At 38.9% G+C, this 72,089-nt stretch overlaps 1 protein-coding gene across 1 annotated transcript; it reads right to left on the bottom strand.

The window, feature by feature from the left end:
* Nucleotides 1-44,849: 44,849 nt before the first annotated feature.
* Nucleotides 44,850-46,772, bottom strand: LOC107800217 (berberine bridge enzyme-like 8). The gene has a single exon (XM_016623365.2). It carries the CDS (start codon nucleotides 46,640-46,642, stop codon nucleotides 44,993-44,995), a length of 1,650 nt encoding a protein of 549 aa, XP_016478851.1. The 5' UTR covers nucleotides 46,643-46,772; the 3' UTR covers nucleotides 44,850-44,992.
* Between the last annotated feature and the right edge of the window lie 25,317 nt (nucleotides 46,773-72,089).

Raw genomic sequence — 72,089 nt, 5'->3', positions numbered from 1 at the left:
AGGCGAGCTTTCAGAAGCTCAAGACAGCTTTAACTATGGTGTCGGTATTGGTTTTGCCTATAGGTTTAGGGCCATATACGGTTTATTGTGACGCATCTCATATTGGTCTTGGTGTGATGTTGATGCAGGATGGCAAGGTCATTGCTTATGCTTCACGGCAGTTGAAGATTCACGAGAAGAATTATTCGGTTCATGATTTGGAGTTAGCAGCCATTGTTCACGCGTTGAAGATTTGGAGGCACTATCTGTATGGGGTGTCATGTGAGGTGTTCACGGATCACAAGAGTTTGCAATACTTGTTCAAGCAGAAGGAGCTAAATTTGAGTCAGAGAAGGTGGTTGGAGCTATTAAAGGACTATGATATCACCATCTTATATCATCCAGGGAAGGCCAATGTAGTGGCCGACGCTTTGAGTAGGAAGTCAGCCAGTATGGGCAGTCTTGTGTATATTCTGGTCGGTGAGAGACCGCTTTCCTTGGATGTTCAGGCTTTGGCCAATCAGTTCGTGAGGTTGGATGTTTCTAAGCCCAACCGTGTGTTAGCTTGCACTGTAGCTCGTTCTTCTTTATTGTAGCGTATCCGAGATCGACAGTATGATGATCCTCATTTGTGTGTCCTTAGTGGCACAGTGGAGCACAGTGGTGCCAAGCAGGTTACATTAGGTAATGATGGAGTTTGAGGTTGCAGGGTTGAGTATGTGTGCCTAATGTGGATGGACTTCGAGAGTTGATTCTAGAGGAGGCCTACAGTTCCTGGTACTCTATTCATCTGGGCACCGCTAAGATGTATCAGGATTTGCGGCAGCATTATTGGTGGAGGATGATGAAGAAGGATATTGTTGCGTATGTGGCTCGGTATTTGAATTGTCAATAGGTCAAGTACGAGCATCATAGACCTGGTGGGTTGTTCCAGAAGATTGAGATTCCTAAGTGGAAGTGGGAGCGTATCACTATGGACTTCATTGTTGGACTCCCAAAGACTCAGAGGAAGTTCAATGCAGTGTGGGTTATTATTGATAGGCTGACCAAGTCAACACATTTCATTTCGGTGGTAGTCTCCTATTCTTCAGAGAGGTTAGCTGAGATCTATATCCGGGAGATTATTCATCTTCATGGTGTGCCCGTGTCTATCATTTCGGACCAAGGTATGCAGTTTACCTCACATTTCTGGAGAACAGTTCAACGGGAGTTGGGCACACGGGTTGAGTTGAGCACAACATTTCACCCTCAGAGAAATGGGCAGTCCGAGCGGACTATTCAGATTTTGGAAGATATGCTCTGAGCTTGTGTCATTGACTTGGGAGGCTCGTGGGATCAGTTCTTGCCTTTAGCAGAGTTTGCCTACAACAACAACTACCAGTCGAGCATCTAGATGGCTCCTTATGAGGCTTTATATGGTAGGTGGTGTCGGTTGTCGGTTGGATGGTTTGAGCCGGGAGAGGCTCGGTTGTTGGGTACGAATCTAGTACAGGATGCCTTGGACAAGGTCAGGATTATTCAGGATATGCTTCGTACAGCCCAGTCCAAGCAAAAGAGTTATGCCGACCGTAAGGTTCGTGATTTGGCGTTCATGGTCGGTAAGCGAGTGTTGTTTTGGGTGTCGGCTATGAAGGACGTGATGAGATTTGGGAAGAGGGGCAAGCTTAACCCTAGGTTCATCGGCCCGTTTGATATTCTTGATTGAGTGGGAGAGGTGGCTTACAGACTTGCATTGCCGCCGAGCTTATCAGTCGTGCATCCAGTGTTTCATGTGTCCATGCTTCGGAAGTATCGCGGCGATCCATCCCACGTGTTAGACTTCAACACCGTCCAGCTGGACAAGGACTTGTCCTGTGAGGAGGAGCTAGTAGCTATTCTAGACCGGCAGGTTCGTCAGTTGAGATCGAAGAGTTTTCCTTCTGTTTGTGTTTAGTGGAGAGGTCAGCATGTTAAGGCAATGACTTGGGAGTCCGAGTCCGATATGTGGAGCCGTTATGCCTATCTTTACTCCGACTCAGGTACTTCCTTCTTTTGTCCGTTCGAGGACGAACAGTTGTTTTAGAGGTGGAGAATGTGATGACCTTTGGGTCATCACTTGTGTTGCAAGTATATTCAGTTTCCTGAGGCCTTAAAACCTTCTTTTTGTCTCACCTCGATATGTATGTAAAATTCGGCATGTATACAGAAAGCTATTTTGGGAAGATCTGTGAAAAATGATGAATTTGGCTTTTAAAAAGAATTTGAGTTGACTTCGGTCAACATTTTAGGTAAATGGACCTGGACCCGTGCTTTGATAGTCCCGAAGGGTCCGTAGAAAAATATGGGACTTGGGCGTATGCCCGGAATCGAATTCCGAGGTCCCAAGCCCGAGAAATGAATTTTTAAAGAAAATTATTTTTTGTAATATATGAGTTTTTAGAAATGAAATGTGTTTGGAATTTGATGGTATCGACCCGTATTTTGGTTCCGGAGCCCGGTACAGGTCTTATATGTGATTTAAGTTGAGCTTGTAATATTTGGTAAGAAACGGAGGTCATATGACGTGATTCGGAACCTTAGTTGTAAAATTTGAAACGTTGAAAGTTCTTGAGATTTTCTTTGATTTCGATGCTAAATTCATAGTTGTTGATGTTGTTTTGGTGATTTGATTGCACGAGCAAGTCCATATGATGTTTTTTAGTTAGTATGCATATTTGGTTTGGAACCCCGAGGGCTCGAGTGAGTTTCGAATAGTTTCCGGGGTATTTTTACACTTAGAAAAGTTGCAGGTTCTGAGAAAGTTGCAGGTCTCTGAAGTCAGGTCTCGCGGTTCGCGGAGAGACCTTCGTAGCCGCGGTGGGAATTATGCGGTCCGTGGTGGGGTAAGGCCATACCTTTGCGACCTCACTCGATTTCTTGCAGTCTGCGGTGGAGCTCTGCGGCCGCAGTCCTTTTTATGCGGTCCGCAGAGAGGTTCTCTATTTAAGCGGACTTTTAAGTTATTTTTCACTTTTCAAAACCTTAAAAGCATAAGAGGCGATCTTCCAAACACATTTTCTTCTCCCAAAACATTAGTAAGTGATTTCTAACTTATTTCTTTCAATCTTTAACTTCTTTTAACAAGATTTCATCCTAGAATATAGGGTTTTCATGGTGGAATTGGGAATTTTGGGTAAAACCTAAGAATATTGAAATTTGGGGATTTAGACCTCAAATTGAGGTCGTATTCCAAAACTAATTATATATCCGGGCTCGAGGTGAATGGGTAATCGGGTTTTGGTCCGAATTTTGGGTTTGGACCAAGTGGGCCCGGGGTCGATTTTTGACTTTTTGGGGAAAACTTTATAAAACCTATTTTCATGCATTAGAGCTGATTCATTTAGCATTTACTGACATCGTTAAGTAAATTGTGGTTAGATACAAGCGAGTTGGTGGTGGAAATAAGAGGTAAAGCGGTAGTTGAGGCTTGAATTGTGTCTGTGGCATCGAGGTAAGTGTTTGGTCTAACCTTAGCTTGAGGGATTTGGAGTTGTGTCTTATTTGCTACATGTTATTTGTTAAGTACGCCGTATAGGCATGGTGACGAGTATCTATACGTTGGTGTCAAGCATGCCCGTGAGTCTTATACTATGATTAATGTGACTCTATTTGTATTTTTCATACCTTATGTAATGATTTATATTGTTGCGCAAAGCTTGTGGAAGTAATATTAGTATTTGAATATTGAAGAGCGTTGGCTCAAGTTGTAAAATGAATTGTGGAAGTATAATTGGCAATTGAACCTTATTGAGCATTGGCTCAAGTTATGAAGTGAGTTGTGAAGTAAATATGGAAAAAAAGAGGATTATTATATTGTCTCCCTTACTGGGATGTTGTTGCTTTTAATGCTATCTCCCTTGTCGGGATGTTGATACTTTTGATATTGTTCCCTTGCCGGAATTTGATTGTTGTACTATTTTTCCTTCGCCGGAATTTTATTGTGATTTTATTTATTTCCTTGCCCTTATTGCTTTTGATTGTTGTTTGGGTAAGGAAGAGTGTTAAAGAACGAAGGGTGATGTCGTGCATTGTATTGGTGATAGAGTGTTAAAGAACGTAGGGTGATGCCGTGTATGATTTTTGTGAGAAAGAGTGTAATGCAGGAAGGGTGATGCTGTGACGCACGATGTAAAATTCTTTACCGGTTACATTGATTTTTATTGTGAGGACGAGAGTAAAAGCCCGAAGGGTGATGCCGTGCAGACTATACTGATTCTTATGGTGAGGACGAGAGTAAAAGCACGAAGGGTGATGTCGTGCACTTGTTTGACTTCTGATTCTTGTTGATAATTGAGTTATGTTGTTCCTTACATTTACCTGTTGTCCATCTGTTATCATTTGATGTTTCCCCGCAGCATGTTCCCTCTCCCATCCTTAACTGTACATTCCTACCCTTATTTTCCGCTATATATGATTTAACTGCACAGGTTTATTTGGTAGTCTAGTCCTAGCCTTGTCACTATTTCGCCGAGGTTAGGCTAGGCACTTACCAGCACATGGGGTGGAGGTGGGCTGATACTACACTCTGCACTGTGTGTAGATCCCGGTGCAGCAGTTTTTGGACCTTAGCTTTGGGGTTGCTGCCTTCAGTCCATTCGGAGATCCGAGGTAGTCCTGCAGGCGTCCGCAGGCCCTAGCGTCTCCTTCTATCCTTTTATTTTGTTTCTTTTATGTATTTCAGAGACTGTATTGTAATGCATCTTTCGGACTTTTATTTGTAGTATTCCTAGACTGTCTGTGAAATTGTGACACCAGTCTTGGGTAGTTTATATATGGATTGGTATTGGCATCTTTGTTATATATTACGCTTCAGTCTTCCGCTTTTAAATTTCCGCTGTTTATATAAATGATGGATCTTAATTGTTAAATGATTAAAAATGGGAAAAAGGTAAATAATTCAAAAGGTTGGCTTGCCTAGCTTTCACTAGTAGGCGCCATCACGACTCTCGAGGGTGAAAATCCGGGTCGTGACAACGTGACAGGCCAAGGTTCGACCGCATGCTATATCGGACCATGGTGTAAAGATAGATCATCGAGCTCGAGACCCTGAGACCGATTAAGATGGAGGCCAACCAAAACCGAGATCAACCAAGATCGAGATCGACCAAGATCGTGACCGAATAAGTTGGAGAATAATTAGCCAAACATGGGATTTTTTTATTGTATTTTGAATTGTATCAAGAGTGGGACTGCCCTACTATATAAAGGGGGTTTGATCATTTGTAAACATCATCATATTCACGCTACATAAAGTAATATACTATCTTTCTCTAAGCTTTCATTATCTTGTTACTTTGTTCTTGTATCAGCTGAATCTCCACTTGGTTCAAGGGTGATCGAATTCGAGGGAGAAGGCTACTTGTTTCGCTTGGTTTGCATTAACTCTTTTACAGTCATTTTCAATGTCAATTTGCATTTTTCCTCAGTTTGTAACGAGTAAAATCACGTGTCCTTAAAATCACAATATAAATTTAATTGTTATCCATTTATAGGGTAAACCTCTTTCAACTTTTATTAGAATGAATTGTAATAGGTATTTGAGTTGTTACAATTTTAAGTTAGAGTTAACTTGAAGTAGTCGCAGCAACCTCTGGGTTGTTGCCACAAAGATTAGAGTTTAATCATTAAGTTTGCAAGAGCTGATAAACTTTATTTTGGCTCAGTAGTTAGTGAAGTACTTAGAAAAATCCTATGGGAAATAGGTCGTAGTTTTGCATTTTTTTAGCTAGGTATTTTTTATAATATTTTTGTGTTTTTTATTTTTTGCATTATTTTATTCCAAAATTATAGTGTAAGGAATATATCAAAGAACCAGGTCCTCCAATAATCTAATGCACGTGAAAATTGGATATTACACAAATCGATTCCTTCTTGTATGGTATTGAAGTATAAAACATCTACCAAGGCTGACTTACTAGAAGGATGATTCAGAAATGCATAGGCTATAAGCACTCTACCTTCCCCTTCACATACTTGGGTTGTCCTATATACTTAACAAGAAGAAAAATTAGTCACTTCTCTGATCTCTCCAGGAAGATCATTAGCAAGACCAATGGATGACAAGGTAGATTGCTCTCTGCAGGAGGTAAAGCTATTATTATCAATCACATCCTGCAATCTCACACTCTATATATTTTTGTTGCACTCATACCCCCAAAAACTACTCTTAAAGAGATTGAAAATCATTTCTCAAACTTTTTCTGTGTTTTCCTAAAGAGGAAGGAGATTTGGGATTCCAAAGGTTACAAGACATCTGCCACTCTTTCAACACTAAAAGACGGTGAAGGTTTATAAAAGAATGCTCTTTATGGGCTGAATTCCTAAAAGCTAAATACTGCCCCAGAAGCAAGCCAATCTCCAAAGTTTCTAATTCCAAAGATTCCAACTCTTGGTTATAAGCGAAAAAATAGAAGCACATATCAATTGAAGGATTAATAATGGAAATACTTTATTTTGGTGGGATGAATGGACTAATTAAGGGTTCTTGTACAAGCAAATAAAACTACCCTCTAAATCAAGAAATGAGAAGATCAACAAGTTTATACGAGGTAACTCTTGGGATCTGGAAAGCATTGAGAATAAAGTTTCGAACATCATAGAACAGATTAAAGAGGTGGACATTGGTAATGCACTCATTAATGACCAATCAATATGGAATCTCACTACTGGTGGGAATTTTTCATGTGCCTCGACTGGAGGAGGTGGAATTGTTAGAAATAAAAATGAGGATATGATTACGGCCTATGCCTATCCAACACAATTCCTTACTAACAATATTAGTGAAGCTCAAGCTGTACTTATCGGGATTAAATGGTGTTGTGAGCAAGAATTCAGTTGTCTAGACTTGGAACTACACTTCATGATCATAGATCAAACGTTTCAGTGAACTTATAAGCCTCCATGGAAATTACAAAGAATCATTGAAAATATCCAGAGAAAGATTCATCAAACAAATATTCAAGTATATTACTATTGCAGAGAAGGAAACGAAGTAGCTAATGCTCTTGCTAAGTGTGCCACAACTATTCCAGATCAAAAGATTTTCTTCCAGGAGAATGACTTACCAAGAGAGGTAAGATGTCCCTTAAGGATAAAGTTGTTTAACGGGCGGGTTGGGATGGACTGAACAAAAAAAAACCAGCCCGTCCATTAACGGACCAGGTTAGCTAGAGGGATGGGATAACGGGTTGGTGGCGGCTTGGATATTTTCGGGTTATTTTGGGTCCGTCCGGGTTTAGGCTTAACGGGTTTGGGCGGGCGGGGCTAATATATATATATATATATATATATATATATATATATATATATATATATATATATATATATATATATTAAATTTTATTTTTCTTATTCAATGTTATTGATACTTAAGTGTTTGCAAACTTTTAAGGCTTAGAATTAAACTTTGAAGGTTAAACTTTAAAGTTTTAAATTTTGAAATTTGTGTTTTAAAATTTTAAAATTGAAATTAGAAAGTAAGTGGCTACAAAAAGTTATTTAAGAAGACCAATAGGCAATATGTAAGGATCAAACTCCGAAGGCTTTCATATTATATTTTTAATACTTCAAATTAATTTGCAAGTTCTTTGTTGATTTTTTTATTTTTGAACTTGCAAATTAAAAGTTTACAACAATTATAAAAAATAAGAAATAGTACATCACATGTTTTGCATCATTTTTGTAAGTTCTTCCATGTCAACATGAGGTTTTTGATTTCCGACATTGATTGAATCGGAACCATAAACCATTACATCTCCAATTTCTTGGTCCTCCTCTTTGTCTACCTCGGTACGCCTTTGATTTCGCCATTCTGATCTTATCCAATCTCTGAAGCACACTAGAATTTTCAAAGCGTTGCTGCCCAATGAATGGCGTGTATCTCCTAGCTGCTGCCTTGCTTGGCAAAATGCGCTCTCTGATGTGACTGTTGAAATCGGCATATTTAGCACGTCTCGAGCCATGGAAGAAAGAACAGGAAATTGATTTGAGTTGCTTTTCCACCAACCCAGCAGTAGAAAATCCTTTGTGAGGGGCTCTGGTGACTTTGCAAGTAGAATTGGAGTTCATCAATATTCCTGCTACTGGTTTGTTGATACTCTCCTAGTGTAGACCAAATCAAATAATCTTGAACACCATCATCATCATCCACAGTTGTTCCAGATGTTAAAGTACTACTTGAAGGAATATTTTCATCTACAATCGAAGAAGCATCAACAATTTTAGCATAATAATTATATAAAGTTTGTAAATGTTTGCGTAGATAAAAAATACAAGTGTCAATATCAGGAGTTTCAGTTGGTCCAATATCCATATAAGTATATAAGGCACTAATTAATTAGCGACACTTTTGTTTAACCAAAAAGTTGAACTTCGGTCAAAGCTTCAATTTAGAAGAACTCGGGTTACTGATAATTAGAAAGAATAAGGGAAATTAATTTTGCTAACAACAAGATAGACAGAAGAAAATAAAGTAATCCAGTATATTAAGATGATTTCTCTTGTGTCCTTACAAATGATCCATTCTCTACTTTTTATAGTTATCTCAAAGATATACGTTTTGCCTTTGTCATAATAAGTCCATTATAGAAAATTAAAGGCATTAAATGTTATGTTACATAATCATTGTAATTTAATACAGATTCTCTAACGTTTTTAGTATTTAATGCTTATTAAATACAGTATATGTACTCTCTTGTGCTGTCAGATTCATTCTCCTTGATTTTTGGGTATAAATAGGTACGAACCAGCCTTCGTGTCATGACACGTCATCTTCCAATCACTTCAATATGTAAACTCAATTTTTCCAATATAGATAGTCCCACCACTTGCCATTTATTCATCAATTGAATATTTGGGAAGTGGATTTTATTAAAGCGGGAATATTTGCTTCCATTAATGCTACGATAGAATCGACGCTTCAATTGTTACTTCTATTTAATGCTTATCACACGTGACACCCTTTTATTGGCTCTGCAACTTTGCAGCGCTTTTTAAGGCTTTTTTACGGCTTCACTAATCATGAAGCGACATTTCTCATTATGACCTTTCCATCATTGCACTTTTTTCTTTGATGATTGCTTCTTAGTATAAATATAATTTTCGTCTTTATCCTTATCACATAAAGTTCTCTGAATATTCAATTCTTGAATTTTTGTTTGCTTCTTCTTCGTACTATCATGTCTTCATCAAACCCTAACCCTAGAAGAGTCCCCATAGTTGATAACTTTCCTCTTGCCCCTAGTAGGAGTAGAATAGGAGGTAGACTTCGTAATTTAGGGTCTTATTCTATACGTGGTTCTTCTCTTCCTTCATATAGTTCCAGTCCTTCTTTTAGAACCAGATGCTCTTCCTCACAAAGATCTTCTTCCAGGGGTAAAGAACTCGCTGAACCTGTTCGTGAACCTACAGTAGAAGAAATAGTTCCTGCGGAACTATCTTTCTACAATGATAGGAAATCCCTTAGAAATCAAGTATCCTCTTTAGATCGAGCTGATATCTATCCAACTGAGATCACAGAGCGTCTGTTCGTAAAGACTGTCATTGGAGTCATGACTTCCCTATCATAATTACCAATGCGAATCAAAGAATCATCTCTTATTTAATTGGATTTTCTTTTGTTTATACATAACCTTTCACATTAGGATTCAAACCTGCTATTGATCCTATTATTCTCGAATTCTGTCGTTTTTTCGATGTTTACTTAAGTCAAATTGGCCCTTTAGTGTGGAGGGTTGTTGCCTGGTTGAGGCACTTGACTAACATGGTCGGTGTGCCTTTCACTTTTGCTCATTTAATTCACCTTTAATCTCCCAAAGTTTTCCGCCAAGGTATTTTTACTTTAGTAGCAAGAAGCAAAAGAGTTTTGGTTAGTCCAGAAGATGACAGATACCGTGGCTGGTACGCCAGGTTTGTTGCTGCCCCCACTATTAGATTAGTGGGTGATGAAAATGTTCCCTTCCCCGAGAAGTGGAATTTTGCATGTGAGTTTTCTTTTTTAATAACTTTCTCGTACCTTTTTCTTCAATTTTGATGATCATTACTCTCATTTTCCTTTTCTTTTTCAGCAACCATGGGAATTGTTGAGGAAATTCCAAATTTTCGTGGTTGGGTAGGAAAGTTATTGAATACAGCCTCAATGGAGGATAGATCTTGGAAGAATATTTTCCAATGATTTGGTTGGAAAGTGAAAACTCATGGTAAGAGTTTTTTTTATTTTTTATTTAACTCTTTATTGTTTTTCCCGGAACTTATTTTAATCCTTCTTTTTATCAGGATTTCCTATTCGAGGGATTAGTGCCGAGGCGGTCGTGGCTTCCCGTATTTCTTTGGAAAGAGCCCAAGAGATAATCTTGGGTTCTTCATCAAAAAGGAAAGCTGCTAGTGACCAAGACTCTGAAGAAGAGGAAGATGGAGGTTCCTTGGTAAAAAGGCCACGCGCTCGTAGGCGAATCATTTCTGATGATGAAGCCTCCCCCCCTCGTTTTGCTCCTCTTACCGAGTCTATTGAAGCCTCGATGACAATCCCTGATGATGATGTTCTCGTTGCTGCTCATGATTCAGTCGAGCAACTTTTTAACCACGGGTTTGGTGGTGAAAATTTAGGTCCGATTTCTGATGAAGCACCTCTTGCTTCTTTTTCTACTCCCGTTCATGTGATTCTTCCTTTGTCGATCGTGGCTATTACCGTTCCTCCCCAGGCTATTATGACTGCTTCCACAGTTCCTCCCTTGACTACTCCTCCTTTAACTGTTCCTTACACAGAAGTTGGTTCTTTAAGTAGGAGTGGTGTTATGAGGCGAGTTACCATTGAAGTCCTCGCTGAAGGTAACCTTTTAAGGAAATCAGGTCAAGCTGACGTGTGGCTAAAGACTTTGATTGGTCCAGTTGAGAGAGCTAAGTTTGATAGTCATAGTTCTGTGACCTTGATGAATGATATAGTGCACGCTTCTTTAAATGTATTCCTTTTTCAAGCTTTACTTTGTCATTTTCCTATCTTCAGGATTCTCATTTTTTCCTCCTTTTATTAGGTCAATATAATTGGTACGGAGATGATAAAAAGGGTTACCCTCTCAGAGCAATTAGTGTGTGACTACCAAGTGGAGGCGGATAATTGGAAGGAACAGTGTGAAAGTCTTCAGATCGACGTGGAAACTTTAGAAGAAAGTAAAAGTACCTTAGAGCAGCAGGTACGGGCTTTGACTTCAGAGTTAGCAGTTGAAAAAGCTTTTTCAAATCAGGCAGGTAAGGAAAAGGCTCGTTTGGAAACCTCTTTTTCCGAGCAATTGTCCAAGGCAAGTGAATAAATTAGAGAGTTGAGGGCTCTCTTGGGTGAAAAAGAAGCATATGCTGGTGAACTCGTGCAAAATTTGACTCAAACTCAAGAAGACCTCCGGGTATCTTCTGATAAGGTTTGTTCTTTAGAAAATTCTCACGCTTCTCTTCAATCTTCTTATGAATCTTCTTTGGCTGAAAATGTAAAGTTAAGAATGACTGGGAAAGAGATTACGAGATCCTTGAAGATAAAACTGCCATTGAAGTGAGTTGGGCGTTTTTAAATTTTAACCATGATACCCTCGTTGAAGTTAGCCAGGAGAATTTTAACTTGGAATCTGAGTTAGCCAAGACCAAAGAGACTATTGATAAGACTCAGCAGAACCAAGATTTTTCTTCTCCCGTGGCTGAAGTTTCTGAAAATGTTGAAGATGATACGGGTATCTCCACTCCTTCAAGACAAGTTGAGTCTGCTGCTGTTGATGTCCGTCCTTCAGTTCCTTCATCTTTTCAGTGAAAAGTTTATGTTGTTTGAATTCCTTTGTGTTTTTTTTCTTTTAGTGGTATGTGATTGTGACCCTTGGTCTTTTTAAGGGTTTGTCGAAAATGTCAAGTACCCATAACTTCTATGGGGCACTTTGTATAAACAACTTTTGGTTTATGACTAAGTTCATACTTAGTCTAAATTTTTTAATATTAAGAAGTTTCCCTTGCTGTTTGAACTTCTATTTTGTTTATTCTTGCCTTTATTTTTAAGGACTTACTAAATAACTTGCAATTTTATTCTTCAAAAATGCTTCTGTTAACTTTATGAATACTTGAATTAATCATGAATTTTATAAAAGAGGGCCCTTTTATATTCGAAACTTAATGAAGAAGATGTCTCAACTTCATAATGCTGTTAATGTACGATAAAAGAAATAGGAATACAAATGTTTTTTGGAATAACTTCGACAAGTTTTTATTTTAACTTTGTAAAGTTTTAAATAACACTTTACATGTAGTTAAATTACTTCTATAACTTTCTCGTAACTATTTTCCTTACAACAGATTTCAAACAAGAGTAATGAATACAAGGTTTTTACTTATAACCCGTTTCAGTACATTGCCTTTACCCTAACTATGATAAGGTTTTTCTTTGGCCTTAGCTCGTGACATTGCTCTGCACATGTCTATGTATATTATATAGTCCCCTAAGTTTTTGAACTTTGAAGTATGAAATCTCGAGCACTTGATTGTTCCTCTTATTTGGTCCTTTCCCTGAAAAGGAAAACAAATGGGACTCGGAGGTGTAATTATAGATGAAGACTGCTTAACCCGTTTGAATATCTATCAGAATAGTTGTAACCCTAGATTGAGAATTTTAATTTATTCCACGTGCCTTGCAGGTCGTGATTCATCATTTAGTACGGGTTAGATTTTTGTCTATCATCTAAAATCGTTAGTAAAATTTTAACAATTCAAAAATAAAATTTTAAAATAGTCCCCAGCAGAGTCGCCAGAGCTGTCACACCTCCTTTTTCCGCGCCCGGGGGGCGCAAGGGGAGTTTTTTCCAATTAAAGGACAATCGAAACGGGATTTATTTATTTATTTCAGAGTCGCCACTTAGGAGATTTAGGGTGTCCCAAGTCACCAATTTTAATCCCGAATCGAGGAAAATAATGACTCTATATTACAGTCTGCGTACCAGAAATCCGGATAAGGAATTCTGTTAACCCGGGAGAAGGTGTTAGGCATTCCCGAGTTCCGTGGTTCTAGCACGGTCGCTCAACTGTTATATTTGGCTTATTTATCTGATTTTTAATACAATATGAACTTATGTGCAAATTTTAACTTTTAACCGCTTTATTATTATTGTTTTTACAAGAATGTGAACATCGCTTAAAACACGTCTTTGGACTGCGTCACATGAAATGCACCCACAATCCGGAACGCCTTTTATTTGATGTTTTGAGATTTGGATTTGGGTCGCATGAAATGCGCACCCGAGTTTAAGAAAGTAAATTATTAAACGCGCGCCTAAAGAGACTATCGCGTTATTATTTTGCGGAGGCCGTGAAATTCGCTAAACGACCCTCCCGAATTCTAAGTAATTTTAAACAAGTATTTACTGAGGGCCCCGCAATTTGTATTTTTATTCGGCGAGGCTCATCTCATTCTTATTATTTATTATTACTATTATATTTATTTATTAATTTTTTTTTTTTTTTTTTTAAGGATGCCATTTTATGTCTTTAACAATACTAAACTTACGACCTCTTTACAATTAAATTCCCATGATTTGTTATAAGTTTAATAAGAGGAGTTTAGTGAATGAGTGTTTCGATAGTAGTAACAACATGCACTAATACTATTTTTTCGAATGAACTAACCGAAGGAAAGGACGAACAGATTAATGTCAAACTTGTGTCATAGTACGACTAGTCCAACTTAATTAAACGACATCAAATAAACAAGAATAACATAACATGAAAATGAACAAAAATGCAGACAGTGAAACATAGGCAGAAAATTTCCATACCAATTTTTATATTGCATCTCAAACATTCAACATAAAGTTTATTTATCTAATACATCGAGGTTTACTAACCTTTGCACCTCGACAAACTCAGAACGACAAACACGATTCTGACGGAACTCAAGCCGGACCTCTCTGAACGAAGAACAACGACGGAACCTCGGACAGCACCTCGACGTACCGGACCTCGACGAACCAAAGACGACCTCGATGGAAAGCTTGGACCCCGCAACTGTCGACGCCCCAAGATTGTTAGTGGCTGCTGTATCTCCTACGCAGCAACGACCGCCTCCCTGACGACGAAGCAGCAGTAGGGGGCGACGGGCTGAATGACGGAGAAGATGGTGACGATGGTCGCCGGAGTTTGCTGGTTCGGCAGGTGGTCGTGGGGGTGACGGGGAGGGGTGGTGCCTGGGTGGTTTTTCTGCTGGTTTTCGTGAGGACGGTGGAAAGGCGATGAGGAGTTGGGCTGCGGCGATGGGTTGTCGCTGTGGGTCGCGGTGCTGGGTTTGGACACGGGGAGGTTGACGATGGTTTAACGTCGGAAAGGCGACGGGATGGGGGTGGTGCCTGGGTGGTTTTTCTGCTGGTTTTCGCGAGGACGGTGGTTATGGGGTCGTTTGGGCAGCTGGGAGGTTGGCGGGACTGGGGTTGCGACGGGGTGGGTTGTTGACGATGGGTGGTTGCGATAGTAATGGTCGAGGGCTATGGAGGTCGTTGGTTATGGAGGTCGTTAGTTATGGTGACGGAGGGGACGTCCGGGAGTGAGTTTTTTAGTAGGGTTTTTCTCTTTCTTCGTTTTGAAGAAGAAAGAGGAACAGTAGCTTCCAAAACCAAATTTTCAAAGTCCGTTTTTTCAATTCCAAAAAAAATCCTCCTCCTTTCATGTTTTGTCCGTGTATTTGTAATGTCTTTGCCCAGAAAAATGAGCCCCACGCGTGGTGGGGTTCAAGGAATATGTCCCCCACGCGTGGTGGGGTTCCCCACGTGTCCTGGACACGGTTTATTATGGGCTAGGTCCGAAAATTAGGCCTAAAACCGGGTAGTTTAAACCCGAATATTATTCTTTTGCCCGGACCCGAGAAATAGGAACACGTTGCTTAACTAGTCCTATGTAAGCAAAATAACTACCAAAAATAAGACTAGTATTTAAACAAAACTATATATATTTTTTTTTAAAAATATTTTTTTAAAGATTTAAAATAGCTACAAAATATTAATGAAACTATTTTTTTGTAATTTTCGTTTTTCTTAAATATTAAGATAAAATATGAAGTAATATTTTTTTTGTATTTTTCAAAGTTAAAATGACTATAGAATATTAATAAAAAAAACTATTTTTTTGTAATTTTCGTTTTTAATAAAGACAAAATATAAAGTAATATTTTTTTGTATTTTTCCAAAATTAAAATGACTACAAATCATTAATAGAATTATATTTTTTTGTAATTTTCGAATTTTATATAAAGTACCAAAATAAAGTACAATTTTTGTATTTTTCAAGTGTATGAGAAATACATAAACTAACATTTATATATATATTTTGTGATTTTTTCTTTTTGCAACAAAATAAGGTAAAATAGTTAAAATAGCTATACTAGACCCAATTTCACATATTCACGCTAAAAATGTGAAAATTCTCGGGGAGGGTTAAAAATCACGTGCTTACAGCTGCCCCTCTTTGACTGGAAACACGAAGAGTTTTCCGACAAAGAACGACTAGACGTGTTTTTGACCCGACCATTGCTTGGACGGACTACACTTAAGGAAAGGGAGGGATTGTGACCGAGCCCGGGTATCTGAGCTGCCTACATATCCTTGGTTATACAGGAATCAGGCCACGTGTAGTTCGGAAATGAGAGAGATAGTGAAGTGTACCGAGGTGAAGAGCCGATCGAGGTGCCGTTCCGTCGAGGTTCCGGTCCGCGATCCTGTCATTACAACAAAAATGAAAACTGAAAAAGACTAACTAAGCCTATCAGCTACTAGTTACAAGGATTCCTATCTCTTAAGTCTTCTGAAGCTTGGTCTTGAGTCTTGAACGGTGCTTCACGCAGACTTTGGATCTGAACCTTGATACTTGCTAGTTGTAGGTGCTAGTTCTTGAGCAGACCACATTTGCTCTCCACTTTCGTGTTTTTCTCCCTTTTTGTTTTTCTCTTTTCTGACCAGCCTTTTGTGAATGCTGGGGATTTTTATTGCCTCTTGCTGGGGATTCCTGTTGTATTCCTCTGCTTTATTGATTATGAGTGTGCTCCTTTCTCATATGAGCGGGCTTTTGACTTCAATACTTCAATTGTATTCCCTTATTCTCCAGGTGGGTGCCTGATTTCTATTTTCTTTTGTCCTTGTTCTCCAGGTGGACGCCTGACTTCTATTTTTCTTTGTCCTTGTTCTCCAGGTGGACGCCTGATTTCTTCTTTTCTTTGACACGCAACAACCTCCGTTCTACAGGCGGGTCCCTGACAATCAAAACAAACAAAACAAACAAAATTTCCTAACCCAGTTTGTACTAGGAAGATTCGTGAGTCGTTAGCAAAATTGTAACTCATTTATACTACTGATGCAATGATTAGTAAACTAAAGACTAGGCTAGGATGTGCATCTCCTACGGGTAAAACAAAACTTTTGTTAGCAAAGGCGTCTGCTAAAATAAAACCTCAATGACTCAAACAAAAGTATTCCCGCATTATACTGGTGGGCGGCCTAGAACTTAAATGTATTCCCGCATTATACTGGTGGGCGACCTAGAACTTAAAATGTATTCCCGCATTATACTGGTGGGCGACCTAGAACTTAAAATGTATTCCCGCATTATACTGGTGGGCGACCTAGAACTTAAATGTATTCCCGCATTATACTGGTGGGCGACCTAGAACTTAAATGTATTCCCGCATTATACTGGTGGGCGACCTAGAACTTAAAAGTATTCCCGCATTATACTGGTGGGCGACCTAGAACTTAAAAGTATTCCCGCATTATACTGGTGGGCGACCTAGAACTTAAAATGTATTCCCGCATTATACTGGTGGGCGACCTAGAACTTAAAAGTATTCCCGCATTATACTGGTGGGCGACCTAGAACTTAAATGTATTCCCGCATTATACTGGTGGGCGACCTAGAACTTAAAAGTATTCCCGCATTATACTGGTGGGCGACCTAGAACTTAAATGTATTCCCGCATTATACTGGTGGGCGACCTAGAACTTAAAAGTATTCCCGCATTATACTGGTGGGCGACCTAGAACTTAAATGTATTCCCGCATTATACTGGTGGGCGACCTAGAACTTAAAAGTATTCCCGCATTATACTGGTGGGCGACCTAGAACTTAAAATGTATTCCCGCATTATACTGGTGGGCGACCTAGAACTTAAAAGTATTGAAATTGTTTCCCCGTTCTTCCGAGAAAATTTTCGACAATCGGCAGAAAATTTTCTGCCCCGGTTTTTGGTAACTTCCATGGCATTGCATCTTGTTGCCGTCATCAATTCTTTGCTCTCCTGCAAAAGACAAAAGGATTTAGTCAGTTTTAATCGTGGTGGTAGAGGGTGCCTTTCTGGCGAGCAATTTTTCTCTCTTCCCCTTTTCTTGCTCTTTGTCCCCATAATTGGTTGGCAGGCAAAGTTGCCTGTTGGGGGTCTCTAGCCTGCTGGGGATTGGTTTTCAATTTATCCCCTTTTCTGCTTTCTCTTTAAACACATGATGTGGGAGTCTGCTTCTAACTCCCGAAACCACTCCCTTTGGAGCTTACTTCTTCCAAAATTTCCGAGCACGAATCCCTGCATTGCCTGGGACCGGTCTTTAAGACTGTTTGTATCATCCTGCATTGGATGAATTTTCCTTTGGTTTCTGGTAGTAAGCTTTGAAAAATCCTTTCGAGACACATTTTAGGAAAAGAAATAAAGACATGGAAAAAAAAAAAGAAAAACTTTCTGAACCAATATTTTGTGGGAGGAGACAATCCAAAGAACTTATCTGGAGGACACAACTGGTCCCCGTGATCATGACGTGCACCATAGATTCCCGACCCAGTCTATTTGTATCAATCGATTTGTCCGACGGTCTGACTTGCTGGGGATGATAAATGGATGTTCATCTTGTTGCGAATGTGGTAGCTTTGCTGACCTGTTTCGTCGCCTCATAGTGCCCTTCGAGGGGTTTTCACTAATGAGACTCTCTCTTTTCTCTCATCTCCCGGCGCCTTATGGTGCCTGTGAAGGTTTTCACCAATAAGACTCTCTCATTTTATATCCCTCATCTTACATCGCCTCTCGGTGCCTGCGAAGGTTTTCACCGATGAGACTCTCTCATTTTATTTCTTTCGAGGAATCGGGGTGTTGTAGATACGACCCTCTTTTCTGGAGATTCCTTTGACTATCAATTCGTTCCCAATCTTACGATCCTCTTCTTTGCTGGGGCTTGGTGTATTATTCTCGGTCTTATTCGCCTGACTCGACATCTCTTGAACATTGATCGGGAGGTCTTTTGGACGTTGATGTTGGTTTTGGTGTGGGGTTAAAGAAAGGCTATGAGAGAAATGAAAATAATTTGATGGGTGATGTGCTACAACTTTTGGAATCGAACCTTTGTTGGAATTTTAAAACATAACTTCTGCCCCAGTTTTCTTGCTTGGGGAATTTATTATTTATACTTATGTTGCGCTATGTGCGTTACGCACGTTGTGCCTATTACGCACACTATGTACATTATGCATCGGATATCCCCTATGATGCATACTATGACCGAGCCGTGAGGCGCCTACGTATCCTCTTTGAGGAATCAGGTCAAACGTAGTTCCCACGGTTTTGTATTTCTTTATGATTTCATCTTCTTCTTTTTTTTTTCTTTTTTTTTTTTTTTCGTATCTTTCCCATTAGTGATTCCAAAAGAGGGGTATTGAAAGAATTTGCTTAAAGCTCAAAGGGGGAAGCAAGGGTTAAACAGTGTTTGGGTAGAAGAAAGAATTGCCTCCGTCATCTCATTATCCAATAAATGCCCAATACAAACAAACAAACCGAATAATTGCCGTAATTAAAGAAATTACGCATAATATCTCTTGACTGCATCTGAATTGATAGCCATGTCGACACATCTACCCTCGACATCTGTCAAACACAAAGCACCGTTGGATAATACTCTGGTCACGATATAAGGCCCTTGCCAATTTGGGGCGAATTTGCCTTTCGCCTCGACCTGATGTGGGAGGATCTTCTTCAATACCTGCTGCCCTACTTCAAACTTCCTGGGGCGCACCTTTTTATTATACGCTCTTGCCATTCTCTTCTGGTACAGCTGACCATGGCACACTGCTGCCAATCTTTTCTCATCTATCAGGCTCAACTGTTCCAATCGAGCTTTGACCCATTCATCATCATCAATCCTGGCTTCAGCGACAATTCGGAGGGACGGAATTTCGACCTCCGCTGGGATCACGGCCTCAGTTCCATACACCAACAAATAAGGAGTTGTGCCTATGGAAGTCCGGACGGTAGTGCGGTAACCCAACAAAGCAAAGGGCAATTTCTCGTGCCACTGTCTGGACCCTTCCACCATTTTTCGCAGTATCTTCTTGATATTCTTATTGGCTGCTTCGACTGCTCCATTTGCCTTAGGACGATATGGGGTGGAATTGCGGTGTGTAATCTTGAATTGTTGGCATACCTCTTTCATCAGGCTGCTATTAAGATTCGCACCGTTATCTGTGATGATCACTTTTGGGATCCCAAATCTGCAGATGATATGGGAGTGAACAAAGTCCACCACTGCTTTCTTAGTTACTGATTTGAAGGTTTTAGCCTCAACCCATTTGGTGAAGTAATCAATGGTCACTAGAATGAACCTATGACCGTTGGACGCTGCTGGCTCGATGGGCCCAATGACATCCATGCCCCATGCTACAAACGGCCAGGGTGCTGACATCGTATGTAACTCTGTTGGCGGAGAACGAATCAAATCTCCATGTATCTGGCACTGATGGCATTTCCTTACGAAAGTGATACAGTCGTGTTCCATGGTTAGCCAATAACACCCTGTTCGAAGGATCTTTCTTGCCAATATATATCCGCTCATGTGTGGCCCACAAACTCCGGCATGTACTTCCGCCATAACCGTCGTTGCCTGCCCGGCATCTATGCATCTCAACAATCCCAAATCCGGGGTTCTTTTGTACAATACTCCTCCACTGAGGAAGAAACCATTCGACAAACGCCGAAGGGCTCTTTTTGGTCCCCAAAAGCATGTTCTGGATATATCCCCATCCTAAGGTATTCCTTGATATCATGAAACCAGGGTTCGCCATCTGCTTCTTCTTCTACGGCATTGCAGTAGGCGTGCTGATCACGGACCTGGATGTGTAGAGGATCAACATACAGTTTGTCAGGGTGGTGCAACATTGATGCTAAGGTGGCTAAGGCATCTGCAACCTCATTGTGAACTCTCGGGATGTGTTTGAACTTCACCGATCGAAATTGCTTGCTCAGATCATGCAAGCATTGTCGGTATGGTATGAGCTTTAGATCTCGTGTTTCCCATTCACCCTGAATTTGATGTACCAAGAGGTCCGAGTCTCCCAAGACCAAGACGTCTTGGACACCCATGTCAGCAGCCAAGCGCAGACCCAGAATGCAAGCTTCATATTCGGCCATATTGTTGGTGCAATAGAAGCGTAGTTGAGCCGTAACAGGATAATGCCGTCCTGTTTCAGAAATGAGTACTGCTCCTATTCCAACTCCTTTTGCGTTTGCAGCTCCATCGAAGAAAAGCTTCCAACCCGGTTCCTCAGGTAATTCCAAATCAGTCGTGTGCATCACCTCTTCGTCAGGAAAATACGTTCTTAAGGGCTCGTATTTTTCGTCAACGGGATTCTCTGCCAAATGGTCTGCCAGTGCCTGGGCTTTCATGGCCGTCCTCGTTACGTAGATGATATCAAACTCTGTGAGCAGAATTTGCCACTTTGCCAACCTTCCCGTGGGCATAGGTTTCTGAAAGATATACTTCAATGGGTCCAAGCGGGATATGAGATAAGTAGTATATGAAGACAGGTAGTGCTTCAACTTCTGAGCTACCCAAGTTAGGGCGCAGCATGTTTTCTCGAGTTGAGTGTACTTGACCTCATGCACTGTGAATTTCTTGCTAAGATAGTAGATGGCCTGCTCCTTCCTTCCTGTGTCATCATGTTGCCCCAGTACACAACCAAATGAGTCTTCCAAGACTGTCAGGTAAAGGATTAGGGGTTTCCCGGGCTTAGGCGGGACCAACACGGGTGGATTAGACAGATACCCTTTGATTTGGTCGAAAGCCTCTTGACACTCTGTCGTCCAACCTTCTGCAGCATCCTTTCTCAGTAGCCGAAATATGGGCTCACAAGTTGCTGTGAGTTGAGCGATGAACCTGCTGATGTAATTGAGTCTACCCAGCAAACTCATTACCTCTGTTTTGTTCCTTGGCGGTGGCAAGTCTCGGATGGATTCAATTTTGGATGGGTCTAACTCAATCCCCCGTCGACTGACGATGAATCCTAGCAACTTTCCTGATGGAACCCCGAATGCGCATTTGGCCGGGTTAAGCTTGATATCATACCTCCGGAGTCTTTGGAAAAATCTCCTTAGGTCTGCCACATGGTCCTCCTGACGCCAAGATTTGATGATCACATCATCGACGTACACCTCTATTTCTTTGAGTATCATGTCATGAAACACAGCAGTCATTGCTCGCATGTACGTTGCCCCAGCGTTCTTTAAACCGAACGGCATTACCCGATAGCAGTAGGTTCCCCATGGCGTAATAAACGCTGTCTTCTCAGCATCCTCTTCGTCCATTAGGATCTGATGGTATCCCGCATAGCAATCCACAAAGGATCCGATCTCGCGCCCAGCGCAGTTATCGATCAAGATATGAATGTTGGGTAACGGGAAATTGTCCTTGGGACTCGCTTTGTTGAGGTTGCGGTAGTCGATGCACACCCTGATTTTTCCATCCTTCTTTGGGACTGGTACCACATTGGCCAGCCACTCGGGATACCGAGTGACCCGAATGACCTTCGATTGCAACTGCTTAATCACTTCTTCTTTGATCTTTACACTCATTTCTGTTTTAAATTTCCTTAGTTTTTGCTTGACCGGAGGGTATGCCGGGTCAGTGGGCAATTTGTGAACCACTAAATCGGTGCTCAATCCAGGCATATCATCGTATGACCATGCAAAAACATCTTTGAATTCCCTGAGAGTTTCGATCAATTCTGCTTTGACATTCGGCTCAATGTGGATGCTAATTTTGGTCTCTTGGATGTTATCAGCGTCTCCTAGGTTCACAGCCTCAGTGTCATTTAGGTTAGGCTTGGGTTTCTCTTCAAATTGGCACAGTTCTCGGTTTATTTCTTCGAAGGCTTCCCCTTCGTCACCTTCGGGTTCATTATCACAAACGACCTCTTGCATCATTGAGTCAGATTCAGATTGATTATTTAGACTAGGTCGAAGATCCGCTGTGCATGCCATGTCATTAGGACCAGTAAAAAGAGAACTGTTCAGAAAGAAAAAGAACAAAACAAGAAATTAAAAACGGGACAAAAGAAAAGAACTTTATTAAATTTGCAGGATAAAAAGGGTTCACACTTTTAAAAAACGAAAGTAAAATTGGGATTACACCCTCGAATAATCCGATCAAACAAACAAACAAACAAAACATTAATCAAAGCCTACTACCAAGACTCCCCTCGGACAGGAAGAGGAGTAACCGTCCAATTGTTGATCTTGGCCTCGGGCCCCACAAATTGTATCTCTGCTCTGCTGGAACCCTCTCCAGCTTCCACCATACTGACATCCGCGAATAGTCTTTCAAAACTCTGATTCTGGTCTTCACTTACGCCGATCAAAGGTCCTCGAATCTTTGGGATCGCTGACCCCTTGGCACTAGCTTTAACAAAAGACCTCGAGAGGCGTGGCACTGGTTTAGGCAGAAACCAGACCCTCTTCTTCATTTTTCACGCCTGCTTCCTGTCTGCTGCGGTTGGTTTGAATCCCAACCCGAAAGTTTCCAGATTCTTAGGAAGGGAGACAGGTTGGACTATCCCTTGAAGTTCAACTCCCAGGCCTTTTCCCGGCACAAACCCATTACCCAGCATTTCTGATACCATCATTACTGTTGCGGCAGTCACCCTAGGGTGCGGGATGATTTCTCCTTCAGAAATTTTGTTGGCCGACCCTGTATCGAGAATCTGGTAGACCCAGGGACCCTTGTCATCAGTGGTCTCTATGAAAGGCACAATGGTTCCGCCCGTGGTGCATGTCGTATCCTCGCCGTGCAACACGACCTCTTGTCTTTCCCACTCGAACTTCACTGTCTGATGTAGGGTGGAAGGCACCGCTTTAGCTGCATGAATCCAAGGTCGTCCTAACAGCAAGTTGTAAGATACCGTGGCGTCCAACACCTGGAATTCCATGGTAAACAGGACCGGGCCAATGGTTAGTTCAAGTACAACATCCCCCACAGTGGCTGTTCCGTTTCCGTCAAACCCTCGGACACAGATGCTATTCTCCCGGATTCTTCCACGGTCAATCTTTAACTGGTCCAGGGTGGATAATGGACAAATATTGGCGCTTGAGCCATTATCCACCAATACTCGGGTTACCACCGAGTCTTCACATTTGACAGCTAGGTATAGAGCTTTGTTATGCTCCGTACCTTCCACCGGTAGGTCATCATCTGAGAATGTCACTCTGTTCACCTCGAAAATCTTGCTAGCAATGGTTTCCAGGTGGTTTACAGAAATCTCACTGGGTACATGGGCCTCGTTCAATATCTTTAACAGGGCCCGACGATGTTCCTCGGAATGGAGGAGTAATGACAATAGTGAGATCTGGGCAGGTGTTTTTCTCAGCTGCTCAACCACAGAATAGTCTTGCACTTTCATCTTCCTCAGGAAGTCTTCAGCCTCTTCTTCTGACACTGGCTTCTTGGTTGCCACTGGGTTTGTTTTTCTTAACTCCACCGGAGCAAAGCATCGACCTGATCGAGTCAGCCCTTGCGCTTCACAACTGACTTCTTCCACCTGTTTTCCTTGGTATGTCACCACTGCTTTTTCATATTTCCAGGGCACAGCCCTGCTGTCAAGCATTGGCAGTTGGACCACCGGCTTTATGGTCACCCGTTCTCTACATACCCCTTTCAACATGACTGCCGGTGTGGGCAGGATCCCTGGTATTACCAACTTGCTTGGCTCGGGTTTGCTTGCTATGACGGACGGGTTCTTCCCCCATATTACTACCGGCTTGACGCCTTCTCCCTGCGACTGTACATTTGTTCCTCCACTGGTTAAGACTTCTTTTGGGGCAGCTTGGATCATCATCACTGTTTGTGAGGGTTTTCTTAATTCACCTCCCTCACACACCAACTCAATCATGTGAGCTTCGTGGTGCGCTGGCAGCGGGTTTTGGTTGATGTTAGGAGCCTCCGGTGTCTGGACCTCGATCTTATTGGTGTCAATAAGATCCTGTATGGCATGCCTTAACTTCCAACACTTCTCGGTATCGTGCCCGAGCATCCCTGAACAGTATTCACAACTGATTGAACGATCCAAATTCTGAGGCGGAGGATTTGGTTCCCGAGTATGGACAGGACTAACCAAACCTAATTGCCGCAGCTTGTGGAACACAGCGGTGTAGGTTTCTCCCAGTTCGGTGAAGGTTCTTTGTTTCCGCAACCTGTCATTTCTGGCATCTGGATTTCCCCGGAAACCTGCCCCTGAAGGATTTCTATATGCCCTTGGTGGAGGGTAAGTGTTTTGTGGTGGTGCATATATGTTCTGGGGAGCCGGTGCGCGCCATTGTGGGCGAACCGGGGGCTGAGTGTATATCTGGGCTTGGTGTACGGAACAATGCGGTTCTCGAGGTGGATAGAAATTTTGTGGTGGGTTGTATGGGTAGTTTGACCTGTGAGGCCTGGGTTGGTTGTAGTGCGGCCTGCCAGCCCTGGACCAACTGCCTGCCTCGATCGTGGCAACCTCTTCTTTCTTTCTTCTTAGCGCACCTCCCGTGCCGCTTTGAATAGCCTGGGTTGTGGCCTTAAGTGCCGAATAGTTTAAGATCTTGTCCGACCTCAAACCTTCTTCTATCATGACCCCTATTTTGACCACCTCGTTGAAAGATTTTCCAACCGTTGTCACCAAGTGACCAAAGTAGGTTGGATCCAATGTCTGCAAAAAGTAGTCTACCATTTCTCCCTCTCTCATGGGAGGATCGACTCTAGCTGCTTGTTCTCTCCAGCGGAATCCGAACTCGCGAAAACTTTCCCCGGGTTTCTTCCCAGTTCTCAATAATGTGAGACGGTCAGGGACTATCTCTAGATTGTACTGGAAATGACCTGCAAAAGCCTGTGCCAGATCATCCCACGTGTACCACCTGCTGAAATCCTGCCTGGTATACCATTCCAGTGCAGATCCGCTCAGACTTTGGCCGAAGTAAGCTATCAAAAGCTCATCCTTGCCTCCTGCCCCTCTCATTTTGCTACAGAATCCCCGCAAATGTGCCATGGGATCACCGTGCCCTTCATATAAATCAAACTTGGGCATCTTGAACCCAGCCGGGAGTTGGACATCTGGGAAAGGGCACAGATCTTTGTATGCCACGCTGACTTGATTGCCCAGCCCGTGCAAGTTTCTGAAGGATTGCTCCAGGCTTTTGAACTTTCTTAACACTTCATCCTGTTCAGGGGCCTTAACCGGCTTCTCAACCTCTGCCGGTACTTCCAAATGGGGATTGTAAACCTGTGGTTCCGGTGCGTGGAATGTAGGCTCAGGGGGATAGTATTGTGTATCGTGAGCCTGAAACAATGGCTCACTGGTCGTTCGCTGCAAAGGGGCTGATGCAGGTCCCACAAAAATGGGAATATTGGATGTTGGGAGAGGTTGATGGGGTGGTGGAGCTTGGGAATCATGAGGGCTTCTTTCTTGATGATAGAGGGGGTTTGGGCGGCTTGTGGAAGGGCCAGAGTGAGGGTACTCCGGCACGTGTCCCAGGGTCTCAGGGCTCTTTTGCGTTTTGGCCAGGGCTAGCTGCATTGCATGCATCTCTAGTCCCATCCTTTCAATCTTTTCCATTGCCTCTTTTAGCAACTGGCTCATCGGCCTTTCTTCCTCATTACTATTCTCAGAAGTGGTCATGCTTGTTGCTACCGGTCCTTTGGATCTGGTTTGGTATGAATGTGTTGCCAGAATTCTTTAACAACTAACTGTCTTGTATCAGACAACAACAAACTTTGTTAGTGTTAGAGCTTAACAGATTTGATCATAACACATAGAGGATGCAATGCACCTAGGCAATTAATCGTTTCTACATGCCTTGCCTCAAACAACATACGTCATCCCGGTTTGCTCATTCATCCATTTTTAAAGTACTTTGGGAAACCCTGTGTTTTATTTTGTATTTTTATTTTTATTTATTAAAAGCGGTCGAATCTTATGGGGATTGCCTACGTATCACGTCCCCGCGTGAATCAGACCAGGCGTAGTTCTGCCTTAAAGTAAAGAAACACAAAATTCTTGTGAAATCGTTAAATTCATTCTCAAAATTGTGCTATTACAAATTACTTCAAGCAAGGAATAGCAACAGTACAGACTCCACAGTTCTTAAGCCGTTTTGACTAAAAGAAAAGAAAACAACATATGGAAAAACAACAAAACCAAATAAACAAGACTCAACCAAAGATTAATTTTCCAACTTAGGGGCCCGCGAGGCATCATTCGGCCTTTCCGCGGCCCTTGGTGTGAGGTCTCTCTGCAGACCTTTCAACTCATTCATGATTCGGTGGACGCAACCCATGATGGAAATAAGGAGGGTCTTCCGAGGCATTTGCTCGCATGCCAGGCATCTCATGTAGATGTAATGCCCAATCTCGTCGATCCTTCCTCGAATGTTGTCCCTTTCTGCGAACAAATGTCTTATCTGTCGGTTCTTCAACCCCAGTGTTTGCGCATTGTTGGCAAGCTGATCCTGGAATATCTCCATTTGTCTTTCCATTCTGGTCATTGCATCGTAACATCGCCTTCTGTCGGCTTGGGCATCTCGTGCTTGTTTGACGATCCGATCATGTAGAGTGGAGTTCGTCTCCCTCAATATTCCGATGCTCATCTCATAATCCCTTATGACCTGTTGCAAACGCTGCTTCCGGGCCATTGTGTGCCTTGCCCATCTGACCTTCATCCTTGCTATGCATGCTTCTGATTGTTCTAATTCTTCTTGGCTCTGGATGACCTGACTTCTCAAACTTGCTATCAATCTTTCGTCAGAGCGACGCTTCTGTCGGTCAACGTCACTCTTACTGCCTTGGTGAAGGCGGGCCTTCAAGATTTGGTTTTCTTGGGCTAGCTTGTTTCTTTCAGCCTGCTCCGAAGCGGCTTGCACATTGTTCTCGAATGTAAGTCTTTCGACTTGTTGCTTTAGCTTCCCGATTTCAACCCGGTAACCTTCCTCCCTTTTTAACCATCCCCATTGCTCTTGCGAATCATCTGTGAAGTGTTGGACGTGTGCCCTTTTAGCAGGTCTTTGCCGAATCTGAAACCTTCCTTCGAACCAAGCATCGTACTTTGGGTCTACCTCACCTTTGGCTAGTTCTCGCACCATGGTCTTGGGCTCCAAGAATCTACATTCATGCCACAGTTTTCTAATCTTCCCCTCGGGGAATATGACTCCCGGGCTTAATTCTAAGGCATGCTTGCTCATGTCTTCGTCAGTAGGGACTACTTGAAACCTGCCCAATTGTCGTAATACCCGATGAGGGGCATATGGCTGGATGCTGCGAAGGCCTATTAAGAGAACATGACATTCTTCGGCCGACATGTAGATCACCTCAGTATCAGCCAACCAACCGAATGCCCATTCAATTTGGTCAGTTGTTGTTGACCTTAACCGTGTAAACCATGCTTCGACGCCTTCAGGAAATCTGGCGCCTGTCATGCGCTTCTTGAATCCGCTGATACAATTCCTCTCGATCAACCCGTGGTTCATGTATCCTACTCGGTGATGGAGATGTTCCTGCATCCATAGCTGAAGTAACAGGTTTCAACCTTGAAAGAACTTGCCTCCTTCTCGGCATATAGTCAGAGCCCGGTAGATTTCGGACAAAATCAAAGGAACCACAGTACTATTGGTTCTTTTGATTGCCACGTCGGCCATCCCTACCAGACCTATCTCTATCTTTTTATCCTTCCTTGGACAGACCATGACTCCCAAGAATGCTGTGATAAAAGCCAAAGTACGTCTTGCTTCCCATTTGTTTCTGTTCCCTCCGTGAGTTAACCCAAGGTTTGGTTCCTCAAAACCCTGCGGGGTTCCGTACCGCTGATACAAGAAATGGAGATCACAATATCCTCTCGATAAATCGTCATGTTGTACCTTCCGACTAATGCTTAGTAGATCCAGAAACGCATGCGGAGACACTGGCCTTGGTGAAAGCAAATATTGCCCTCTTAACCTCTCATTCAATCCCGCATATCCGGCGACTTCCTCAAGTGTTGGTGAAAGTTCAAAGTCAACAAAACGGAATACATTGCGGGTTGGGTCCCAAAATGGTATTAGAGCTTCAAGAATATCTGTCCTTGGCCTAACGCCCAACAAATTTACAAAACCTCCCAATATTCTTCCTACTACCTCTTTGCCATTGGCTTCCAAATCATTCCACCACATGTGGAGTTGTAGGGGGACCTCGCTGAGGGCCGAGAATGGTTCATTTTTCTCTGTGCTCATCCTGCACATTTATTAAGGTGACCTTTTAGGCCAAAACAGAAACCTTTATTTTGACTCTAAACAAAAATCTTGGAAAACAAAACAAACAGTATATGTATTTATATACATGTGTGTACATATATGCTTTATGGTATATCATTATTGGTAAAATGGAAAGGGGAGTTGGACCCGATGAGGGTTGCCTACGTATCTCACATCCGGTGAGAATCAAACCCGCGTAGTTCGGGCGAATAAACTATTTTTGAGAGGACCCTTTTCCATTTTCTATATTTTTTGTTTTTGTTATTTTTCCCACAACAATCAAATAGACTATTATTTTTCATTCATAACAAACAAACAAATTAACGAAAAACATAAAACATTCCTTCTTTTTGAGAAGGTGGGGTTGGACCCGATGAGGGTTGCCTACGTATCTCACATCCGGTGAGAATCAAACCCGCGTAGTTCGGTCAATCAAGGATAAGTAAATGAACTAACCTTTTTTGAATTTGAAAGAACTACTTCAAAAGAAGAAAGGAAGTATATTTTTGAATTTCATTGGCCTTTTTTTTTTATTCTAAAGAAGAAGAAGAAAATATTTTTTTTTTGGAATTTTACCTTTAATAAAAGAAATGCTTCTAACATGTTTTTTTCTGAATCTTCTAAAGAAGAATCAAAATATTTTCGGTTTATTTTTTTTTCTTTTTTTTTTCGGATTTTCTTTTTTATTATTATTATTATTTTTTGTTTTAAAAAAAAACAATTAGAATGACTTTCTAAAGAAGTCCATAATGGAAAATATTTTTGGATTTTTATTGTTTTGAAAATTGGGGGTCTAAAAACCTTTCTAGACTTTTTGGCAAGACAAATATTTTTGCAACAAATAAAGACATATATATATTTTTTTTTGGAAAATTAAAAAAACTTTTTGGATTTATATATATATACATATTTATTTGTGACAAGTAGAGAGAGACCCTTTTATTATTTTTTTTTTTTTTTTTTTTTTTATTTTTGCATTTTCATAAACGAATAAAAAAACATTTTTTTTTTTTTTAAAAAAAAAAACAGACAGAACAATGATGATTTTTTTTTATTTTCCCTTTGCTTTTAATATAACAAACTAACAAGACATTTTTTCATTTTCAAAATTTCGGCAGAGTTTCGACTCCACTCGGACTTCTATGCTGTTATTTTCTCCTTTTTTCACGATTTTCTTATATGTGGAAAATGATGACAACATACAAAATCTTTTGAATTTTCATGCCTTGTTTTTATATGTATTTTTATTTTTTTTATATTTATTGTTGTTTTCAAAATGTGGCATGAGAAACATAAGGATTTCCAAGACATCTTGGATTTCACAAATGTTCCCCATGCGCTTTTTCCAACATATGAAGCGTGGGGGACATATGGGAATTCCAAGGCTTCTTGGATTCCACAAATGTTCCCCATGTGTTTTCCCAAAAAGCAAGCGTGGGGGACATAGGGAATTCCAAGGCTTCTTGGATTCCGCAAATGTTCCTCATGCTTTGATTAAAATAACATCATGCTGGAAATGACCAAATGACCCATTTGCCCTTGACTGAATACAACATGTAGCACATAGGATGTCATAAGATGGTCTATTATTTTCAGGTTGCTTGTCCTAGACGGACCCAACCCCTGTGTTGAGTCCCCTAAGTCAAATGCACATGATGCAAATAAACGTTCCTACTAGGGATCCGGCATGTGGCTTTGTTATACTAGGTTCAGAACCTGGGTGTTTGTTCTAGACCTGGCTTACCCGAGCGGACAGCTCGAGCCGAGGGGGGGCAGCGTACCGGGAATACAGAAGCTTCACCGGCTTAGCAACTTATCCGAACCTCGTTCTAAATTGGGATTTGACACTATACAGAAAAGAAGTCGTACGAAGTACACCCTTCTTCATGATTTAGAAGACTCAGAAAGGATATGGGTTTCGGTACAGTTTATATACAGTTCACATAATATCAAAGCGGTAAAAGCAACATTTAGCACATTAGGCTCAAAACATGTAAAAAAAATCAGATAAAGCCAAATATAACAATTTATCTAAGCTCGAATTTCTAACCCTGAACCAGTGGTTCTGGGCTCAGTCCCCAGCAGAGTCGCCAGAGCTGTCACACCTCCTTTTTCCGCGCCCGGGGGGCGCAAGGGGAGTTTTTTCCAATTAAAGGACAATCGAAACGGGATTTATTTATTTATTTCAGAGTCGCCACTTAGGAGATTTAGGGTGTCCCAAGTCACCAATTTTAATCCCGAATCGAGGAAAATAATGACTCTATATTACAGTCTGCGTACCAGAAATCCGGATAAGGAATTCTGTTAACCCGGGAGAAGGTGTTAGGCATTCCCGAGTTCCGTGGTTCTAGCACGGTCGCTCAACTGTTATATTTGGCTTATTTATCTGATTTTTAATACAATATGAACTTATGTGCAAATTTTAACTTTTAACCGCTTTATTATTATTGTTTTTACAAGAATGTGAACATCGCTTAAAACACGTCTTTGGACTGCGTCACATGAAATGCACCCACAATCCGGAACGCCTTTTATTTGATGTTTTGAGATTTGGATTTGGGTCGCATGAAATGCGCACCCGAGTTTAAGAAAGTAAATTATTAAACGCGCGCCTAAAGAGACTATCGCGTTATTATTTTGCGGAGGCCGTGAAATTCGCTAAACGACCCTCCCGAATTCTAAGTAATTTTAAACAAGTATTTACTGAGGGCCCCGCAATTTGTATTTTTATTCGGCGAGGCTCATCTCATTCTTATTATTTATTATTACTATTATATTTATTTATTAATTTTTTTTTTTTTTTTTTTAAGGATGCCATTTTATGTCTTTAACAATACTAAACTTACGACCTCTTTACAATTAAATTCCCATGATTTGTTATAAGTTTAATAAGAGGAGTTTAGTGAATGAGTGTTTCGATAGTAGTAACAACATGCACTAATACTATTTTTTCGAATGAACTAACCGAAGGAAAGGACGAACAGATTAATGTCAAACTTGTGTCATAGTACGACTAGTCCAACTTAATTAAACGACATCAAATAAACAAGAATAACATAACATGAAAATGAACAAAAATGCAGACAGTGAAACATAGGCAGAAAATTTCCATACCAATTTTTATATTGCATCTCAAACATTCAACATAAAGTTTATTTATCTAATACATCGAGGTTTACTAACCTTTGCACCTCGACAAACTCAGAACGACAAACACGATTCTGACGGAACTCAAGCCGGACCTCTCTGAACGAAGAACAACGACGGAACCTCGGACAGCACCTCGACGTACCGGACCTCGACGAACCAAAGACGACCTCGATGGAAAGCTTGGACCCCGCAACTGTCGACGCCCCAAGATTGTTAGTGGCTGCTGTATCTCCTACGCAGCAACGACCGCCTCCCTGACGACGAAGCAGCAGTAGGGGGCGACGGGCTGAATGACGGAGAAGATGGTGACGATGGTCGCCGGAGTTTGCTGGTTCGGCAGGTGGTCGTGGGGGTGACGGGGAGGGGTGGTGCCTGGGTGGTTTTTCTGCTGGTTTTCGTGAGGACGGTGGAAAGGCGATGAGGAGTTGGGCTGCGGCGATGGGTTGTCGCTGTGGGTCGCGGTGCTGGGTTTGGACACGGGGAGGTTGACGATGGTTTAACGTCGGAAAGGCGACGGGATGGGGGTGGTGCCTGGGTGGTTTTTCTGCTGGTTTTCGCGAGGACGGTGGTTATGGGGTCGTTTGGGCAGCTGGGAGGTTGGCGGGACTGGGGTTGCGACGGGGTGGGTTGTTGACGATGGGTGGTTGCGATAGTAATGGTCGAGGGCTATGGAGGTCGTTGGTTATGGAGGTCGTTAGTTATGGTGACGGAGGGGACGTCCGGGAGTGAGTTTTTTAGTAGGGTTTTTCTCTTTCTTCGTTTTGAAGAAGAAAGAGGAACAGTAGCTTCCAAAACCAAATTTTCAAAGTCCGTTTTTTCAATTCCAAAAAAAATCCTCCTCCTTTCATGTTTTGTCCGTGTATTTGTAATGTCTTTGCCCAGAAAAATGAGCCCCACGCGTGGTGGGGTTCAAGGAATATGTCCCCCACGCGTGGTGGGGTTCCCCACGTGTCCTGGACACGGTTTATTATGGGCTAGGTCCGAAAATTAGGCCTAAAACCGGGTAGTTTAAACCCGAATATTATTCTTTTGCCCGGACCCGAGAAATAGGAACACGTTGCTTAACTAGTCCTATGTAAGCAAAATAACTACCAAAAATAAGACTAGTATTTAAACAAAACTATATATATTTTTTTTTAAAAATATTTTTTTAAAGATTTAAAATAGCTACAAAATATTAATGAAACTATTTTTTTGTAATTTTCGTTTTTCTTAAATATTAAGATAAAATATGAAGTAATATTTTTTTTGTATTTTTCAAAGTTAAAATGACTATAGAATATTAATAAAAAAAACTATTTTTTTGTAATTTTCGTTTTTAATAAAGACAAAATATAAAGTAATATTTTTTTGTATTTTTCCAAAATTAAAATGACTACAAATCATTAATAGAATTATATTTTTTTGTAATTTTCGAATTTTATATAAAGTACCAAAATAAAGTACAATTTTTGTATTTTTCAAGTGTATGAGAAATACATAAACTAACATTTATATATATATTTTGTGATTTTTTCTTTTTGCAACAAAATAAGGTAAAATAGTTAAAATAGCTATACTAGACCCAATTTCACATATTCACGCTAAAAATGTGAAAATTCTCGGGGAGGGTTAAAAATCACGTGCTTACATTCCTTAGAAATAGTATCTCTTCAGGTGAACGGCATTCCAATGTGAAGGTATTATCTTGCCATCCATCGTTTCTAGCTCGTATGCTCATTTTCCTACGATACCATGAATCCTGTAGGTTCCTTCCCAGGTTGGACTCAATTTTCCCGCATTAGCCACCTTCGTAGATTGAAAAAAAAAATTGAGTGCGAAGTCCCCAATCTTGAAGTATCTTAGATGCGTTTTTTGATTGTAGTATCATTCCATGACCTGCTTTTGTGCTGCCATTCTTATTAATGCAGCTTCCCTTTTTCCTTCAAGTAGATCAAAGTTTATGCGCATATCTCCGTCATTGTATTCTTCTGACGCTTGTGTAAACCTCGTGCTTGGCTCTCCTATTTCAACTGCAATTAAGGCTTCAGCTCCATAAACCAATGAGAATATTGTTTCTCCCGTACTTGTTTTTGCTGATGTGCGGTATGCCCATAAAATACCAGGTAGCAATTCTGTCCAATTACCTTTGGATTCCTCCAAACGCTTCTTTAAATTGTTGATAATGACTTTGTTTGTTGACTCAGCTTGTCCATTACCCACCGGATGATAAGGTGTGGATGTAATCCTTTTAATCTGCCAACTTTGAAAAAACTCTATGATTTGTGCGCCTATAAATTGAGGGCCATTATCACACACGATTTCCTTTGGCACACCGAATCGACATATGATATTTCGCAAAATGAAATCTCTAACTTCTTTTTCTCGCACCTGTTTGAATGCTCCTGCTTCCACCTATTTAGGAAAATAGTCAGTGAGTACAAGCAAGAATTTTACCTATCTTTTTTCTTGTGGTAGTGGTCCCCTGAATGTTGAGTTTTAACTATCATATCGTCTATATAGACCTCCATAGTTGTTTCCAAATGATGTTGAAACATTTTGGTCACTAGTCTTTGATATGTTGCACCAGCATTTTTGAGACCATAAAGCATTACTTTATAACAGTAAATCCCCCTTTCTGTTATAAATGAAGTGTTTTCTTCATCTGTAAGATCCATTTTGATCTGGTTGTATCCTGAATACGCAACTAAAAAACTTAACAACTCATGCCCTGCAGTAGCATCAATTAGTTGATTTGTATGTGGTAATGGAAAATAATCTTTAGGACAAGCTTTGTTAAGGTCTGTGTAATCTACACAAACATGCCATTTACCATTCTTTTTTGGTACCACAACAGTATTGGCTAACCAGTTAGGATACTTTACCTCGTGGATAGACCCTATTTTTAGTAATATTTGGACCTCATCTTGAATCACCTGATTTTTGAAAGTTCCTTGCTTTCTCTTTTTTTGTTTGACAGGCGGATATGATGGGTCTTCATTTAATTTGTGAGTCATTACCTCTGGTGGTATTCCTGTCATATTAGAATGGGACCAAGCAAAACAATCCACGTTAGTTTTCAAAAATTCAATCAACTTACCTTTCATGTCCTGGCTTAGATTGGCCCCTACGTAAATTTTCCTTTCAGGCCATTGTGTGAATAACATTACAGCCTCCAGTTCTTCAATTGTTGTTTTGATATTTTCGTTTTCCTCTGGTTCTTGAATGGCATCAGGCCTTGAGTCCGCATCTGTTCGCCCTTGTTCAGTTGAGGTTTGTGTTGTGGTACCCTCAACTGGATTCTGTAACTGCTATTTTTCTTCGTTTCTCGTACTTGAATCTATTACAGAGTTGATGCTCCTGGATGTCTGTTGATCCTCATAGATTGGACATACTCCCTATGGTGATGGAAATTTAATTATTTGGTGTAAGGTTGACGGAACGACATCCATCTCGTGGATCCATGGTCTTCCGAGAATCATATTGTAAGTCATCTCCATATCTACCACCTGAAACTTTGTATCTTTGACAACTCCTGCGAATGTAGTAAGTATTACCTACCCTTTTGTCACGACGATGGAATTGTCAAATCTAGACAAAGTATGCGCCTTTGGTACTAAATTATCTTCAGCTTGCATCTCGCAGAGTACTCTTAGCAGAATAATGTTCACGGAACTTCCTGGATCAATCAAAACTTGTTTCAAATTAGTATCATGTACAAGTAGAGATATTACCAATGCATTGTTATGTGGTGATAATACTCCATCCGCATCTGCATCATCAAACGTAATACTTTTTTCTTCTAAGGCATGTCGCACCCGCTTCCCGTGGGTAATTGCGACTTTGGAAATTTTATTGGCTGTTGTGTATGTCACACCATTGATGTCTTCACCTCCGCTTAAAACATTAATGGTCCTTTTGGGAGAAGGTGGTTTAGGTGGCTCCTGCCTATTCTTCATGTATGCTTGCGTACCTCTCTCACTGAATAATTCGGTTAGATACCCTTGCTTTAATAGATGATAAACTTCACCTTGTAGCAACTTGTAGTCTGCCGTTTTATGCCCGTGATCATTAGGAAATTCGCACCAGTGTTCAGGATTGCGCCTGTTTGGATTCGATCTCATTTCTTTTGGCCACCGCACTTTATCACCCATGCTTTTTAAAACAGCTACAAGCTCGGAAGTGTTTACATTAAAATTATAACTGCCAAATCTTGCCTTCAAGTTTCTATCATCATCCTGTGTGCTTGGCTCTCCTATTTCAACTGGAGTTAAGGCTTCAGCTCCAAAAACCAATGAGAATGGTGTTTCTCCCGTACTTATTGTTGCTTTTTTGCATTATGGAACCGTCCCCGAAGACAAGAAAAAATCTCACGCGCTTCGAAAAAAGGTTGCTTGATATTGTTTAAAGCAAGGCAATCTTTATCGAAAAATGTTCGGTGGTCCCTTAGCAAGGTACCTCGGGCCTTCACAGACGGAATATGTAATGAGAGAAATACACGAGGGGCACTATGGGAATCATGACTAAGGAAGATCATTGGTAAGAACCATGATTAGGGCAGGTTATTATTGGCCTAAATTGGAAGAAGAAGCGGACAATTTCGTGGCTAAATGTGATAGATGCCAAAAATAGGGTAATAACATGCATAGACCTGCGGAGTTGTTACATCTGGTTATTACACCATGGCCATTTATGAAATGGGGGATGGATATTGTGGGACCACTACCACAAGCAAAAGGACAGGTAAAATTCTTGCTTGTACTCACTGACTATTTTACTAAATGGGTGGAAGTAGGAGCATTCAAACAGGTGCGAGAAAAAGAAGTTAGAGATTTCATTTGGCAAAATATCATATGTCGATTCGGTGTGCCAAAGGAAATCATGTGTGATAATGGCCCTCAATTTATAGGCGTACAAATCACAGAGTTTTTTCAAAGTTGGCAGATCAAAAGGATTACATCCATACCTAATCATCCTGACAAACTGAGTCAACAAACAAAGTCATTATCAACAATTTAAAGAAGCGTTTGGAGGAATCCAAAGGTAATTGCCAAGAATTGCTACCTGGTGTTTTATGGGCATACCGCACAATAGTAAAAACAAGTACGGGAGAAACACCATTCTCATTGGTTTATAATGTTGAAGCCTTAATTCCAGTTGAAATAGGAGATCCAAGCACGAGGTTTACACAAGCGTCAGAAGAATACAATGACGAAGAAATGTGCATAAACCTTGATCTACTTGAAGGAAAAAGGGAAGCTGCATTAATAAGAATGGCAGCACAAAAGCAGGTCATGGAATGATACTACAATCGAAAAGCGCGTCTAAGATACTTCAAGATTGGGGACTTCGTGCTCAAAAATGTTTTTCAATCTACGAAGGCAGCTAATACGGGAAAATTGAGTCCAACCAAGGAAGGACCCTACAGGATTCATGGTATCGTAGGAAAATGAGCATACGAGCTGGAAACGATGGATGGCAAGATACTACCTTCACACTGGAATGTCGTTCACCTGAAGAGATACTATTTCTAAGGAATACCCACGGTCAGGTATCCATATTTTAAAATTTTATTTTTGAATTGTTAAAATTGTACTAACGATTTTAGATCATAGGCAAAAAGCTAACCCGTACTAAATGATGAATTACGATCTGCAAGGCACGTAGAATAAATTAAAATTTCCGGTCTAGGGTTACAACTATTCGAATAGATATTCACACGGGTTAAGCAGTCTTCATCTATAATCGCACATTCGAGTCCCATGTGTTTTTCCTTTTCAGGGAAAGGACCAAATTAGAGGAACAATCAAGTGCTCGAGATTTCATACTTCAAAGCTCAAACACTTGGGGGACTATATAATATACATATACATATGTATAAAGAAGGCAAAGAAGATTGGAAAATAATCAAAGTTCAAGCCAGAGAAGTTTACTCATTGAGTGATTCAAGTGCAGAGCAAAGTCACGAGCTAAGGCCAAAGAAAAACCTTATCATAGTTAGGGTAAAGGCAATGTACTAAAACGCGTTATAAGTAAAAACCTTGTATTCATTACTCTTGTTTGAAATCTGTTGTAAGGGAAACAGTTACGAGAAAGTTATAGAAGTAATTTAAATACATGTAAAGTGTTATTTAAAACTTGACAAAGTTCAAATAAAAACTTGTCGAAGTTATTCCAAAAAATCATGTGTATTCCTATTTCTTTTATCGTACATTAACACCATTATAAAATCGAGACGTCTTCTTCATTAAGTGTCGAATATAAAAGGGCCCTCTTTTATAAAATTTATGATTAATTCAAGTATTCATGAAGTTAACAGAAGCATTTTTGAAGAATAAAAATGCAAGTTATTCAGTAAGTCCTTAAACAGAAGTTCAAACAGTAACGGAACCAATTTGTTTAACCAAAAAGTTGAACTTCGGTCAAAGCTTTAATTTAAAAGAACTCGGGTTACTGAGAATTAATAATGAATTAAGGGAAATTGATTTTGCTAATAAGAAGATAAATAGAAGAAAATAAAGTAATCCAGTATATTAAGATGATTTCTCGTGTCCTTACAAATGATCCATTCTCTCCTTTTTATAGCTATCTCAAAGATATATGTATTGCCTTTGTCATAATAAGGCCATTATAGACTATTAAAGGCATTAAATACTACGTTACGTAATCATTGTAATTTAATACAGATTCTCTAACGTTTTTAGTATTTAATGCTTATTAAATACTGTATTTGTACTCTCTTGTGCTGTCAGATTCATTCTCCTTGATTTTTGGGTATAAATAGGTACGAGCGTTGAGTCTTTTGAATAACTGATCGTGCCTCTACTTGTACCTCTACTCGTATCTATTGCAACTCGTGCCTCTTTTCCAATCATCACTCTTTGACCAGCCTTCGTGTCATGACACGTCATCCTCCAATCACTTCAATATGTATACTCAATTTTCCCAATACAGATAGTCCCTCCACTTGCCATTTATTCATCAATTGAATATTTGGGAAGTGGATTTAATTAAAGCGGGAATATTTGTCGCCATTAATGCTATGATAGAATCGACGCTTCAATTGTCACTTCCATTTAATACTTATCACACGTGGCCCCCTTTTATTGGCTCTGCAACTTTGCAGCGCTTTTTAAGGCTTTTTTGCGGCTTCACTAATCACGAAGCGACAGTTCTCATTATGACCTTTCCATCATTGCACATTTTCCTTTGACGGTTGCTTCTTAGTATAAATATATTTTTCGTCTTTATCCTTATCACATAAAATTCTCTGAATATTCAATTCTTAAATTTTTGTTTGCTTCTTCCTCGTACTATCATGTCTTCATCAAACCCTAACCCTAGAAGAGTCCCCATAGTTGATAACTTTCCTCTTTCCCCTAGCAGGAGTAGAAGAGGAGGTAAACTTCGTAATTTAGGGTCTTCTTCTATATGTGGTTCTTATCTTCCTTCATCTAGTTCCAGTCCTTCTTTTAGAACCAGAGGTTCTTTCTCACAAAGATCTTCCTCCAGGGGTAAAGAACCCGCTAAACCTGTTCATGAACCTACAGTAGAAGAAATAGTTCCTGCGGAACTATCTTTCTACAATGATGGGGAATCCCTTAGAAATCAAGTACCAATTTGTTTATCTAAAAAGTTGAACTTCAGTCAAAGCTTTAATTTAGAAGAACTCGGGTTACTGATAATCAAAAATGAATAAGGGAAATTAATTTTGCTAACAACAAGATAGACAGAAGAAAATAAAGTAATCCAGTATATTAAGATGATTTCTCGTGTGTTTTGGTCATTCCCAAATCTTGATGACGAGCCCGACTCTCTATTCCTCGACCTATGATCGTACCTGGGATTGTCTTGTTTTGACCGTGAATCTTTTCCCATTGGGCCCATATATGGTTCATATATGTTTTTACTGGACCTTTTTTCGGTTTCCACCCGTCTTGAACATACTTTTTCTTCTTTTTGAGATCGTGAAATAATACCCTTCTCTATCCTTAGATTTGTGCTATACCTGTTGTAAACGTCATTTCACATTGTGGCGGGGAATTCAAGAAGACTTTCCTTGAGTCGCCTCGTGGCTTCTGAACTTTTTTCATTCAAATTACTAGTGAAGGCTATAGCTGCCCAATTGTCAGGTACACGCGGTAACGTCATCCTTTCACGCTGGAACCTATCCACGAACTCTCTAAGCAACTCTGAGTCCCCTTGCTTAATCTTGAAAATATCTTCCATTCTTTTTTCGACTTTTTGAGCTCCAGAGTGTGCTTTAATAAATGAATCTACAAGCTTAGCAAAAGAATTTATGAAATTTTTGGGTAAAAGAGAATACCTTGTTAATGCTCCCTTCGTGAGTGTTTCACCGAATTTTTTGACCAATACTAATTCAATTTCTTGTTTGGTCAAGTCGTTGCCTTTTACACCTGTTATGAATGCAGTCACGTGGTCTCGTGGATCAGTTCTTCCATCGTATTTTGGAATATCGAGCATTTTGAATTTCTTTGGAATTGGGAGGGGAGCAGCACTTGGCTTCCAAGGTTGTTGTGAATATTTATCTATATCTATCCCTTTGATTATGGTGGTACTCCAGGTATTTGCTCTATGCGGTTACTTTGCTCCTTGAGTTGTTTCTGCAATGTTAGTACTAAATTTTGTAAATCGGAATTGACTAAGTTACCTGGTTCTCCTTCTCGTGACTCGTTGGGGATTCCACCACTACCTGAATTAGCAAGCCCAGAACGAGGATTCTCCAAAGTGTTGTTATTTGGAGTAGGTGTTGGTGGTGCAACAGGTAATTGGATGACAAAGGCCTCAAGAGCTTCATTGACCTATTGAGCGATTATCTTTTGCAAAGCTTCATTGATATCTTCATCATTTTCAAATTGAGCGTTTCCATTTGCATGAGATCCATCAGGAGTACCTTCTCGAGACCGCCGAGGGGAGCTTTGGGGAGAAGGGATCGGGGTGTGATCATCCTGTGGATTCCCCTGGAGTTGATGGTTTCCTTGGTTAACTTGGGAGTTATCATTAATGTTTGACATGGTTGATGCAACAAAAAAGGTTAGGCTAAGAAAGAATAGATTATCAGATTCCTGGTAACGGAACCAATTTGTTTAACCAAAAAGTTGAACTTCGGTCAAAGCTTTAATTTAGAAGAACTCGGGTTACTGATAATCAGAAATGAATAAGGGAAATTAATTTTTCTAACAACAAGATAGACAGAAGAAAATAAAGTAATCCAGTATATTAAGATGATTTCTCGTGTCCTTACAAATGATCCATTCTCTCCTTTTATAGTTATCTCAAAGATATACGTTTTGCCTTTTTCATAATAAGGCCATTATAGACAATTAAAGGCATTAAATACTATGTTACATAATCATTGTGATTCAATACAGATTCCCTAACGTTTTTAGTATTTAATGCTTATTAAATATTGTATATGTATTCTCTTGTGCTGTCAGATTCATTCTCCTTGATTTTTGGGTATGAATAGGTACGAACCAGCCTTCGTGTCATGACACATCATCTTCCAATCACTTCAATATGTAAACTCAATTTTCCCAATATAACTTTATCATTTTGATAGAAGGGTTTAAAATAACACCAATTAGCTAAATATGGGGAATTGGGTAGAAATATTTTTTAAACTTATCTAGCATAGATTCAACAACAGAAGTATATCATTCTTTCTTCTTCAAATTATGTAATAAAAGAGAAATTTTAGCAATATGAACTAAAGCATTAACAATAGTAGGATAATAAGCTTTAGAAGACTCAAATATAGCCACATAAAAGTTTTGTAAAAATTGTACAACATCTTCAATGACATCCCAAGTTCTAAATGTTAACAAACGGCTAGGATATTTACAATGAGAATTAGCAACTTCAGTTATAGGCATTCTATATTTATAATAACATCTTAAGAATAAATAAGTGTAATTCAACCTAGAAACTATTTCTTCAGGCATGAGTCTTGGTTTAAGTCCATAGTGTACACATTTTTCCTTAAATGCATTTAATCTAGCACTTCTCTTATTTTCTTGAATTGCACCAACAGCTCTTCTAACTAAAGTGATTTCATCTCTAAATAATTCAAGGTCATTCTTCACAATCAACTTATAAATATGACATGCACATCTAACATGAAATATTTCAGGAAGTGGTGGGTGTAGATGCAGTTTTAATATTGTAATAGCAAGCATTATCAAATGACATACACAAATATTTTTCTGCACGATTATAAAATATAGCAACTTCATGGATAGTATTACTTATAACTGCACCAGTATGACTTTGATTTTCACTATATTTAAAAGCAATAATACGTTTTTTGCATACAAAAATTATCATTTATCTAATGGCATGTAACAGACAAATAATCATTTTCATTTACAGCATGACCAATATCAGAAGTAAGAGAAACTCTACAAGAAAGATTGGAAAACAAATAACGTATATATGTCTGATATTGTCCAAAAAGCCTAAAGATATCAGCTCTACAAGTACTTCTAGGAATAACTTTAAACAAAAGGTTATAAATTCTTTGAATATAAGTAACAAGATACGGTGAAGAAGCAAAACTAAAAGGTAAACAACCTAAAACAATCATTTTAGCTAATTCTTCCCGATCATTCATAATATTGTATTTACCCATTAACCCCCTCAGTACTCGGTTTATGTTTTTGTTGCTCATCTTCCTCATCTACTCCCCAATTAAGAGGGTGGAGCTCTACCATATGTCTACGAAGTTGACCCGTTCCCCCTCCCTTACTTGGCCCATGTTTATAAAGTTCATTACAAATTTTACATTTTACATAATTTTTTGATCTTTTAGACTGTCAAACAAAAATCCAACACTTACTTCTAAATCTTCGGTTCTTCTTAATAGGGAGGGGAGGCTTACTTGTTCCACCCCTAATATTTTGAGTTTGACTAGCATTACCAGGTGTAGGTGGTGGTGTGTCAAGATTATCGGGTGATTGAATATCATCTAACAAAGCATCTAAATCATTATCTACACCATAATTTTCTTGCATTCTCTCATAATCTACATTTAAATTTTCAGGTGAACTTTCAGAAATATGTGTAAAGCTACTAGAAGAACCAACACCACCTTTTTATCTTTTGAAAGTTTTCTTGCTACCACTTCTACTAGTGCACGCTTTTTTGGCTGCTCTAAGTAAATTCATTATGTAAATTAAAATAAGAAATTAAATTAATAATTCTAAATAATAAAATAAGTATACACCAAAGAAGAGAAAGAGATGGAACGAGTGTATCGGAATTCCGAAGGCCGCACTAATTTTGATATCAAAAATCAAACTTCAATTGATAGACCGATATTTGATAGTTGATAGTACTTGATACCACACTTCACTTGAATACTTGATATTTGATAATAATAATTTTGTAATGGATAAACTAAATATTTGATAAAACTTGAAATAATAAGTAATTAAGAATTTAAGCACAATAATCAATAATATCAAGAGAGAATTAGAGTAGTAAGAGAGTGAATTGTGAGAAAAAATAAAGAAGAAGGGGGGCTATTTGTAGTTTTTAAAAGGTTAAAATTGTAGTTTTTCAATTATTAGGGGTGAGAGGGCTATTTTGTTAATGGGGGATGATGAAATGGCCATTTGTGCAAAATATGGTCGTTTCCCAACGGTCATTTCTGAATTTGACCGCTGGCAACGATCCACAAAATTAAAAAAAAAATTAGTAACAGTTACCGGACTAAACCGGGCTACAGCCCGTTAACGGCTTAATAGGCTTAGCGGGTTCCGGTGCACCGGTATCCAAAATATGTTCGTCTAAAACCCGCCCCTCCCAACCTGTCCCAGCCCACCCCAATATGGTACAGTAACAGGCTGAACCAGGCTAACCCAGACCGAAGCGGGTTGAAAACGGGTCAGCCCGCCCCAATTAACAAGTCCACTTAAAGGATGAGCCAACTTATACTTCCCAATTTCAGGAGGACTAAAAGCAATCCACTTGATTGTTTGAACCACCATGAGCTGAACTACATAGTATAGGAAAGGAGGAACATTATTATTTAAGTCTCTTTTGTACTCGCTCCATTTAAATTAGATGAGGTACTTTCCTTTTTAGTTTGCTCCAAAATAAATGATGTATTTCTATATATTGAAATAATTCAATTTTAAACTCTTCATTTTACCCATTTCACCCTTAATGAGATGTTTTTACACTTACACAAATGTCAGGCCCCACTAAACTTTTATCCCTTAAGATTTTAAGACCACAAGTTTCAAAAGTCTTTTTTTTCTTAAACTCCGTCTCGAGTCAAACTACCTCATCTAAATTGAAACAGCGGGAATAATATGTTCCTAAGTTCCCAAGTCTAAAGGTCAATGACCATCCGGTATAATAGGAGGTTGTTAACATTCATATAACCTGTTTGGTCAAGCTTCTAAAATTAGTTTATTTTAAGAAGTGCTTTTCTCAAAAGTATTTTTTGAAAAAGTGCTTTTAGTGAGAAGCAGTTTATGTTTGGCTAATTGATTTGAAAAACACTTTTGAGCAGTAATTAGTGTTTGGCCAAACTTTTGAAAACTGCTTCTAAGTGTATTATTCTTAAAAGTGCTTCCCAAAAAAGTATTTTTGAAGAGATTCTACTTTTTCTACTTCTCAAAAACTGTTTCTGCTTCTCCTCAAAAGCACTTTTTTCCATCTAAAAACTTGGCCAAACACCTCAAATTTTGGCCAAAAGTGCTTTTGACAAAAAACAAAGAGTACTTTTGGGGCCAAAAAAAACTTGGCCAAACAGTCTAAGGGTCGTTTTGTTAGGGAGGTTATGCTCGCTCATTTTTCCCCTAATTTTTCCTTGTATTTTTCGTTAGAGGTAAGATTTATGTCCCCTTAATGTACTCCTTTCTTTCTTCAATAATATACAATGTAGGGTCCATGATAATCCCCCATCACCGTGAGAGATGAAAGCCTGGGCGGATGAATTTAATAAATAAAAAAAAGAAGTATAAAACATCAGTTCAAACTTTTCATTCCATGACGCACGAGGAAAACTTGTGATTATGGAGAAGGTGAAAAAAACCCTTCAGATTGACCAGTCATATTAATTCCGTATAGAAAGTGAAAACTAAAACCAGTGTGAACTGTACTTAGGAAATTTCTAGGTTACTCCTGTTAATGTCACATCGATGAACAAAATAACCATGCATTAATCAACGGTTAATTAACTAGACTTGTTGCATAATGAACTTCCCTTTATTTTAATATTACACTACCACTTGAGTGAACAAGTTGAAAATACAACTTAGCAGCCAAATACTTCAAATAGTTAGCTTAAATAACGCTAATACCCTTTTGCAGTTTGCCTTCTGCCGAAAGTGGACGGAGTGGGATGCTTTGTTCATTCTTGAAGTAATTCTCAAGATCCACTCTACTCTTAATCTCCACCAACTTATCATAATTCTCCTTGAAATACTTGTCTCCATATCCTTTCCCCTGTAAATAGCTGTTCTGTCCATGGTGATTGATTCCTAAATCAAAGTCTTTGAAGTTCAAATATGCTTCCCTAGGGAACTTGGACACAAAAGGAGTCATGAAGTCATACAGCTTTCTTGTTAAACCACTGTAATAGTATTCAGCTTCAAATCCATGCTCTGTCCAATCTGTTCCATACATAATATTTGCTATGTTTCCTGCTCTATGAGGAAATGGTTTTGCATCAGGTGAAATCTCACTCATTTTTCCTCCATAAGGGTAGAAAGACATGTAAGGAGCCTCTAGTTCAACCATTTTCTTGAATATCAAATTTAGTCCTTCTTTTGGTATAGACCTCTGGAGATAGTCCGATTTTATCTTGCTATGATACAGTTCTGGAGGTGTTCTGTTGAGTAGAACTTCAGTTGATGTGCCATTATTAATGGGTAAATTGCCCCAATAGACCACTGATTCAATCCAACTTACTTGGTGACAATCTTGATTTTCCAATCCCAGTTCTGGAAAATTGTCATTCATGAGAGTGATGAGTCTTTCTGAATCTCCTAAGAAAAATCCCATAAATGTGGCTCGGATCGTCCTGTTTTTATTCTCTACTCCATGATTTGCTACATCAAGAATCATATTGAAGAATACATCTCTATCAAAACCATCTGCTATTTCTAGCCAACGGTGAACAGATTCAGTAATGTTATCTTCACCAGTTTTTTCTACTTGAAAGACTGTCACATTTTGTGGCACAGGGACTAACTTTATTTTATATGCTAAGACCACACCAAAACTTGCTGCACCACCCCCTGTAATGGCCCAAAACAAGTCTTCCCCCATTGACTCTCTCTCAAGAATACGACCTTGTGCATCAACTAATTTTGCATCAATAATATTATCAACAGAAAGACCGTATTTTCTCATCATGTTACCAAAGCCTCCACCACTAAAATGTCCACCTACACCATTAGTAGGGCACATTCCAGCAGGGAAACCGTGAACTTTGCTTTTATTTGCGATCGCATAGTAAAGCTCCCCAACAGTAGCACCAGATTGAACCCAAGCAGTCTCTTCTTTGATGTTCACAATGATGGACCTAAAGTTCAAAAGATCAAGAACGAAGAACGGGACAAACGAAACATAAGAAGAACCCTCATAATCATGGCCACCACTTCGGATTCTCATCTCAAGGCCATGGCTCTTGCCACATAAAATGGCAGCCTGGACATGAGATTCATGAGTAGCTGTGATAATGAGGCGGGGTTTTGGGGTATAAGACTCATTGAAACGAAGGTTTCTAATGGAAGCACTAAGGACGGATGAATATAAAGCGTCTTCTGGATTGTAGAGGTTTGTGGAGATTGGGAAAAGAGTATCTGAATAGAGTTTAAGGCATTGAATGAAGCTGAGATGATCTTGATCTTGGGCTAAGCTTGAGCTTCCCCATGAAACAAGAATAACAACAAGAAGAAGACGTATTGAGTGAAAGCCTGAAACTCTCATCTTGTTAATCTTCTGTGTATGAGAGCTAGTATCCTCGAACTGACTATAAATAGAGAACGGATTTAATTTTTATATATATTGATAGTTAAAGTTTTAATTTGTCTGTAAAATCTAACCAAATATAGCAAAGCATTACTCTATTTTTAAAGTTATCACGCTTATTATGAAAACTTACTCGTTGTTATAGTTAGATTACCTTTACCTTTTGTGTGAACAATTTATGCACTACTTTCCTTGATTCTTTTTGTAGTTTAAGATTTGACACATTCATCACGAAAATTATTTAATGGCACCGATTATCCTTTATCTCTTCTCAATATTTGGGGATTTTTTTAATTAAATCAGAGATCGTGTATTGGATCAAGGATAAATTAAAAAAGTAATTGATATTAGGATAATTATTTTGGATAAAATTTATTCTATTAAAGTACAAATAAAAAAAATGAAAGGAAATAATAAAAATATCATAGATAGTGTGTTAGAAGATCACTCGAAAAGTGAACTATTGAATGGGTCTAAATTTCATGCACGTGAAAAGCCTTGAAACATGTCTTCTTCAAACTCAAAAACTGCACCATTTTACATACGTTGAATGATTGCATGTTTCTGTTGGACGCAATGAATTGCCCATCCTTGGAACACGTATACACGGAGGCGAATAACGTCGCAGATGCTATGTCCCTATTTGGAAGTGTTAGCTTGGTGCACTCTTTCACACACCGTATAAGAATTTGGTTCTTATATCTGCTTCTCGTTAAACAATTAAAATAGAAAAGTGCAGAATTAAATACATATAAGATTTTTACGTGGAAAACCTCCTTGTTCAAGTGAGTAAAAACCACGACCCATCTCTGGGATTTTTCACAAAAACTTCGCTAAAACAACGAGCAGTTTCCGGTTACAAATCTCTTATAAACAAAGAGAGTAAATCCTAGCCACGTGACTGCTTACAACCACTCTGATTATAGCAAAATGCTCAAGCTAACTCTAGCCTAAGACTTGAATTCTCTCACAGAGAAAAATCTCTCAAAATGCTTCTTATATGAGCAAATAAGATTACAACTCAATAAGCCTAATACAATGAACTAGACTAGACACAATGGATTTGATACTATATCGAGGAACATGTTCTCTAGTCTGGTTCTTCTGCACATTCCAGACTTCAATATCCAGTTAAGAATTTTAAACTCATTTTTTCTTACTTTTCTCTCAACTTACTCTGAAGAAATAATGGAAGTGTGTGCCTGCAATGAAGTAAACTTGAACTACATACAGCTAACACATTACCCCAGGCGATGCCAGCTCCAGCGCCAGCTTTACCCCAGGCGACGCCAGCTCAACGCCTAGTGTACCTGGCTTTACCCCAGGCGACGCCAAGCTTATCGCCTGGTTTCCTTCATGTGACGCTGAAAACTTTGCTCGACTTGCCCAAAATCACCTGCAAACTTGTTAGTACCTAAAAACGAAAAGAAAAACTCTAATTATACTAAAAGTCCACTACGAATTGGGTTGCCTTCCAACGAGCGCCTTAGTTAACCTCGTGGCTTGACGAATACAACAGTCCAAATGGGTTGCCTCCCATGAGGCGCCTGATATAACATCGCGGCACGATGCAGGTAAGCGCATTTAAGGCATGCTCAACATCGGTGGCTCGAGCAAATGAGTCACTGACACTACTTTCGCGTCATCCATGCCCAAATAATATTTTAACATGTGCCCATTGACTCTGAATGTGTGAGAGTCATTTTCCGCAATAATCTCTACGGCACCAGTGGGGTGGATCTCTACCACACAAAATGGTCCTGACTATCTTGACTTTAATTTTCCCTAAATAACCTCAATCTTGAATTGTATAGCAATACCCTATCTTCGGGTTTAAAACTCCACTCGAGAATATTTTTGTCATGTATCATCTTCATTCTCTCCTTGTATAATCTTGTGCTCTCAAAAGCGTGGTATCAAAACTCATCAAGCTCGTGCAACTCCGTGACTCTACTTGTACCAGCAGCTTCTATATCGAGATTCAACTGCCTAAGCGCCCACAAATCTCTATGCTCTAACTCCACTAGTAAGTGACACACCTTCCCAAATACCAATTTGTACGGCGACATGCCAATCAGAGTTTTGAAAGCGGTGCGATAGGCCTAGAGTGCATTATCTAGCTTTCTCGCCCAATCCGTTCTTGTAGCATTCACATTTTGTCAAAACGCTCTTTATCTCTCTGTTTGTAACTTTCACTTGCCCATGCATTTGTGGATGATATGGGGTGGCAACCTTGTGGTGTACATCATATTTTTCTAAAAACTTTGTGAAGGCTCGATTACAGAATTGAGTGCCTATGTCACTGATTATTGCCCTTGGAGTGCCAAATCGGGTGAATATATTCTTTCTCAAAAAACCAATTACCCCATTTGCAACATTTGTAGGGAGCGCCGCAACCTTTACCCATTCCGATACGTAGTCCACAGCTACGAGTATGTACTTGTTGCTATATGAGTTGACGAAAGGCCCTATGAAATCGATCCCCCATACATCAAACATTCTATCTCCTGAATTGGGTTCATAGGCATCTCATGTCAGCGGGAACTATTCTCGGTTCATTGGCATTCATCACAACCCTTCACCCATAAGTGTGCATCTTTGAACAATGTCGGCCAGTAGAAACCCGACTTCAACACTTTCGTCACTATCCTTACTCTCCCGAAATAGCCACCATATGGTAATGCAAAATAGAAGATTGGTCTATCTCGGGGATACATCTCCAGATCATGTTATCAACACAAATCCTGAGTAGATAAGACTCATCCCAATAATACATGCGACAATCATGAAAGAACTTTTTCTTTTGGACAGAGGATAGGTTAGAAGGAATAATACCGCTCACCAGGTAGTTTGCGATGTCTATGTACCGTGGCGCTACCTCAAGACTCGTGGCTAATAGTTGTTCATCCAGGGAAGTCTCCACAATCTCTTCCAACTTAACCTTCTTCTCGGCTCCCTCCAGCATAGACAAGTTATCAACCGTGTGGTTCTCCATTCCCTTTCGGTTACAGATTTCCAAGTCGAATTCTTGCAGTAGTAGCACCCATCAAATCAGGCGCGGCTTTGACTCTTTCTTGTCGATTAAGTACCTGAGAGCAGCATGGTCAGTATAAACAATTACCTTCGAGTCTATTAGGTATGACCTGAATTTGTCAAATGCGAACACATGTGCTAGCATCTCCTTCTCGGTCACTGTGTATTTTAGTTGGGCACTACTCAGAGTTCTACTTGCGTAGTATATTGGATGCATGACTTTGTTTTTTTTTGTTTCCCAAGAACTGCTCCCACAACATAGTCACTCGTATCACACATCAGCTCAAATGGTTTATCCCAGTCAGGTGCAACTATGATAGGTATTGTTATTAGCCTCTTCTTCAATTCCTCAAAAGCTACCCTGAACTCATCAGAAAACACAAAAGGGTGATCTTTCTCAAGCAATTTACACAAGGGGTTAGCAATTTTGGAAAAATATTTTATAAATTTCTTATAGAATTCGGCGTGCCCGAGGAAACTTTTTATTGCTTTGACGAAAATGGGTGGTGGAAACTTTTCCTTCACATCAACCTTTGCACGATCTATCTTAATGCCTTTAATAGACACTAGGTGCCCCAAGACTATACCTTCCCATACCAGGAATTGGCACTTTTCTCAATTAAGTACCAGATTAGTCTCGATACACCTCTTCAATACTTCTCAAGTTTATAAGACAATCATCGAATGAGTTCCCCACCATTCAGAAGTCATCCATGAAAACCTCCATTATTTCCTCTACCATATCTGTGAAGATGGCCATCATGCACCTTTGGAATGTGGCAGGTGCATTGCATAGGCCAAACGGCATTCTCCGAAAGGCATAGATACCATAAGGGTAGGTGAATAATGTTTTCTCTCTATCCTCCGGAGCAATAGAGATATGATTATACCCCGAGTACTCATCCAGAAAGCAGAAGAGGGACCTCCCTACCAATCTATGTAGCATTTGATCAATGAAAGGCAGTGGGAAATGGTCTTTCCGGGTAGCCATATTCAACTTTCTGTAATCATACAGATTCGCCAACCTGTGACTGTTCGTGTTGAGATCTACTTGTTCTTCTCATTCTTCACTACCTTCATACCGACCTTCTTTGGCAGACATTGAACTGGGCTGACCCAGTTATCGGGCCCCTTTTTTGTTTTCAAAGAGGAAATCGGGTTCATGACATTTTTGGCATAGGACAACTCTTTTCCTTTTGGGAAGGGGTTTGCAATTTTGAAGAGTCCCCACCTAATGATTACGGTGCATTAGGACACCAAAAGAGTTCGATTTGAATAACCAGAGATAGGGTAAGGGCTTGAAATTATTCTAAGGGGAAAGTGTTAGGCACCCCTTAGAATCCACTAGTATGGTTCTCGGCCAGACAATTATTGTGAATTGAGGTGAAATTAACGTATAAGCAAATAAGGCTCAAATAATAAGGGATTTCAACACATAATGATTTGAAAGTAAAAAAGTTTTGAAAGAACAATTAGAAAAGCTGGTTTTTTAGAATAAGGAGTTAAATTGCTAAAAGAATAAAGAATAAAGAAAAAGGGGTCCTAGGTTTATTAAAAAATATGGATCACCCCACACAATGTCCGATAATCACTCCTCAATGAGGGGCTACACGTGACATTATCGCGTGGTCATCATATCCATATCTACCCCTCCCACCCCGTTAAGGTATTAAAGCGTGGATTGGTCTCGATTACTTATTGCATGCTATTACCCGTCCCATTCCTATCAATCCCGGAGGCACTTAGGACTACTAATCCTAAAATGGAGGGATGCTAGGCTTATTTGGAGTTTCAAAGGTAAAAATTGTATGACGACATACAAAAATACATATTGCATATAAAAGGGGAAACACATAAGCATATAGGCTCAAGTATACCTCCTCGAACAAACACATAAAGTAGCATGTCTTACACATACTGCTTAGGTTTGATTTAAAAGCATTAAAGCGAGGGAGATGAGATTGTTGAGGCAGTTTTAGTTTATTGCATAACTCAAAAAGTAAGTCCGAATCAGGCTTGCCTGCTGGTTGTAGTGATTAACAGATTCAGTTTTACAGTTATTATTCTAAGGTTTGCCTAAGTGTTTAGACGGGGTCCTATAGGCATGATATCTACTGAATTTAAAAAGTAATGAGATAATAGAAGATTAAAATAAATTATTCGAAATCCTATAAGCATGCTTGTTACACCTTGTTAAGCAAGGGAATTAGGTTATTAAGAGAAGTAGAATGAACAAAAAACTGAACTGGTTACAGGTTCTGTAGGTGGTAGTATCTACTATTACTGACTTTAATTCCTAGGAGCATGTTATCTAACATTGACTGCGAATGACAACGAATCAGATTGATTTAAGAAACCCCTATAGGCATGATGTCTATGCATTACTCGTTTTAAACCTTATAGGCATGGCATCTAAATAAAGTTTGAATATGCAGAATTAAAAGTACCCTATAGGCTGGTTTTCTACGTGAACTTCAAATATACAGAAGTTAAAACACCCTATAGGCATGTTTTCTACCCTTGCATGCATAGTTACCCATCCCTTTTCACTAGCCAGCCCCAAGTGTTTATTACAACTTATTACAAACCAAAATAACAAATTATATCAGAACAGAAAAATAGAAAGAAAGTACAACTAGAGGAGGCCTGATTCTTGACTTCCTCTCTGAGTTACGAGATAAACCAACTGAAAGACCATTGATCCAAAGTCTTTCTCCAATTTGAGTGTGTTAGAGTTCCCTAAGAGACTCAATGGGACTCTAGGCAGTGCTCACACCCAAATTGTATTACCAGAATAGGGACAAGTGCAGTGTGGAAGTGCCAGCCCTCAAGTGTCCAAGTTTAGAGGGAGCTCATGGGTCCCAAGGCAAGGCTCACAAGAGGGGAGGGGGCAGAACTTAAGTCTAGTAGAGAGTGCAGGTGAAGAAACAGAGTAAAGAAAAGGGAAAGAGGTGCTGGGAAACAGTTACAAACTTAAGGACTTCACACAAAGGGGTTCAGGGATTGCAAAGAGCCTATGCACTTAGGCATTAGTTAATTTTGGGCATGCACAGCAATAAGGAGTGTTGTTATGCTTACAAAATCAACAAGAATACACAATCACATAATGGTAACATAGAGGGTATGATCCGAAGGGAATCACGTTTGAGTCATAGACAGCAATACTTAATACTGTTATGCCTCAAACAAACTATCAGTATCAAATACATTGAGGTAGGGGTTTAGGACACATAATAGATTCAAAACAGGTAGAAGGAAATTACAGTGTGCTAAATTAAGTACTGGACTAAACACAAGCAGTAGGCAAACAAGAAGGCAAAAGTATTAAGTAAACATATTGTTATGGCGCTGAAATCTCAATCAGAACATACCAGTTCAAAGAAGCAAAATATAGTAAAAGCAGGTAGCAGGACTTTGAAGACAGGCCACAGTACAAGTAGCAAGAGAGAATATTTTAAGTGTAAGTGATTTCAGAACTAAGTGTCTTTTTTTCTGTGTTAATGAAAGAGCAGGGTATTTATAGATTGAAGACAGGCAAAAAATAAGGCAAGGATCATAGTTTAGCAGTAATTATGGAACTATGTACCAATTAAAATCAAATCAGTATAAGGACTTTCTTTAATTAAGGAGTTAAAAACAAACGGTAACGGGCAGAAAATATTTAAGGAAAGAAATCAAGTAAGCATCATGTGCAGAGTAGACAATTAGGGGTAAGTACATAGAGGTTTAATTAAGGAAAGAATCTTTGAAATACTCGGTTAGCCAAATAAGGTAAGAAAACAAAGTAAAGTTGTAGTATATGGGGACAATCAAAAAATAGTACATAGCAAATCAGGGAGTTAAGGATTTCAAAATCACTGATTTCAAAATGTGGTGGCGAAGACTCAAATTGACTATCTCCTCCTCAGGAGGCGCGACAAAGGCTTGTGCAAGGACTGTAAGGTGATTCCAGATGAGATACTTGTGACGCGACATATGCTCTTGGTGATGGACGTTGGTATTATGGTGAAGAGGAGGAAAATGTCGGGTCGAGGAAGACCGAGAATCAGGTGGGGAGCCTTAACTAAGGACAAAGAGAGTTGGAAGGGCGGTTGTCGGTTATGGGAGCTTGGAGGAGCAGTGGTGACGCGAACTCTATGTGGTCAATGACAGCAAACTGTATAAGAGAGGCTACGAGAGAGGTGTTAGGGATCTCAACAGGTGTCTCCGGCAGGCACAAAGGAGAATGGTGGTGGAATGAAGTGGTACAAGGTAAAGTAGAAGCCAAAAAGGAGGCGTACCGGGCGTTAGGGGGGAGCATAGGCGAGGGGGAGAGGCGAGCATGCATGGAGAGGTATAAGGTAGCTAGGAAGGAAGCAAAGATGGCAGTCACGGAGGCTAAGACTGCGGCTTATAGTCGTATGTAGGAGGAACTAGGCGAAAAAGGAGGGGAGAATAAGTTATTTAGGCTGGCCAAGCTGAGAGAGAGGAAAGCTCGAGATTTAGACCGAGTGAGATGCGTCAAGGACGACGATGGGAGAGTATTGATGGAAGATTCCCAGATTAGGAGGAGATGGAAGACTTATTTTCAGAAACTTCTTAATGAAGTAGGGGATCGGGATATTGTGCTCGATGAATTGGAGCATTCCGAGAGTCACACTGACTCTGGGTACTGCAGGCGCATCAAGGTTGAAGAGGTCGTGGGAGCTATGAGTAAGATGAGTAGGGGCAAAGCGACCAGGCCTGACGAGATTCCGGTAGAATTTTGGAAGTGTGTGGGGAAAACAGGTTTGGAGTGGTTGACTAGGTTGTTGAATGTTATATTTAAGGGGAAGAGGATGCCAGATGAGTGGAGGTGGAGTACGGTGGTCCCACTGTATAAGAACAAAGGTGATATCCAGAGCTGTAACAATTATAGGGGTATCAAATTACTAAGTCATACTATGAAAGTATGGGAGAGGGTAGTTGAAGCAAGGTTGAGGATGACGGTATCCGTCTTCGACAACCAATTTGGTTTCATGCCGGGTCGTTCTACTACAGAAGCTATACACCTTGTTAGGAGGTTGGTTGAACAGTAAAGAGATAAGAAGAAAGATCTGCACATGGTGTTTATTGACCTAGAAAAAGCGTATGACAAGGTTCCTAGAGAAGTTCTCTGGAGAAGCTTGAAGGCAAAAGGCATGTCGGTTCCCTACATTATGGCGATTAAGGACATGTATGATGGGGCAAAGACTCGGGTTAGGACAGTGGGAGGCGACTCTGAGGATTTTTAGGTTGTTATGGGGTTACACCAAGGTTCTGCACCCAGTCCGTTCCTATTCACCCTGGTGATGGATGCGTTAACACATCACATTCAAGGGGATGTGCCATGGTGCATGCTATTCACTGATGACATAGTTCTAATTGATGAGATGCGAACCGGTGTTAATGAGAAGCTGGAGGTTTGGAGACAAGCTCTTGAATCTAAGGGTTTCAAGCTTATCAGGACAAAGACGGAATACCTGGAGTGTAAGTTCAGCGCTGAGCAGAGGGAAGTGGGCGTGGATGTGAGGCTTGAATCACAGGTCATCCAAAGTAGAGACAACTTCAAGTACCTTGGGTCAGTTATCCAGGGGGGAGGGGAGATCGACGAGGATGTTACGCACCGTATCGGGGTAGGATGGATGAAGTGGAGGTTAGCATCTGGAATATTGTGTGACAAAAGAGTGCCACTGACACTCAAAGGTAAGTTCTATAAAGCGGTGGTTAGGACGGCCATGATGTATGGGGCTGAGTGTTGGCCTGTTAAGAAATCACATATCCAGAAGATGAAGGTAGCATAAATGAGGATGTTGAGGTGGATGTGCGGGAATAGTAGGATGGATAAGATTAGGAATGATGATATTCGAGAGAAAGTGTGTGTGGCTCCCATTGATTACAAGATGCGGGAAGCAAGGCTCAGGTGGTTCGGTCACGTTCAGAGGAGAAGCCCAGATGCTCCGGTAAGGAGGTGTGAATGGCTAGTTGTGGAGGGCTCGAGAAGAGGTAGAGGGCGGCCTAAGAAGTATTGGGGGGAGGTGATTAGGCAGGATATGGCGATGCTTCAGATTTCCGAGGACATGGCACTTGATAGGAATATGTGGAGGTCGAGTATTAAGGTTGTAGGCTAGGAGGTAGCTGAGTATTGTCTTATGTCATAACTTTGGGGGACTAGTTTGGTAAGGATACTATTTTGCTTTTTCTTGGTATTATTCCGCTTGATTTCATGTTGTTCTTATTTTTCATATATGTATATTTCTTTCATATAGTTTCTGTGGTGTTACTAATATTATTTTCTTTTGTCCTTTTGTCTTATTGAGCCGAGGGTCTTTCGGAAACAGCCTCTCTACTCCTTCGGGGTGGGGGTAAGGTCTGCGTACACACTACCCTCCCCAGACCCCATTAGTAGGATTGCACTGGGTTGTTGTTGTTGTTGTTGTTATTGTTGTTGTTGTTGATTTAAGGAGAGTGACATGGGTTACCAAGAATAAACAAGTAAAACAAGTTAAAGATAAGAGAATCGAAAGTCTAAGGGGAAGTTTTCAAAACAATTCAAAAAAAATAGGGAAATCAGTAACACACGTAAAGAAGCAATTACATGAGTGCAATCAGAATTACACGGGAGGTTTGAAATCAGTCCAAAATTGAAGGTCATTTTAAAGGGGAATTTAGCATATAAAAGAGTGCATAAATATTAGGCATACGACGCTGAACTTGTGACAAAGAGAATAACAGTCACAAAATCAGTAGATAGTGAATTATCGCAACATAGTAGTCACATAGGTCAACTTAGTAATAGGGAAAGAGGGTATCAAAAGCATGCAAAAGTCCGGGTAAAAAGACTTTCTGAAAAATATAGTCTAGTTTCAATGCTTGCAAGAAATCAAATCACATAGAGAAATAGAAGTTGAAACAAAAAAGACTTCGAATCCAGTCGAGCTAATTCAAACAGATGGAGCAGTTTTCAAAAGTTCGAATAGGTCCAGAGAAATTAGGGTTTTGAAATTAATCGAATTCAGAGCATGACGAACAAGTAAATCATATAGAAAGTAGTCACAGGACTCGAATGAACCCAAATTTTAGGGTTTTCACCATCAATTGAGTTCTAGAGATGAAAAGGAAGTAAATCGGACAAATACTAACAAAATAGATTCAGAAATCTCGAAAGGTCAAAACCCTTAACATGCAAACTCGAGTAAAAGAACAACATAAGGAAACACAGTAGAACATGTTAGAAAATTAGAGAAAGCTTCGAAATAACTTAACAGAAACTCAAATCGGAAAAGATAAGGGTTCTTAAAGGTAGAGTTTTGAACGAAACCTTGAGAAAGCATTTAAAAGTTTAGAGTAAACACAGATCTAAAGAAATCGGAAGAACCTCAAAGGTTAGGGTTTTCGAAGAACCCTAGATGGTGAGAAAGGCTTGGAAACCATCAATCTAAGCAGGAGAAGTCAAGAGTTCGGCTTGAATAGCCATGGCTATCCGGAGCAAAGTCAAAGATGACCGGAGACAGCCATAAGAACTGAAATCGACCAAGGTATGGACCGAGCTTTTCCGATTTGGCCTTGAAACCACAGTACTCAAACACATAGAAGCCAAGGGAAGTGGATACAGGCCTCCAATGGCTTCGGAGGCCATGAATTTGAGAGATTTTCAGGTTGTAATTGAGGGTGGCGGCTAGGGTTTGAGAGGGGAATGAGAGACAACTGAGAGAGAAGGGGGGTTCAAGGTGGCTGTAGGCGAGAAATGGTTAGGGTTTGGGGGTAGTTAGGAATTAATTTAGGAAAGGGTTGGTGGTGGTCATTGATCATTTTGATCAACGGCCTGGATTGAATGGGTAGGTAGAGGATCCGGTCGTGTTGTTCTAATTGGGTCGTGGGCCGGGTATGACTAGGATTTGGGCTGGGTAATTGGGTTTAAAATTGGGGTTCAATTCAGGTTACGATTGAAACACAATTGGGCTGTATTTTAAATAGCCACTCTTCTCTTATTTATTTTATAAATATATTAGAATAATTTTGGAAAATAAATTAAATGTACTAAAATGATTAACAACACATAATTGTTAAATTAAAAATATTGGACCTAATTTTAAAAGACCTAAATGTAATTAATCTAAAAGAGGTTAATGTTGCAATTATATGCAATTTAGCTTTAAAAATACTAAATAAGTTTGTAAAAATATGCAAAAATTACATTAGATCTATTTTACTATAAATAAATGAATCACCAAAAATGATAATTTTGGGAATAATTATTGGGTTTTTTCTGGATAAGATAGAGCAATAAATTGATTTAAAATTTTTTAAAAATTAAGGAAAAATAATAAAACATTTGGACATACTTATATATGCATACATATACTATTTTGAAAGTATTTTGCATATTAAAAATATATAGGAAAAAATTGGGTATCAACACCAGTTACTGTCAAAAATGGGGAATATGATTCTCGCATCTAACTACATAATCACTTCTTTCTTCACCACTTCTTTCATGTTGGAGTTCAGCCTTCTTTGATGTTCTTAGCAAAGTTTGTGCCCATCTTCCAGTAAAATCTTATGCATACAGAAGGCCGGGTTGATACCCTTAATGTCTGCAATGGTCCAACCAATTGTAGTTTTGCACTCCATCAATACATGCAAAAGCTGTTTTGCCTGCACATCTAACAAACTAGATGAGATAATAATAGGTAAAGTTGAGTTAGATCCCCAAGAAAGCATACCTGAGATGAGGTGGTTGAGGCTTTAGTTCCAACCTTGGTGGCTCTTCTATCGATGGCTTAGCTGGAGGAGTTTTCGCTCAAATTCGAGCTCCCTTCTCCAAAAACCTTGGCCTTCAAGAGCCACTACCCATGCAGCCAAGTCCTCTCCATTTGATTCATCTAAGTTCATGAGACAGGCTGCTAGAGGGTCTTTAATGTTCAATGTCTCATATTCCTCCTCCAAAATTACATCCACGGCTTCCATTAGAGAACAATTAGCAAATTTACTTGGTTGCCGCATAGATTTCTGCACGTTGAATGTTATTTCTTCATCATTTAGTCTCATTTTGAGCTCTTCAGTTTCACAGTCAATTAAAGCTCTCGCAGTGGCCAAGAATGGTCTTCCCAAAATTATGGGAATCTCCTCGTCAACCCGACAGTCCAGAATGACAAAATTTGCTGGGAACACAAACTTCCCAGCTTGTACTAATACATCATCAAGGATACCAGAGGGTCTCTTCACTATCCGGACAGCCAACTGTAGTAACATGGACGTGGGTCTAGCTCTTCCAATGCATAAACTTTTTTAGATAGCCAGGGGCATCAAGTTTATGCTTGCCCCAAATCACAAATTGCCTTAGCAAATGCATTGTTGCCTATTGTGCATGGGATTGTGAAACTCCCTGGATCGGACAACTTTTCAGCTATGGGTCTCGTCACAACAGCACTACATGTCTGAGTTAGTGTAATCGTGGCCAAGTATTGAAAGTTGAACTTATAAGACATCAAGTCCTTCATTATTTTTGCATAACCAGGCATTTCTTTTAAGGTGTCAATCAATGGAAAGTTCACCTGAATTTGCTTCAACATCTCCAAGAATTTCTTATACTACTCATCTTTCTGATACTTGGCCAATCTCTCTGGGAATGGTGCTAGAGGTCGCTTCTTCCCTGTGATTTCAGTTTTATCTTGCTCATGCACTGCTTCTACTATCGTTTCTTGTGCTACCTCAGTCTCTTTTGCAACCTTTTTTTCTTTGCTGGCGTTCTCTTGTGCATGTTGTACCGTCACTTCAGTTAACCCTGTTGAATTATCTCTCTCAATGGGTACTGGCACAAGTGTTTCAGTAGGTCGGCTTTCATGAGCAATTTCTTGCTCCAGATCTAGGTCTCTACTATTTTGTAAACTCACTACCATAAGCTATTTCGGGGCCTGCTCTTTCGGATTGATTTGTGTGTCTGTAGGTAATGTCCCTTGGGGATAATTATTTAGAGCCATCGAAATCATTCCTAATTAAATCTTAATACCCTTTATCGCTGATTCATGTGATTCTACTCTCTCAGTTATTTTTCCCGTGGACCCAATCAGTTGTTGCAGCATTCCCTTAAGTTCAGCAAACCCATCATCTTGTCTCACAATCTGTTGTTGTTGAGGTTTTTGATAAGCATGATGCTGATTTTGTTGGTTGTAACCCTATTGCCTTTGGTAAGGCACCACTTGACCCTGTGGTCGCATAGCTCTAGGATTGTTGCTGTTATTGTACTATTGTTGTGTTGGTCTATATTGTTAATTCTACTGACCCCAATTCTGACCACCTTGCCTCTGTCCCCCATAGTTGGCCACATAGTTCATATCTTCTTGATAGTGCTGGTTGTCACTGTCACGACCCAAACAGATAGGCCACGACGAGCACCCGGTGCCTTACTCAACTGAGTACCAACGTAACGTATTTTTCTCATTACACCAACATGGGTAAATGGGCCAAAAGGGCCGTATGAAGTAACAAGAATAAAACATGAGGGAACACACGACATAAAATGACCCAACCTGACATACTGACTTATACATAGGACATACGGGCCTATAAGGCCAAAATAATCATTGTGTACTGAACATAGGCCGACAAGACCATATAATCTTTCATATACATGACATATGTCTACAAGCCTCCAAGAGTACATAAACGTCATAAGGTCGGGATAGGGCCCCGACATACCAATCAATACATGTCTAAATCATATTGATCAAATAAGCAACTCTAGAGCAAATGAAGCGCACCGACATCTTCCGCTGAGTTGATAGCCTACTTGGAGGACTCTCGACCTGTCTATCGGGACCTGCGGGCATGAAACACAGCGTCCCTAAGCAAAGGGACATCAGTACAAATAATATACCGAGTATGTAAGGAAAGAAAATAAGTGAATAATAGACATGAGAGAAACATGAAGTAAAAGACTTGACATGTAAGTTTGAATGACTCTTTAAATCATGAAATACTCATACTGTCATGCATATGCGTATGAATGTCCTGTCATGCATAGGTATATGTGTTCATAACATCATCAAGCCTCTGAGGGCATCCCATCATATCATCTCGGCCACTGTGGGCAAAATCATCAACGTATACCAGCTGATCAGGTGGTGGTGCATATATAACGCCGTAACCTTTTCCCATATCCCATATACATATATTTATATATATATATATATATATATATATATATATATGTGTGTGTGTGTGTGTATGTGTATGTTTGTGTGTGTGTGTGTATAATGCCATCTGGTAATGGGCCAAAGTACATGTATAAATGAATGCAATGTATGAGAAGTACGTCAATAAAACCTTTCGGAGTGTCATAAGACCATTATGCCTCTGATTCATATCATGAAGTAAACTTTTTCAACTTATGTATTTGATAAGACCTATGAACAAACAATAGAACAATAAGACATATGGAATTTCAAGAACATAGGCACCTCTAATACTTCTATGAATAGAGTCATTTATGGAAGTTGTGCATTTGCTCATTTCGTTTGTGTCGTATAGATCATGCCAAATGGAAAGAAGGGATAGCCTTAACATACCTGAGCCGATTCTCTTGACAATACCTCTAATATATGTCAATTGCGACAAATCACGTAACGGCGAGATCGGAGTAAGGAAAAATCTGTATGATATACTTGCAAAAGATTACACAGTACTCCCTTAAAATTGCAACATCTCACGTTGCTAAGATGCTAAGAGATCTTGTTTGAAGAAAGTCACGTTACTAAGGATTAGCATGCCCAGTTTTGTTTGAATTTGCTGAAGTGAAGACATTACTAAGATGTTAAAGAGACATCAACATCTCTTTACGTGAATTAGAGAAGGGGTTTCAATGTCTTGGTGGTGTGGCCCACTTTGAAGACTTGGCCACCAAAATTCATCCAATTTTGCCACCTTGCATTGTGATTTAAGAGTCACCAATTGGCTTTGATGTGCTGCCATGTTGGGAGATGTAATTCTTATCCAAATATTTGAATTAATTATTCACTAATCACTTGATTAACTTGTTAATCTCCCATTAACCAATAATTACCCAATTATCCATATAATTAGGAATTATCTCAAATAACTTAAAATATTACTCACTTTTAACACATTTTATACACCTTACTATAATGGTCATGTGGTACCTTGTATGGCACTAGTCTATAAATATCGGGTATTATAGCTCAGACCGTATTTTATCCCAAATTATCAAACTTCGACTAAATTCATATTCTTCGATTTGCTTACCCTCTCACCTTCACGAACTTACTTATCGCTTGTTGAAATAGCACAATGATTATAATCTTAAAATAACCTCTTTCCCGAACTTACGTCGATTAACTTACGACGAAACTTCAACGTACGAAAATACGGGATGTAACATCTCATTTTCGAGCTTATATCAATTTACTTATGTCGTACTTTCACGTACAAAAACTTGGGGTGTAACATTGTTTTCCCGTTTGGAACTTTCATCATTCGAATGTTGACTGATGTACTTATCATTTTCATAACTTATGTCCTCCGAATACTTTAGTACTCTCCTTGCCATCTAGGCAAGTGTTTTGTGAATAAATCCAAAGGCCAGGGCATTCCTCCCTTTGGGCCTCTTTCTCACATCACGACTTGTGGCTGGAATCCTTCCTATCTCGTAACTGTTGCTACCTTCTATCATGAAGCTTGTACGACTCTGACCTTATGAGTGCGCCTATGCGATTCTTCTCTCCTTTTTCCTCCTATTTTTAGCCAATCTCTAGACCTCACTTTGTAAACTTATACAGAGCTTGACAAGATGTCCCTCTAGGCATCTATAGGTATACTGAAGTTCTTTGCTCGGTACCTTGTCGAACTTATGAATATTGCTATATCTTATTTCATAGACCTGGTTATTCATCTGTATGACTTTACTTCATCTAGGTAGGTCATACTATACCATAACTCTTACCTTAGTTTAATTATTATCGAGGTATGCTACCCAATTCCAGGTTACTCTCTCGCTTCTTATCATGGACGTGTAAATCAGGTCCTTCAATGCCTCCTTATTATTGCTCGTCTAAAGGATGGAATCCTTATCTCCTCTCATACGTTGGAACTTTATCCATATATTGTCGATTCACCTTAACGTTGATCTATAATCTACCACTAATAACTTAAAAACCTCTTATTTAATGCATTGTCACTATGGCTTACTTCTCATTGAGGAATATCTGAAGTGACTTTCCTAATCCACCTGGGGGCGATACTATACTTCCATAACCGTATTTCATAGCATACCAATGTGATTCACCTTACGTGGGTATTTTAATCCCGTACAATTCATGGGGGCTTATACACTCGACATAAAATGACCCAACCTGGTATACTGACTTATATACATGTGACGTACAAGCATATAAGGCAAAAATAATCACTCGTATACTGAACATAGGCCGACAAGGCCATACAATCATTCATATACATGACATATGTCACAAGCATCTAAGAGTACATAAATGTCATACGGACAGGATAGGTCCCCAACATACCAATCAATACATGTCTAAATCATATTGACCAAATAAGCAATTCCGAAGCAAATGGAGAGCACCAACATCTTCCGCTGAGTTGATAGCCTACTTGGAGGACTCTCGACCTATCTATCAGAACTTGCGGGCATGAAACACAGCGTCCCTAGGCAAAAGGGATGTTAGTACAAATAATGTACCGAGTATGTAAGGAATGAAAATAAGTGAACAATAGACATGAATGAAACATGGAGTAAAAGATTCGACATGTAAGTCTGAATGACTCATTAAATCATGAAATACTCATAGTGTCATGCATATGCATATGAATGTCATGTCATGCATAGGTACACGTGCTCATAGCATTATCAAACCTATGAGGGCATTCCATCACATCATCTCGGCCACTGTGGGCAAAATTATCAACGTATACCAGCTGATCATGTGGTGGTGCGTATATAACGTCGTAACCTTTTCTCATATCCCATGTACATATAATATATGCGTATATAACGCCATATATATGTAACACACCATCTGGTCATGGGTCAATGTACATGTATAAATGAATGCAATGCATGAGAAGTACGTCAATAAAATCTTTTGGAGTGTCATAAGACCATTATGCCTCCGATTAATATTATGAAGTAAACTTTTCAAATTATGTATTTTATATGACCCATGAACAGACGGTAGAACAATAAGACATATGGGAATTCAAGAACATAGGCATCTCTAATACTTCTATGAATAGAGTCATTTATGGAAGTTGTGCATTTGCTCATTTCATTTGTGTCGTATAGATCATGCCAAAAGGAAAGAAGGGATAGTCTTAACATACCTGAGCCGATTCTCTTGAAAATCCTTTTAATATATGTCAATTATGACAAATCACGTAATGGCGAGATTGGAGTAGGGAAAATTCCGTATGATATTCTTGCGAAAGATTGCACTGTACTCCCTTAAAATTGCAACATCCCACGTTGCTAAGATGCAAAGAGATCTTGTTTGAATAAAGTCACGTTACTAAGGATTTGCATGAACACTTTTGTTTGAATTTGCTGAAGTGAAGATGTTACTAAGATGTTAAAGAGACATCAACATCTCTTTAAGTGAATTAGAGAAGGGGTTTTAATGTCTTGGTGGGGTTTGAAGACTTGGCCACCAAAATTCATCCAATTTTGCCACCTTGCATTGTGATTTAAGAGTCACCAATTGGCTTTGATGTGCTTCCATGTTGGGAGATGTAATTCTTATCCAAATATTTGAATTAATTATTCACTAATCACTTGATTAACTTTTTAATCTCCCATTAACCAATAATTAACCAATTATCCACATAACTAGGATTATCTCAAATAACTTAAAATACTACTCACTTTTAACACACTTTATATACCTTACGATCATGGTCATGTGGTACCTTGTATGGCACTAGTCCATAAATACCGGGTATTATAGCTCAGACCGTATTTTATCCTAAATTGTCAAACATCGACGAAATTCATCTTCTTCGATTTGGTTACCCTCTCACCTTTATGGATTTACTTATCGCTTGTTGAAATAGCATAATGCTTATAATCTCAAAATAATCTCTTTCCCGAACTTATGGTGATTAACTTACGATGAAACTTCAACGTACAAAAATATGGGATGTAACATCTCATTTCCGAGCTTATATCAATTTACTTATGGCGTACTTTCACGTACATAAACATGGGGTGTAACAGTCACCTTCTGCACTCCACGAGCAAATTTATGGTTGGTTAATGTATGGCGTACATAAGGCCCCATTAGTTGCGTCAACTATGTGTACCTGCTGCTTCTGGCCTGATTTATCTATCTTTTTGGTGAGGATACTCATTTGCGTCATTAGAGTGGACATATTTTCAGCAATGATGTTGACACTTAACCAGCATACTTTTGAACCTCCCCCACATTTCTTGTAATGTTTCTGTTGGTTTCTGCCTGAAGCTCAATATATCATCAATTTGTTTAGAAGTCTTATTGGGTTGTTAGAACTTTTTCACAAATTACTTAACTAATTCCTCCCAAGTAGTGATGGAGTTTATGAGGAGTGAATTAGGCCAAGTCCGAGCCTCTCCTGTCATCGAGAATGGAAACAACAACATCTTTATTTCTTCCAATGTCACATTAGGTTGCCTTTGCGTGACACATATCGACAGAAAATTCTTCAGGTGCTGCTGAGGATCTTCAACGTATGACCCTGAGAACAACCCCTTGTTCTGCAACAAGTATTTCATGTTGTTTGTGATTTGAAATAATTCTGCCTGTATCTGAGGGACTGCAACTGCGGTTGCCAGGTTGTCGGTGGTAGGTTGTGCCCAATCATACAATGCTTCTTCTGGCACAAGAGGCACCACACCTTGATTGTTCGGTCCATTCACATTGTTTCTCTTGTTTACTTCGTCTCCCGTGTCTGGTTCAATTTGTTCTGTTGAGTTCTGTTGTTGTTTGCCCTTCTTGTTTGCACGATTCAGTGCCTTGAAAACTTTTTTATGATCTGATAATGCTTCGAACATTTCATCAATTCTTGAGGAGTTTCTAGGCATGCACCTGTAACACCCAAGACTACAAATGTTAGACTTTCAATGTATTTAGTTTAAATTGAAGAAAATTGTCCACACAAAGAATTCTAGAACTTCTTTTAGCTGCAATTAATAATACCGTTAAATCCCCGACAACGGTGCCAAAATTTGAACACACCCAACTATGCCTTATAAAAAGTACTAAGCGGTCGTTACAAATATATTCCGGTTAATAAGTCATGAGTCGAATCCCACATGGAATTAACCTATTAAGCACAACTGCTAGACTCGCACAAATTCACGCAATAAATCTTCAGAAATATTTAAGTAACGAATTGAATATTTACTAACTAAATATTACGTAGTGAAAATGCAATAAATAATAACTAACTATGAACGTGTTGTAGACAAGAATTGAAATGATCTAAGGTTATGATTTCCCCTAATGTCGGAATCCTTTCCGCTAGATTTTCTAATAAATTTGCCTAAGTCTTTTCTACCGATCATGAGCACTCTGACTGTGGTAACTCTCTCCCGAGTAATTACCACAATATACTAGACATATTCTCTCGAATTATGCTAGTTGGCCTTAAGTACAACTCACTCAGATTGCACCAAGGTTTTGTTATCTCTAATCCCACCATTAAACCCTTCGTATTGATCCCTCATATACGTTAGGAGTGATGTTGTTCAATAACTACCTAAATATGCACTCTCTCCCGAGTAATACATACTAAATAGGCACAGCTAATTGAGGGGCCTTCAATCAACAACAATAATAATATAGTTGAACAAATATAGAAAATACTACGACAAATTTATATTAACGTAACAGGAAAATCATCCTCCAATAGGTTCCATCAAATCCCTAGATTAAGAGTTTAGCTACTCATAATCATAGTAACAATATCCAAAGTATTTTTCATAATTTAATTACAAAGTAAGGATAAAGGGATGCAGAAATCGATGATTCTAACTCCAACGGTTGTGCCACGAGCTATCCTTGACTCCGGTTGCAAAATTCCTTCAAAGTGGCATTTTAGGACTATTTATATGTGTAGGAACAGACCTAAAATGTGTAGGTCAAATCCTAGTCAAACCAGGAGACGAACTAAGTCTTCAAAACTCGGAATAGACCTCGCCCCAAACCTGGTGTCGCCAGGCATAACGCCTGGTGGACCTCGTCCCAGGCCTGGCGTTGCCAGGCATAATGCCTGGTTAAGCTTTCCTCTACCTTGCCTTGCCAGGTCTCTCGCTAGCTACAAGCCTGGTGTCGCCAGGTATATCGCCAGCTTTCCTTATTCAACTGCTCCCGCGCACGCTTTCGACTTGTAAGTATTCTTTTTTTTTTCTCTACTTTCATCTCCAATTCACCTACACATAAAATGGACCTTATTACATACAAATAAAGTGTAATTTATCACTAAAGCATATAAAATGCTAGGTAAATAATGTGCTAAACCATGAATTATAGCCACACATCAGTAGCATGAAGAGTCCAAATCATAAAAGGAAATAAATAATAAGAGACGTACTTCATATATGACTACATGGTTTTCTTTATTTGTTTCCTACTCCAATTCTAACTATCTTCAAGCAAGAAACCTGTTTAATTTTCACCAATTTCGTGCAAAATATATCCCTTAAAGATCTCCCTCCTAACCCTAGAGAATAAAGGAAGTATAAGAAAAATATGATTCTTTTCCTAAAATAAATTTACTTTAACTCTACTTCCTTACAAACTTGGTCTCCAAGTTAACAATAAAGATTTACCAAGATTTTCTATTATCTAGGTGGCTAGCAAGTCAAAAAACACGAAATAAGATAATATCTCTCTAAAAAATGAATCTTATTCACGCTAGGATTATGTGTCAGCATTCTGCAAGACCAACCCAGCAACACCATGTCCTTCAATCAACCCAATATATTTGTCATATTTGTTAATCATCAAAACTAAAATTCACCAATTTCCAACAAAAAGATCAAGATACAAAGCAGGCCTTGAACAGCAAAATTTTATTTGAAAAAAATCTCACTTTATACCCATTAATTCCAAACTATTTACTCTTTAATGTCCAGGCTCAAACTATTTACTACTCCTACTCATGCACTCCAAACTATTTACCCGTCTTTATTATGTTCTTATTCTTCTTCATCATTTTACCTTCCTCCAATTCTTAAAGTTCACAACTGTATTTGTTTTTGCTTCGGCAGTCACTCTTCTATGTATATTGACAAACTCTTAGGTACCAAGAAAAATAAGAACTCACTAGAAGAAAAAGGCTGAGCAAGAAACAATGTTTTTTGGAAGCTTCCATAAAACTAATACTACTATTTTTTGGAAGTTCAGGAAAAAAATCCTCATGAGTCCAGCAAGCTCCGAGCAGCTTCCAAACTCAGCTCTTCATTCACCTGAAAGTCATAAAGGTTTCCAAAGTAAACTTACAGCAGAATTTTTTTAGGTGATTGGCTAAAATGAAATGAAGATACACATTTTAAGCAAATGATACGTAGAGAAAGCAGGAAAATTTTCTGCTTCTTCGGGAAGTATATACTTACAAGTTTCCTGTAAACTTGTTGAAATGCCTTGCAAAAAGTTTCTGCTTCCGCTGGACCCATCTGTAGAAAGCCAAACCAACCCCTTGTTAGTCGTTATCACAGATGATGTATTTTTCTTTTTTATCACAGAGAAATTCCTGAGAGACAGCTGGTGTATGGTTCAAAGTTTCATGGATAATATGCCAGCCCCCGCTAAATACCAGGCTTTTAGCCTTTGATAGGAATCAAACTCGTGATGTGCGCCTAGTCTTACCATACTTTTAAGCCATTTTTCTTAATCTAACATGGTGACATTTTGAAACTTACACATTTCCTCATAGGAAGAAAAAATCAATTTTTGAAACTCCATATGAATGAGTTCAAAATGCCAGATCTGATTTTTTATAGTGTTTTACTGTTTAAATTCGTTAGTTATTGTTCTTTGATGTGTAAATTGTACCCTTGATGCTAGTTTTTGGAAATTTATTGTACAAAAATTTAAATCCACCGAAGGACCTTGAAGCTTGAAACTCATAACTTGGTTTATTTGAGTTTTTAATTGTTTTGATTCGATCCTGTATGGGTTTGTTTGGAAAGTTGATTGGAGGTTGTAGTTAAAGTTTTAGTCAATTTGGTAGAGATTTTGTAGTAGATTTTAGAAACTTGGATTGAAATATAGTTGAACCAGAGAAGAAGACGAATTTGTATTGTATACCCAAATAGTATACAAATATACCATTTTAGTATACAATTCATTCCAACTATATACCCTATTAGTATAGCTATATATTATATTGGTATCATATGCTAGTTGAATCATTTTTTGGTTGTATTAGCTGCATTTAATTGGTACAATATTTGATTTTCTTTTAATAATAGTAATATAGTACAATATCTTGAAATACCTTATTATATTAATACGTGGTACACTATTTTTTTATTTTTCTCTTTATGCATGTGTGTTATGTAATAGTAGTATAGTCATATAGTTGCCGGGAATTAACTAGTAAAACTGTATACCATATTGGTATAGTTATATGCTATATTGGTATCATATGGTAGTTTGAACATTGTTTTGGTTGTTTTAGCTGCATTTTAAATGAATTCTATTATGAAATATATGAACATGAGTTGCAATGCTGGAAATTTTGTGTGCTCATGGACATAAATTATGTGTATTATGTAATATAGTTTTATTGTTATAGGCAATTGTTGGAACGACCCCATACAACTATATACCCTCTTAATATACGAAATGAGCAAGTTGTTTTGCGAATATTTAGCTTGCAATACGAGCATGTAATTTTCTCATACTTTTATTGTGTCATTTAATGTTTTGATACAGTAGTATAGTCGCAGATAGTTGTAGCAATATTCTAGAGAAATCATATACTCTGTTGGTATACATGTATACCATATTGGTATAACATGGTACTAGAAGTCTTTTTTGTTACTTATACTTTTATTGCATTTTTTAATATTTTATTATCTTTTTATTCTAAATTGTATATATGGAGATTTGGTTGCCGTAGATTATTTTTTATTGCTCTATAATTGGTTGTATTACTGCTAATGGTATAGTATGTACTAATATATATAGGGAAGGCGATCAAGATTTGCATGGTAATCACATGTTGATTCTTAGAATCTGATCATGTAATTTATGGTGCCCAGCAACAGTCAATGTGATATTCAGTGAATTAGATCAAGTGACAACTGATATTATTTCAGTTTAATAATTGAATTTAAAAAATGAGAAAGAAAAAAAAACAAAAGGTATATTGTACTAGTTATATTAAAAAAAAAGGTGAACAAATATTTACTATCTCAATTATTTTTCTTATTGTATAAAAAATGAATAATAAAAAATAGTGAAAATGGTAAAGGAAATTAGATTATGAAGAGAAAAAGAATATAAAAAAAAAGTTAAATGAAATTAAAAAAGGAAAAAAGAAAAAAATAAGAAGAAAACGAGAAAAAAGAAAAGGAGAAAAAAAAAAAGAAGGATACAAATAAAAAAGAATTGGAGATTAAAGAAAAAATTCCCTTCAAAAATTACAATGGGTAAAAAATATAATTAGTTTATGGGTGGAAAAAAAAGAATAGACAAAAATAAATAATTTTATTTTTGTGGGTAGCCGTGTCATTCTCCCAATTTATTTTGGGATCTTACCCCTTTACATGCTTTGATTACTTTCAGTAAAGACTTGGTAGGAATGCGTCAAATCAATGAGTCCCTGTTTGTAATAATTCTGTTTAAACACCCTTTTATGCTTTCAATAATATTTCAACATTAAGTAGCAACAAAAAAAAAAAAAGTGATCTTTACTTTCTTCTCAAATTTACATTTATATTTGATGGGTCTCGGCATCTCGTCAAAAAAGAAGAGGGACATTCACATGATTATCCCAGACGGAGTAAAATATTTATTTGCTCCCATTTACAAAATTTGCCCCGTAAAAATTTAAACGGCTGCAGTTTTATAAGTATATTGTATGTCTCTACGGTATATAATTCATATTTTGTATATCTATATCTATCTATACTATATTAAAAGCACGAAAATTCTTAGCGAAATATTATTCGCCTTTTTTACCCTTTAACAATAGACTTTATATTAGACAAAATCGTAATTTAATTATTTTCTAATATTTAAGACTTTAAAATCAACCAAAATCTTAATTATTAAATCTTTTCTTATTTGAATTATGTAAAAAATCTTAATATTCAGGACATTAAAACAATATTGTTTTGGGAAAATAGGAGTATTACGTTTCTTTTCCTTAATTTGCTTACGAAAATATTTATGAAATGTTTGACATATATTAAAAGCACGAAAACCCTTAGCGAAATATTGTTCGCCTTTTTTACCCGTTAACAATAGACTTTATATTAGATAAAATTGTAATTTAATTATTTTCTAATATTTAGGACTTTAAAATCAACTAAAATCTTAATTATTAAATCTTTCCTTATTTGAATTATGTAAAAAATCTTAATATTCAGGACATTAAAACAATATGTTTTGGGAAAATAGGAGTATTACGTTTCTTTTCCTTACATTTGCTTACGAAAATATTTATGAAATGTCTGACCTTTATTCTTCTTATAGATTAGTGTACTTAGAATTCTAAGGGGGATCTTATTTATATTATTACGATTAAAAGTTTATACCTAATTAAGTATTTTTAAAATTAGTGAATGTAGATTTCAAATATTATACAAAAAATTAATAAAGATAAAATATTATTCGAGTAGAAAAGGAGTTCAAAATTATTTTATATTTTATATTATTGGAAAAGTACTAAGCACAAATGCGGAAAAATAAAATTATTTTTTAATATTGAGAACAAATAATTAAGTCTTTGAATTAATTACTCCCTCAGTTTTAGTTTATAAAAAACCTTTTACTTTTTCGAGATTCGACTATAGAAGTCATCCACCTTGTTAGGAGATTGATGGAGCAGTATAGAGAGAGAAAGAAAGACTTGCATATGGTGTTCATCGACTTAGAAAGACGTATGATAAAGTTCCGAGGGAAGTTTTGTGGAGATGTTTGGAGGCTAGAGGTGTACCTGTTGCCTATGTTAGATTGATTAAGGACATGCATGATGGAGTAAAGACCCCAGTGAGGACGGCGGGTGGGGACTCTGACCATTTTTTCGGTTATGATGGGGTTGCATCAGGGGTTAGCACTCATCCCTTTTTGTTTGCTTTGGTGATGGATGTACTGACATGCCACATCCAAGGGGAGGTGCCGTGGTGCAT

Source organism: Nicotiana tabacum, chromosome 6 (assembly GCF_000715075.1).
Source record: "Nicotiana tabacum cultivar K326 chromosome 6, ASM71507v2, whole genome shotgun sequence".
Taxonomy (NCBI): Eukaryota; Viridiplantae; Streptophyta; class Magnoliopsida; order Solanales; family Solanaceae; genus Nicotiana; species Nicotiana tabacum.
Note: the sequence above shows the minus strand (reverse complement) of the source record. Positions and strands in the feature narration are given on the sequence as shown.

What these genes read in the sequence shown, in the direction of transcription:
- LOC107800217 (XM_016623365.2), bottom strand. Translation starts at nt 46,642, where the DNA reads ATGAGAGTTTCAGGCTTTCACTCAATACGTCTTCTTCTTGTTGTTATT.